Raw genomic sequence first — 72,089 nt, 5'->3', positions numbered from 1 at the left:
TTAGGTATTTCAACATGTTTTACATTTTATAATGTCATTATATGGGTATTTGTGTTGATTAATGGCAGTAATATTAACTTAACCCATTTTATAACAAAAAAAGTTCCCAAAAAGTACCTTAAAGCCAGCACAAAATTCACTGAACCAGTAAGACCTGGAATCTATTTGTTTTTTGCACCGTCTTCCAACATTGCAACAAAATTCCAACAAAATTAAGAAAAATGGGAGTTGGTTACATTTGGCAGACCTTATTAACTTTGCGTAATTAAATGCCTAAAATCATACCAGTTGTACGACATGAATAACATGATTAAAACCAGCATGTTTTCTCCCAACATGGATTTGTTTTCCACAATCTGATAAGTCAGCCGCCCAGGCTCACATTTGATCAGGTTCAAAGGATGCTGAACTTTAACGTAAAAGCATTACAACAATCATACTGTACGTCTTCCTCTGTATTGCATCCCACGATCAGATCTGATTACAGCTTCCTTTGTAATGCATATGGACAAACTTACTTCCACCGTTTGAATAGGGCATTGCATCCACAACAATTAAACAGTCATTTCAAAAGAATGTGTCAAGGTCTTTTTGGCTTTCCTTGAGACGTGAACGTGAGCTTTGTCACTGTGGCAGGATGGAAAGGAGGTTATGTGTGTATGTGTAGTCAGGGGTCACGTTACATAGCCATCACCGCTGACCTATCTCCTCCTCCAGAAAGAGGAAACAGGAGGACACATGGGCAGAAGGCTAGCCATCAACCCCTGAACTGAACTTGACCCCAATTTTCTTGTTCAGCACTGCAACGTGTAGCCAGGCACGTTCACTTGTTCATACATGACGGTATCTGGGCCACTTTAAGCGCAGGAGACTTATTTATTCAAGCAATTTCTGGCTAATTGCGTAGGAGGAAACAAACCTTGAGAGTCGGATTATTATGATGTGTCATTAACTACACTGTAATGATGCAACAAAAACTGGCGACATGGCAAAGGATCTGATCTCTGTATCAATTCTCGTGTCTGAGCATCTCCGACTATCTTTAAACAATGGCTTTGAGTGAGGTTTTTTTTCGAGTTTTCCATGAATTATCTCCTCATCGCGCCCTGATGATAGCGCAGAGACTGGCGTCTGAGCCTGTGATCGCTGTCAGGAGCAGTATCTCTCTCTTTCTATCTCTCTTTTTCTGTGCAGCGGAGCATGGCATTATGGAGGCGGTCTGTCCGGGGGGTGGGGAACCCTTTGTCGTGAGAAAAAGTACAGAGTCAGTCACTAGCCTCTGGGAGTGTGCGTGTGTGTGTGTGACTTTGTTTTTGTGTGTGAGAATGAAGACAAGATGGCACCGGCGGGAGGGCCGACCAGACTGGAGCCAGCAGGGAGAGGCCAGTGGTATTATCACCGGCTCTGTGCGCTCTGGTGACGCGATGAGCCCTTATCTCCATCGTCATCGGACTCTTTGTCTGCCGCTGAGTCATGGCCTGTCCTGCTCGCGGCCCGGAGAGGCAGGGTGAGCCGTAGTTAGCAGGGCTGATCTTATGATCTTGGTGGGTGCAGAAGGAGGGCATCTCGCCTGTGGCCCCATCATGCATGCCCGCTCCTTAAAAGGGAGCACGGAAACTGTTCGAGGGAAGATCGTTGCACTCCCCTTAAAACTATATCCTTGGTTGGTCAACCAATCCAAAGACTAGTGACGTCTCACTTCATGTTGTTCAGATAGGTGACAAGTAGCAAAAATATAAATTTTTTGGCCTATTATTGTTTTAATACGATTATGATATATATCATATTTACATATTTGCACTGGCTTCCGGTTAAATATCGGATGTAATTTAAAATTTTACTTCTTGCGTACATAACTTGCTATTTTATAACTCTCCAATCTTCAAATCCACACTCCTACTCGTACTCATAATGAGATCTTCTTCGTCAACTTACCAAGTATTCGACAGAACACAATGGGGTCTAAAGACTATAAGTTATGCTGCCCCTCTTTTATGAAATGTCCTTCCTCTGGATATTAGTCTTCATACTTTTAAATCTCATCTCAAAACTTACCTATTTAAACAGGCTTTTTTAATGACTGCACATGTATTGACCTTGCTTTTTGTATCTTTCATGGTCTTATTGTATATCATAGTACAGCCCGTTCTCATCCTTTTGTGTCATACATGTGACGCTTTGTAAATTTCGTTGAAATCTTACGCACATGGCATCCTTTAGCATCAATATGAGACGCAGAACCCAAGGCGTCATACAGGTGACGCTCGTCTAAATCCAACGCACATGGCATCGTTTAGCGTGAATATGAGACGCAGATCCCAAGGCGTCATAACCGTACCCTACCCCAGACCTAAACCTACCCATAACAGTCCGTGTTATATTGACGCTGAAGGATGCCATGTGCGTAAGATTTCGACGAAATGTCATATGGCGTCACCAAATTACGCCAAAGGATGAGAATGCGTTGCATAATATCTCCTGTCCCACTTTATATTAAGTGTCTTTATGTACTAACATTTAAATTAGTCATTTGATACAATGCACTTATTGTGTATAGATGTTATTTACAAAATACCTGCATTTTATTACAGCTGTAATTTATGTCTGTAATAACTTTTATAATTACACTGTTGGCTCTTCCCTTACATCTTTACTCACCCATAAACCTACCCCATACCACCAAACCTGTACCAGTATCTCAACTCAAAAGCAGCAAAAGTGTTGGTAACACTTTATAATAACCGCACGCTATTAATCATTAGTAAACCGTTAATTCATCATTTATAAAGCATTAATAAGCAGTTTATAAATACAGCTATAAGTGCTTTATTCTTGATTTATAAGCATATCTATAATGTGTTTAATAATTGTATTTTCATACTTTATTAATGATCAATTTATCATTTCTAAATGAAGTATTGTATTATTTACAAACCAGTAATTTATGAGTTGCCAGTGGTTCATAAAATTACTGAAAAAGTGTTAGTCAATTTTTAAGAAACTATTTAAATGTTTACTCACCAAGGCTGCTTGTAATTTGATCAAAAATACAGCAAAATAGTAGTTTTGTGAATATTAATACAATTTAAAATAACTGTTTTATATTGTAATGCGTTTTTAAAATCTATTTATTCCTGTGATGGCAAATCTGAATTTTCAGCATCATTACTCCAGTCTTCAGTGTCCCATTTCTTATGATCAATGTTGAAAATTATTATGCTGCTTTTTTGTGATGCAATTTAATTTTTAAATCAGATTAAAATCAGATTTTTAAAAAATATATATGTTTAGTCTGATTGCAAGTGTGTTTATTGTAATGTCATTTTCTGAACATATAGATGGAATTAAATAACTTGCAAAATGACAATACAGACAATCGGTCCTAAAATAAGATTAAAAAAGCAAATAGGATTTATGTGCAGTGTGAACAAAGTCTACTTTTCATTGTTTCCCATTTTGATCCACACCTTTTCCTCATAACAAACTGTTCTGTTTCTACTACTCTTCTTAAAGAACATCTTCAGTATGTTGTCCCAGCCATGTCTTCTCGTTAATATATATTTTGCTGGCAGGAGTATGACTGAAGGTGCAAAGGGTGTCAGTACACTGTTAACAACTTTTAATCGTTTGTTTGCTTTTAATTGTACTTTAATCTGTTTGACCTTGTACGCTTGCCTGCTTTTCCATAAACCCTAATAAACTGGGTTGAGCAATCATATCACTCTTCTGTCAAGGTCTCCAGTTTTTATGGTTAGCTATACATATTTAGGGATAAGTGAGGCTGGAGGGTAAAATCACAATAGGCTTTCTTCAGATCATGCGGAAATTCATAGTGAACACCCTATAACTATGCAAACAGAAAAAAAGGTAGTGAGTATGTTGGGGCTTTACTGTGGATTAACCAGTCTGGACTGGTACAGTCATTAAACCGCTCCTGAAAGAGGAAAAAAGAATAAAATGTTTTGAATCTGGTTGAAATATTTAATTTTTAATTGTCAGTTTGTGGCTGCAATTTTCCCGAGCAAAATATTTGCTTGTGTTGCCAGACAACAGATTTCAACTGTCTCTTTTCAGGCAGGTTTAACTGGTCGATGATTTGGATCCTGTAATGTTTCAGTGGTGGTTGTTTGGAATGACTTTTCCTTTTCTTGGATGGACCACCTCTGAGAGGAACTTGTTAAAAGATATTGAATTAAAACTTTAGGTTTCTTTAGGATAAACAAACTGTGGCCCCTTTGTATTGAATGTACCATGTTAGCTTCTCCTTTCTGACCTCATTCTGTGTTTGACGAGTTGATCCGCTGCCATGACAGGAAGAAATGGTTAGGACCACACCATGTGGAATAGAGGACTGCGTGAAATGGGTTATTGGATGGAATTAAAGACCTCAACCCATTGGCCAATGACAATTAGCGAAGGGTCTTCTTTGGTATGGGCTTGTCTTATTACGTTATTAGATGACTGTTCAAAACCACAGTATCACTTCTAGAGTACATAATATACACACAATACATAGATATAGATTGATACCAGTATCAAAGTTATGCTACTGGGCTCTTTCTCAGTGTTTAAAATATTTATACATAACAATAAGGAATTATTTTTTATTGCATTAATCACTTTTTCTTCATGTAGTGCTTTCATTTCATATCTGCCCCCCTCTCTGCCTCCTCCCCCCATTCCCAACCCCGTGCCAGACGGCGTGACACCTGAGAGCTATGATGCTGTTATTCCACCTCACCCTCCTGAATGCAGAGGACCGTATTTCAGGAGAGCCCCCTGTTTCCTCCGCCCCCTACCCAGGCTCTGTTCAGTGTCTGTCTGCCTGTTCCAGGTCAGCAAAAATAAGCAAGAGCACAAAAGAAACCGCCGGCAGTCCTCAGGCACTGACTGTGAGGTAGAACGACAGATAGGGGGAGCGTGAAAGAGAAAGAAAGACTCGGTGCCAAGTCTGAGAAGGATCATCTGACCTGACGGCAGCATGAGCTGTATTATACCTTGCCTGAGGTGTTTATTTAGTGAGAAAAAAGCATGTCAAAGTCATAATAACTGCAAACAAGTATTTTAGTATTTTGTTATATATATATACCATTTAGTATAAAAAAAAAAACTAAAATACCTGTTTGCAGTTATTATGAATTTGACATGTTTTTTTTTCCTGGAGAGCCCCCTGTTTCCTCCACCCCAGGCTCTTTTATATATAAAATAAATATATATTTATTTTGCAGTGTATATATATATATATATAGGGGGGGGGGAATATATACACCGTGTATATATATATATATATATATATATATATATATATATATATATATATATATATACACGGTGTATATATTCCTGTAAAAAAAAATATATATATATATATATTCCTGTAAAAAAGTATTTTTTTATTATGACTTTGACATGACATTATACACACACTAACTCAAAATTTGGCTTTAGAAAATATATTGATTGATTTTTGATTTATTTTTTGTAGTAGTGTCCAAATATCTTTGATTCAGTTGTGTGAACTATCATAGAGAGTGATTGTTAAATTATTTGTATATGCAGCATGGTTGTATTTTTTTTTTTGCACTCTTCTGTCTGAGCATTGAAAGAGTGTGAGTGAATCTCAGTGTAGATGACTATGTTCTAAGGAGTGAGGCTGCTTAGACACACAAAGAGAGAGAGAGACAGAGAGAGAGACAGAGATATTTAAAGCAGATGTGGGTTTAGTCCAGAGCTGAGCCAAAGCGTTCTTGCTGTGTTATTGACTGCCAATCTTCTGGCATGTTTGGCCTATCAGTGTCTCTCAGGCATGATGATCAATTGTGATAGTAGGAGGTATTTAAAGCTGGGAGAGAATTTAAGGCATTGGGAACATGGCATATTTTGTGTTGTAGAGATCAAATAAAAACAGACAAGGATGCTCTGGAATTTAAAGTGATAGTGCACCCAAAAATCCTATCATAAGTTTTTCTCCCTCTTGACATTCCAAACCCATATAACTTACTTTGTACCATGGAACACGAAAGGAGATATTTTTAATAGGCCTTAAATCACAGTCATGTTTGTTCACATTTACATTTTGTAGCACCAAGTTTGACGTCACAACATACTATGAGCCACTATGAGATCATAGTGGGTTTTAATTACTTTATTTTACTCATTTAAATTATTTAAGAAAAAAATCCATTCACATTTTCATTGAGTAACTTCAACTTGAGTATATTTTCGCTATACTTTTAGAATCTATAAATATGAGTTTAGTCACCTCTCTTCCTGGGTCTGACCAGCTAGCAATGTCTGCGTCTCTTCCCCTGCTCCCCACACTGATGTGGCCCACTGATACATTTCACTCTCACCAGGCAATTAGGCAGCTCTGCCCTTTTGCTGTGAAAAGAGCGAGGGAGAGAAGAAAAGAGGAGAGATTAGGGCTGGGAGGAGAAGCGGTCAGGGGAGGGCAGGGTGCAGTCAGAGTGTCTACTTCCCCAGGCCCTGGTCCATTCTCTTGGCTGCCGCCATTGCCTTTCTTATCAGCCTGCTCAGCTCAGCACAGAGAAGCTCAGCGCAGCGGCGGCTCAGACAAGAAGCTGTTTATCTGGGCTCAGCCTTGTATCTACACTCTGGCTCCAGTCAAATCTGCCTGGCCAGACCAGCTCCCAAAAAACACAGTCTGCAGGGGGAAAAAAAAGACAGAAAGAGGTTACAGAAGGATAAATCAATAGAGAAGCACCCTCTGTCTCCACGCTTCACTATCCCACAGTCGCTCTGTGCACGGTTCTTGTCTTTATTATTTTCTGTCCTGTCATCATTGTTTCCTTTTCTGGGAATTTAAACAAAGAAACAAAGCTATGTTTGGATGTAAATAAACTATGCACGCATGTATGTTGCTCTTTAGCTTTGATCTTTTCGTGAATGGGATTACTTGCATCAGCATTATTAGTTAACAACAACTGAAACCATAAAAATCTTTTTGTTACTTAAAATATAGTAAATTAACTTAAAACGTATTTTATTTAATTTTATATAATACTTGCCAAGGCAACATTTCTCATATTTATTGATTTTAACTTTAACTAAATTAACTAAAACTGAAACAAAAGTATTAAAAACTATATAGACATTCATATTTTTTTAAAATAAAATTCTAATTGAATAACAAAAAAACATAAATAAAACCTGAACTAAAAAAAAAAAAAAAGTAAAAAATATAATAATACCTCAAAGATACTAAAATAACACTATAGATTCTGCTGTTGTAACCACAGAATGGCAGTGAATAATGTTGCATTGGCTTTTTATAAACATGTACCTGTAAATTCACACAGAAGCAGAATCTCGCTGTCAGACGTGTATGGTAAGGAAAAACATCATATAACCAAAGGCCTGACAATTTGAATTTTTAAATTGAGTTGGGTTTATACATACTCTATAAACAGGACAGACAATCGAAAACCAGTTGACGTTCATATAATAATGGACAAATGTACGACATGTTTTATCAGTATATTAGGGTTCTACACCTCTCTTTAGTAATTAAAAATGTCAGAAAAGTGGTAGGAGAGCGAGACTGTTTGGTTTTTAGTCAGAGGAGAAACTGACATATAAGCATAATAATATTGAAAGCAGTGGGTGCTGCCCAAAATACTTCAGAATACAATGTAAATGCTTAAAGATGGTGTACCAAGTGATATTTAATATCATTATCTGTAACTATAGAGTTAGAGAAAGGGATTGACTTCTGTTACCTATCAGGACAATTTGAGAGTCCCACCTGTAAATACGGTTGTCAATTCCAAACTCTGACGTAGTCATTTATTAATGCATCTTAATAGGCTTCAGATGCTTTCAGCTTGGCATTCCTGAGATGTGGGTTTACAAAAAAGACAACCCTTAATTCCTCTTCTATCACTCTGGCAGTCTGAAAGACACACCAGCAGACAGATATGCTTCAACTATCTGCTGTTTCTGCATTCATTTACTAAACAAGCAGTTTGAGAGGAAGACAGAGACTGACGACTTATTTGAATGGTTAATGTTGAGGAAAGAAAGTCTCACCGTCCCGGAGCACTGAAAACATAAATGAAAGCACACTTTAAGCACTTTTTTGTATGATTGACAGTTACATCAGTACGTGGTCACATGTGTTTTTAACGACCTCTGAATGTAGTTTGAGTGATCCAATCCCAAAACATTTTGGACCTCATTTACACCTTTATTTAACCCTTTATACTTAAGACTGGATTACAGATGTGTGACTTTGGTGACTTCAGGAAAAACAAGTTTCATGGCTCAAATGTTTGCACTTTTAGGACATTAGGGGCTTTCACACCGGAGGAACGTTTTTATAGATCCTGTAACTATTGGCGGAAGTACCCACTTTTTGACGTGTTCACACCGCAGGAACTGGGAACAATTTTAGTTATAGGAATGCCTGTTGGGGGAACGAAATAAGCTCTTACTTTAGAGTAGGGTCCAACCTAGCACATTAGGAACTACCAGTGACGTAAATGTACATTAAACAATTAATGTACATTTACGTCACTGGTAGAAGCAGAATACGAAACACCAGAACTCGCCATTTTTAAAAAGCCATGTAAACAAACAGTTTACATGCTTACTCCACAAACTAACTCCATGAAAAACAGCAATAGAGAACGTTTACATGTGGCCTTTGTCTGCGGCGTTGTGTTCTTTTCTAAGTGTCGATGATATGCACTGCAAGGAGATTAAGTCTCTTAGCCCTCTTTTTTGCTCTTTCAATCACATAACTTATGTCTACATTCCATCTCCGTTATCACGAAACCCACAACATCTCCGATCACGACGTCCTTCATCCTCCAGTTGTTGCCGTTGTTGAATGCCACACTTAAATTACGTTTCTGACCGGCTTATGTCACTTCCTACTGGTGGTGCGAATGCAAGCAGGAAAATGGCCCTATATAGGGGAAAATGTAGTTCTCAGGGGACCGCCTTGGTGGCTAGTTCCTTTAACTGGGCTCCAGCTACCCAGAGCGAAAGCCCCTTTTTACACTTTATTCAGCTTACTAAGCAAAAGGGTTTTCTCTTTATATCCCATATGTCCCTGTGGGCATTTTGGCATAGATTTGGACCTAAAACAATCTTGTCAAGAGACAGGGCTTTTTTTAACATCTGTGGTCAACATATACATAATTACTGTCGCCAGTTTTCAAAAACACACTCAGGACTGCATTGACCCACATTGTTTAGTTAACCTAAAAGAATTTTAACTGATGAGACATAGATAATACAGTATAAATAGGCTGACACTTTGTATCTAAAGACAGTGCTGCAAAATTTTGAGACTTCCGCAATACTTTCATAACCTATTTAACCCGCTGTAATTAAATCATGGAGAATTATAATTAAAATGTGGCCACTGTTCAATTGTAGGTTTATGTAGGACTTTTGACGCATATGTCATGATAAAAAAAAACAAAAAAAACGTGTTTGTGTGTGTGGATTAACTGACCCTCAGCAGGAGCGTCTGTTCTGTAGTTTACTTTATATGGTTCAGTTGCCAATATACAGCTCTATACACTATATATGATTTGCCTCATACGTCAGCTTTAACATTTCACTTTCATCTGATTTTTCAACTGCTGACAAAAAAGCCTTTCATTCCTAGAATCAGGTATATGTAATCTATAGCTAACATCTCCAAGGCGCCACTCCAAAATTTTTAGCAATCATACTGAGAGAGCAGTGATCTTATGTTTACTTAGTCAAGTTCAAGAGCCGGCTGCAACCATTAAACAGTGGGCAGGATAGAGATGGACTGATTGTCTCCCTGCTGATAATCACGAGACGGAAATGACTCTGTTTGTGTTTATCAAGCGCCATAACACGTCTGAGAGCCTGCATGCATAATGACTGATTATTCAAATGATGACAGAGACATGTCAAGTACTGGCTTTGGTCTTACTGTGACCAAAAAACAGACACAAGAAAATGTATTAGACAGTTGCGGGACATTTGTGTGCTGTATTACTTGGCTATATTTATTTATATGAGAGAAAAAGAGAGAAAGGAATTAATCTTCATCAAAGAAAATCTGCTGGTAAATTTGAAAAGTTGTCAATCTGCTGATATCTGCACTGCCTCCCTGTTTTGAATTTGCTAAAGTTCAAGTTTGTCTTTAATCCTTGACCTTCATATTTCCCAGAAGTCTTGATCCTCAGGGGGAGCTTAATTATTTTCTTCTGGATGTTGCATAAATGGCCCAGTGGGTAGATCTGACTCCTACCCACTGGATTCAGGCGTATTTTTACCGCTGGTTTGGGAAATGCAAATCCACAATCACGCAGAAGAGCATGGTTCTAATTACCATCCTTAGATTGCAGTCTTTCAGGGCCAGTCTCTCTCTCAGTCCTGTCTCATCAGGGTAAGCATAGTGGTTCTGTATTCCTGACCCAGTTTGAGTGCTCTCAGCTTGTCCTCAGCTGTAATTTTGCCCCTCCTTGCACACAGTGTTATCTGTTCACTGATTCTTGAGACACATTCCACACTTTTCACTTGTACGAATGTAACATCTCATTTACATTTTTTTTAAATATACAATCTTTATGAGCATGAGAGAATGGATGTGTGTGTGACACAGTAAAAACAGTAAAAAAATTATACAGTAATAATTATATAGTTTTACAATAGTTTACAATTTATTCCTGTAATTGCAAAGCTGAATTTTCAGCATAATTACTCCAGTCTTCAGTGTCACATGATCCTTCAGAAATCATTCTAATAGGCTGATTTGGTGCTCAAATACAATTTCTTATTATTATCAATGTTGGAAACAGTTAAGCTGCTTAATAATTTGTGGAAATCCATGAAATCTTTTACTTTTTAAGAATAGAATGTTCCAAAAAACAGCATTTTTGTTTATTTTACAAAGAATCTTTTCAAACATTATTAATGTCTGTCACTGCATGATCAAGTAGTTCTGAGAATGTTCTTCTTCTTATAGGTATAAAACTTGCAACGCTTGACGTTAACTGCTGTCAGGGTGATTGTTAGTTTGTGGCTCTGTGCTCTGTGAGTGTGCACACATGTACTGTAGGCCTCCGGCACGACTCCCTCTGTGGCAGTGCAATGAAAGATTTTATGAGTTCACATTCAGAAATGACAGAGAGCTGCTGGAAAAACAGAGCCCCACAGGCCAATTTTATTAACCCGTCTTGCAATCTCATACATACTCCACTGTGTATCCTAAGCTTTTTATCAGTACCTGGCTTTCATATATATATATATATATATATATATATATATATATATATATATATATATATATATATATATATATACATATATACATATATATATATATATATATATATATATATATATACATATATATATATATATATATATATATATATATACATATATACATATATATATATATATATATATATATTTATATATATATATTTATATATATAATTCATATTTCATTAAGCTCAGAACAGTGGTCTTTACCTATTTTTCGCTGAACTTGCCAGTATGGAAAAAGACATGTTAATATTCTCATCTTCTGTTATGCAGCATCTTTCAGTGTCAGAAAAGTAGAATAATGTATGAATGTTAGTTTTGTCAGTTGAGTAGCATCAGGATTTAACTTTTAGTATGAGTCACTTAAAGGAATAGCGTACTCTAACAAACAATAGCAAATGTCATATCTTTATCTGTTTTGATCATAATTTTGTTTAATCGAACCCTTAGAAAATCATAATTACATTCAGTATTTTTAGTTTTTGTATGTATGGTTTTGATTTAAGCATTTTTTTGACATTCCCTTTATTCCATAATAGTTTACACATAAATGAAAATTCTATCATGATTTACTCACCCTTCTGTTGTTCCAAACTTATATTCAAAATCAAGATTATTCATCCTAGCTGTCACTGTCTTTCATGAGAGAAATAGCAATCATGAATTAGTGATCCAGTTGATAAATGGATTTGACTGACAAAGGCATTTGTATCACTTTAAAAAAAAAACTTGTAATATAGCATGTGATTCTTACTGACTACTTTTGTAATACTTTTACAGTGCTTTGCTTTTTATGAAGCTTGAAAGTCTCCGTACACTCTTATACAGGTGCTGGTCATATAATTAGAATATCATCAAAGAGTTGATTTATTTCAGTAATTCCATTCAAAAAGTAACATTTGGATATTATATTCATTCATTACACACAGACTGATATATTTCAAGTGTTCATTCCTTGTAATTTTGATGATTATAACTGACAACTAATGAAAACCCCAAAATCAGTATCTCAGAAAATTTGAAAATTGTGAAAAGGTTCAATATTGAAGACACCTGGTGCCACACTAGCTAATTAACTCAAAACACCTGCAAAGGCCTTAAAATGGTCTCTCAGTCTAGTTGTGTAGGCTACACAAACACGGGAAAGACTGCTGACTTGACAGCTGTCCAAAAGATGACCATTGACATCTTGCACAAGGAGGGCAAGACACAAAAGGTCATTGGTAAAGAGGCTGGCTTTTCACAGAGCTCTGTGTCCAAACACATTAATAGAGAGGCGAAGGGAAGGAAAAGATGTGGTAGAAAACAGCGTTCAAGCAATAGAGATAACCGCCCCCTGGAGAGGATTGTGAAACAAAACCCATTCAAAAATGTGGGGGAGATTCACAAAAGAGTGGACTGCAGCTGGAGTCAATGCTTCAGGAACCACCACGCACAGACGTATGCAAGACATGGGTTTCAGCTGTCGCATTCCTTGTGTCAAGCCACTCTTGAACAAGACACAGCGTCAGAAGCGTCTCGCCTGGACTAAAGACAAAAAGGACTGAACTGCTGCTGAGTGGTCCAAAGTTATGTTCTCTGATGAAAGTAGATTTTGCATTTCCTTTGGAAATCAAGGTCCCAGAGTCTGGAGGAAGAGAGGCACAGAATCCACGTTGCTTGAAGTCCAGTGTAAAGTTTCCACAGTTAGTGATGGTTTGGGGTGCCATGTCATCTGCTGGTGTTGGTCCACTGTGTTCTCTGAGGTCCAAGGTCAACGCAGCCGTCTACCAGGAAGTTTTAGAGCACTTCATGCTTCCTGCTGCTGACCAACTTTATGGAGATACAGATTTCATTTTCCAACAGGACTTGGCACCTGCTCACAGTGCCAAAGCTACCATTACCTGGTTTAAGGACCATGGTATCCCTATTCTTAATTGGCCAGCAAACTCGCCTGACCTTAACCCTATAGAAAATCTATGGGGTATTGTGAAGAGGAAGATGCGATACGCCAGACCCAACAATGCAGAAGAGCTGAAGGCCACTATCAGAGCAACCTGGGCTCTCATAACACCTGAGCAGTGCCACAGACTGATAGAGTCCATGCCACGCCGCATTGCTGCAGTAATTCAGGCAAAAGAAGCCCCAACTAGGTATTGAGTGCTGTACATGCTCATACTTTTCAGTTCTAGCATTTTAGTACAGTGAACTCATTGTCATGTTCAAGAAACCAATTTGAAATGATTCAAGCTTTGTGACATGGTGCATTATCCTGCTGGAAGTAGCCATCAGAGGATGGGTACATGCTGGCCATAAAGGGATGGACATGGTCAGAAACAATGCTCAGGTAGGCCGTTTTATTTAAACGATGCCCAACTGGCACTAAGGGGCCTAAAGTGTGCCAAGAAAACATCCCCCACACCATTACACTACCACCACCAGCCTGCACAGTGGTAACAAGACATGATGGATCCATGTTCTCATTCTGTTTACGCCAAATTCTGATTGTACCATTTGAATGTCTCAACAGAAATTGAGACTCATCAGAACAGGCAACATTTTTCCAGTCTTCAACTGTCCAATTTTGGTGAGCTCTTGCAAATTGTAGCCTCTTTTTCCTATTTGTAGTGGAGATGAGTGGTACCCGGTGGGGTCTTCTGCTGTTGTAGCCCATCCGCCTCAAGGTTGTGCGTGTTGTGGCTTCACAAATTCTTTGCTGCATATCTCGGTTGTAACGAGTGGTTATTTCAGTCAAAGTTGCTCTTCTATCAGCTTGAATCAGTCGGCCCATTCTCCTCTGACCTCTAGCATCAACAAGGCATTTTCGCCCACAGGACTGCCGCCAATTGTATGTTTTTCCCTTTTCACACCATTATTTGTAAACCCTAGAAATGGTTGTGCGTGAAAATCCCAGTAACTGAGCAGATTGTGAAATACTCAGACCGGCCCGTCTGGCACCAACAACCATGCCACGCTCAAAATTGCTTAAATCACCTTTCTTTCCCATTCTGACTTTCAGTTTGGAGTTCAGGAGATTGTCTTGACCAGGACCACACCCCTAAATGCATTGAAGCAACTGCCATGTGATTGGTTGATTAGATAATTGCATTAATGAGAAATTGAACAGGTGTTCCTAATAATCCTTTAGGTGAGTGTATCTTGATAACTTTGGAAATTGGGTAGTGGTTTTCTAGTTCCCACCATGCTTTGTATAGGACTGGATAAGGAGAATAAATGTTGAAATTGAGTGTTATTTTGTTTTTGTTTTTTTAGTAAAGTGAAAGACCTGTCAGTGTTTAATGCTGTTATGTTTGACATTTTAAAGAGTTTCTGTAATGTTTAAGTTTTTGTGGTTACCATTGTGCAGAAGAGTAGATGACAAAAGTAAACACTAATGCCAGCGTGATAAGTAATATCCTACTTTTTAATTATACATAAACACTAAATTGGTGTTTGTTACAGATTATTAAGTTCATCTAACTCAATATAGTTTGTTGGCTGAAAATAATTTCATTCAAAGTTGTCATAACCGCAAAGTGCGAACGTGTGTGCGTGTGTGTGTGATTTGGTCTGGGGCCTGGAGCTCCGTCTAGGTGGGTGGACAGCGCTACTGCGAGGCGCCTGTTGAGCTGAGAGCTGCTAGGCTACTGAGCTCTGTGTTTGTGTATGTAGTGCGGCTCTCTTATCTCTGGGCTGTACTGACGCCACTCTCTTCCTGTTTAAAATCCGTACTGCTGATTTTTCTCTTCATTCCTACTTCTTCTAAACTTCGCCTCCCTGGCTCCTGCGACCTCCTTTTTTTTCTTTTTCTTTTTTTACTTCATTCAGACTATTTACAACTATTCATGTTTTGTTGTTAAGTGTGTAAACTTTCATTTTAATTTCCATATAGATTACCAGTTGTCATTGCCATGACTTGTGCAAGAGACTAGAATGTTGTCTTCACGGACACTCACTAATGTTTTGGACCGAAAATATTCAATTTCTAACTCGAATATCTAACTAACGGGAAAGGAACAGTGGAGATATTTGCATAATCGACAGCAGTGAGATCCCCAGAGCCTCCTTTTAGACAGGACATGCTAATATGTCAGCTAGACAGGAAATATCCACACGTATTCATACACTAACATAAATGCATCAACACTTACAGTACATGCCCATGTATGCATGAAATGTTTATACTTAAAGGACTTCCGAATAGTGTAAAATGTATGGGTTTGCATGCTAAGCATTGCATGTTATGTGTACTCAAAAAATTATTTTGCATAAATATAGTTTTTGTTTTCGAATTAATGTGCAGTCAAAAATCTCTATCAGGCATCTTAAAACAATATGTAATATATAGCATTTTGGTGAATTTTATACGTAGGAGTTTATGTAAATAAATCTCTATATTTATAATTATTGATTTCCATGATTGAATATGTTACTTGTGTTACAGACATGTTAAGGTTGAAGCTTGTAATGCTCCTGAAGTAAAATGTGTGAGTACTTAAAGGGCATTTCTTATTTCAAAATACCTTAGATGAGTATAATTATATTTACTCTGCTATCTGTTACTCTGCCAACACTTACACTTAAGTTATAAAATTTCAAAACACTTGGCTTTGGGAGCTGTCATATTCTTCTGTTTTTGTTGTGCTTTTTTTTTTCCTGACAGAAACCAAATCAGTACCATCTAAAATATAAACTCTGCTTCAGGCTGTCTCACCGACTAGCCTTTCCAGTTGGTATTTAGTGGACGTCACCGCCTGTCTTCCTCTTCCCCGTCTGCCACAGTCGCCTGGATGGCCGGCCTCTTATGATGGCGCCATGCACTTGCGCCCCTCTGCCGTATTGAGGAACGGCATGGGGGCAGCCTGCTATCGACGAGGGTTTCTTTCCTTTTCCTCTGTTTTCCACTGCATTTCCTTCCTCATTTTCCTCGATATTCTCTCCCTGGCAATGTGAAGCCAGACAAATGCTTACTGAGAAAATGAACAGATAAATGAGGGGAAAATCCTCACTGGTTCTGGCATTCATGCAGCACAATGTCTCAATCTTGGCTCCAATTGCAACCCTTATTAACTAAGAAGAGGTTCCTCAGTGTGGTTGACATATAGATATGGTGTAAGTACATTTCATTCATGATGTGGAACAGCTCTGGGTCCTCATGAGTATTATTACTGTCAGAGAAACTCTAGCATTATGTATCACTTCTGTTGAGACTGAAGTTTCAGATTTCTTCTGCTGAAAATGATTACATGCTGGTGTTTAATGTTCAGATCTAACACATTTAGGGTAGGTTGTGTGGTTCCATCCTACTAGTCTTGTTAAGAGGAAGCCATAAAGCACATTAAGAGGAGGATTGATTACTGTTCTTTCGAGAGGTAAAACCTCAGTCTGCCATAAGCTTCACCAGCCTTATAGATCATTTCATAAAACTATGGACATTCATAGAACTGCGGCACAGGCCTGACAATTTCCCATCTGGTTCAAGCAATGGATATTTAGATCACCTCTCAAAAGAACAAAAACAAAGATATGTGAACAAACTGCAAGTTTGGGGCACTTGCACTCCATATACACAATCTCCCACAGTATTTCAATCAATCAAAAAAGACGAACATTCTAAAACGCTAAACGTGAAAAACTCTTAACGTGTCCTAATGTACTAAGCCAGTGATTTAATTTTTATTAATAATTTGTACACTGAATTTGGTCCTCTAATATTACTGTCTTAATGCATTAAGTATTTTCTTTGGTTTTCTATGGGAAAACGCCTAATCGTTTCGACCAATGAAAAGCTTCTCCACAGCATTTTGAATGCTTTGCTGTAGTCTGTCTTTGTAGGCAGTCAAAGCAGTCATAAGCTTTAAAGGGACACTTTTCAGTATGTTTACATGCAGTGATTTTTGTCAGTCTGAATTAATCTAATCCATTTTTCAGAGTATGATAGAGCTGTTTATATGCTCTCTAAACATGTGCAGTACATCTATTCTGAACAAAAACTCAGTACATCAGTCGTTTTCTGAAACCGCAAACATATTTGACATTTCTGGTTTACATGCTAACATTTGCCGTTAGGATTTTTATATTATATTGAAGACTCTGCAATTGAATATGAGCTTCCTGAATAGTACATACAGACTCAGATCTACATAAAACAATATCATATTAAATTGAATGTGCAGTTCTACGCTTGGTAGAAAACACTAGCCCCTGGCGGCCATGCTTTTGTTACAAATTGTCCTCAAGAATCTATGGATCAAATGAATTCAAGGATGTTTTTATATCAACAGTGAAAAAGCACAGTTTACTCGACTCCAAAGGAAGCAACAATAACCCCCCACCTCCACCCCCACCCCCACCCCCTCGTCCAGACACATTTCCTTGTGTTGTGGGTTTATGATTGAATCATGTTGGGATCAAGCATTTTTACCATGACAGATATATACCATACTACTGACAAGGTTCAGCAATGTATCCCAAGAGGGTCTTTGAATGCAGAGTAGTCTTTTAGTGCAGGTTTATTATAGTTATAACTAAAACTAAAACCATAACAAACATTTCAGTTACTTGAAATAAAATAAATGTTAACTGAAATTAAATAAAAGACATAAAAAGTTAAACTTATTTTTCATTTTCATTTAGTTTAACTTGATGTACTAAAATGATGATATGATAATTAATAAAAAATGGAAATGGAATTGGGGGAAAAAAACACTGACTAGCAGACAACCTCTAAGACTTCAGAGAGGCTACCCAAATTATTTCATTAAATTTTCTGTCTTAGATGGCCTTTCTGAGTACATAAACTCCACAAGGATATCCTCCCCTGCCACTGACTGTGAGTTACCCATGAGGCTGTGGGGCTACTTTGGGCCGCCCATTGTGATCAGGCCTGTACACTGAGGTCATGAGGGGAGCCAGACTGGCAGGCACTCTGTGGCTTCCTCTGAGATACCAGATCAAGTAAATCAGAATTAGAACTCGTTAGTCCTTCAGGAGCCCTTATGACTGAGACTCCTCGCTGAGCACCCGACGGGAGCAGAGAGGCGGCCCACTGTGGGAAAAAAGGTGCTGTTTAGAATCTTTGAAGAGGCCGTGTCAACAAGCATTTCTTGTGTATTTGTTCCCATGACGTGCATTCTTTTGGTTTAGTGAACTTGAGGCTAAGTAAGGTTGAAAGTGTTTGTGTTGGTATAAAAGCACAAAGGCCCAACATACGAGGCCAATTAAAGGATTAGTTCACTTTAAAATGAAAATTAGCCCATGATTTACTCACCCTCAAGGCATCCTAGGTATATATGACTTTCTTCTTTCAATCGGAGTTATATTAAACAATTTCCTGGCTCTTTCAAGTTTTATAATGGCAGTGGATTGCGACCAACAGCTTGAAGCTCAAAAAAACATGCATCCATCCATCCATCCATCGCAAACAAAAATATTCCTATTTAACACGTAATGTAACAAAGTATAATTCAAGCTTCCGGCCAAACGGCCATACGCAGTCTACGAAATTTATGACGTCAGAAGTAGCGTATAGTGCGTCATGGTGTAGCATAAATATCAGCAGTACGTCACATTATTTGCATAAATTGTGTTTTTGGCTGGAAGCTAGTTATTTTACTGTATAAAGTTTTAAATGTTAATATTTTCTTACACAAACTCATCATTTTGCTTCAGAAGGCCTTTATCAACGTCTGCAGTTTGTTTATGATGGATGGATGCACGTTTTTGAGCTTCAATCTGCAATCCACTGCCATTATAAAACTTGGAAGTGCCAGGATATTTTTTAATGTAACTCCAATGGTATTCATCTGAAAGAAGAATGTCATAGGCACCTAGGTTGGCTTGAGGGTGAGTAAATCATGGGCTAATTTTCAGTTGAAAGTGAATTAATCCTTTAAAGGGATAGTTCAGCCAAAAATGAAAATTCTGTCATCATTTACTCACCCTCATGTCGTTTCTAATCTGTATGACTTTTTTTTTCTTTTTTTTTAAACACAAAAGTAGATATTTTGCAAAATGTTTGATCTAGGGCTGTAAAGGTAATCGAAATAAAACCGAAATTGTGATATGTACAGTGTGATTCATCAAATCACAAAGGCTGTGATTTGATTAGATAAATATGTGTGCTGCTTGTTTCACAGTAATACATGGTACTGTGTTCATTTACATGTTGTCAGCTCATGGTCCGTTGTTCTCAGCATCTCAACAGCGTCTCGATTCGCAGTAAAGATGCCTTCACACAAACTTCAACGCCATCTCTTGGGTCACTTGTTGTAACATGCATTTGGAAACACAACATGTGTAAGTCATCTTCCCAAAGTCCTAATGAAAAGCACTTATAAACAGCCTGTTAAAGCTATAAATACTTACTTATTTAACAAATACTTTTTTTTATTTTACAGTAAAATAACAATAGTAATATTTATTATATTAATGTTTCATACCTGTATTAATAATAATAATAATAATAATAATAATAATAATTATTATTATTGTTATTATTATTTTATTATTAATAGTATAACTTATTATTGTTAGTAATATTAATCTAAACTAGTTTTTTATTTTACAGTGAAAAAGTACTATTAGAATTGTAATATTTATTGTTTTGTTTCATATAATAATAATAATAATACTATTATTATTATTATTTTAGTCACATTGATATAGACCCACAAACAAGAACAGCCAAGCTGGGGCTTTTTTAAAATCATACTTTAAATCTCAATTGCACTTTTTTTTATATCAGAAATCCAATTTTTTCCTCTTCTAATAATCATTCAGGTTTGGAACGACGTGGGTGAACTGTCCCTTTAAGCTGCTGAGATCCATGGCCCCTGGTGTCAAGCTGTTACTCTATCACCTCTCAAAGAGATCCATTTTTCACTGGCTTCCCCAGACCATAAAGTCAAGAGACAAACCAATTGATTTTAATATGGCTCCCATGTCAGGGGAACTCAGGAGAGTGGACATATGGAGATTAATCTCTTCTGCGCCAGTGGCCTATTGGTATATTGGCTATGATGTGTGGAGCGCTGATCTAAGCCACTTTGGACACCTTTTTTCAAATATGTGGTTTGTCCTCTCATTATTCAACAAAATTTGGAGGACCCCTCCATATTTTTTGCATTTGAATTTGGAAACGAGTTATTAATTTAAATAATTGTTTCATTTAAATACTTTTAAGTCATCCTCAGTTCCTTTAGTGGGCCCTGGGCCCCTGGTTGAAAAACACTGCTCTAGTCTAAATTCCCATTGACTTGGCCAGAGTGTGCACATGCCATTTTGTCATTTAGCTGTTATGGTGATTGATATCTTATGAACATTATGTGCTAATGGCAGTGGGTCTAGTCGTCTGTTGTCATTGACTTGTCAAGTTTTCAAGTTAATCAGTCACTTGAGAAACCTGTTTACGTTCGGTGTAATCTGCGGCAGTAAGGGATAGCTTAAGGGGAATAAGCAGGAAATAGATAACTTATTTTTGGTTTAGATACAGGTTTTTGAAATGTGCTTCTCATGAGGCCTGGCTCAATCAGCTCTGGAGCTTTACAAATATAGTGAGAGTGTCTGCCAGCTGTTTTCTGTAAGGCTGTGGTGTCCTTTTCAGGTTAGAAAACTTTTGGAGGCTCCAACAGTGCTCCATGCCAGCCTTACATTCCCTCTTTTTCCGAGCACTCCCAAACCAGCCTATGCTAGTACTGTGCAAATTTACATATTTTCATAATCAACTAGTCTGTGAGTCATCTGAATGATTGGTAAGGTGAATTGATATTGCATTTTGTGAGCCAGGCATTACTTGTTTTTTCGTTTTATAACATGCTTTACAAAAACCTATGAATGTCGTAGAATTATCTAAAATGTTAAAAAATTAATAAGAAAATAAATAGAATTGAAAGTTTAATAAAATTTTTTTAAAATAAAAATAGAGAGATTGAGATTGAAGAGAAGGAAATGCATTTAAAAAAGTGTACAAAAGAGAATGCAGAGGTTTTTATTTATTTATTTATTTATTTTAAGTTAAACCGTTTTTGAATAATTTCGGTTTTTTTTGTTAAACTAGTATCCAGACTCATCCCTACCTTACTTGATATAAATTCCTCTCTGATATTTCTCTGTCTCCGTTATCCCCTCTGATTTATTTCGCCAGACTGGAAATCGAAGCATAGCACCGTCATTACCGTCTATGTTCTGTGCACCTCCAAACAAGTGGCTCTTCTGGGAGGATCAGGCCAGGGCAAGGCTGAGGGTCACGGTGGAAAGTGTGCCCGCCATGCCAGAATAAATCAAGAGTGGAGAGAGAGGGTCACTAGGATGACCTCAGCAGCACCAGCAGGGTTTAAATCACCAAGCTTCCCTGGGTGGAGAGAGACAGTGTGAGCTACGTAATGAAAACAGCATGTTCCATTTGCCATAGCTGCTGCTCAAACACAGAGGGTTTGCTTTCCAACACACTCTGCATGGTCTCAAAAGCAGCAAGGAATTTGTCTAAAAGCTGGTCAAGTATTTATTGGCAATATTGAAGATTTTATATTTGAATTCACAATATTTGAAAGTCACTTATGCTCACAAAGGGTGCATTTATTTGATCAAAAGTACAGTAAAATAATAATATTGTGAAATATTCATTTAAATTTAAAATAACTGTTCCATTTTAATATATTTTGAAAAGTAATTTAATCCTCTGATGGTTGCCATTACTCCAGGTCACATGATCCTTCAGAAGTCATTCTAATACGCTGATTTGCTGCTCAAGAAACATTTCTTCTTATTATTCTTCCTCTTATTAATGTTTAAAATGGTTGTGCTGCTTAATATTTTTGTGGAAACTGTGATAGATTTTCAGGATTTTAGATGAATAGAAGAGAACAGCATTTGTTTGAAATAAAAAATCTTTTGTACCATCATAAATACCTTTACTGTCACTTTTGATCAATTTAATGCATTCTTGTGAAATATAAATAAGTATATACTTATATATAGTATTTACACACAAAATTTTAATTCTTACTTAAATTATATACAGGTAGATATTTAACAGTAATTTATATGGGTTTTTTCTCCGTCGTGGGTTTATTTTTTGACTGAACTTGGCACAATGCATTCTGGTAATGTCTTTTTTTTTTTGAAGGACACATTGGGCAAAAACTTTGGAAGGCAGCTTTATTTAGTTTGAAGAGGGTATGCGTTGGAATGCCTTAAAATGCTGCCTGTTGAGATCACTAGGTTTTGAAACGGTTGTTCTGGTTCGGTGGTTCCCATATGTCATATATAGGCTACCCCCACCAACACAGTTCTGATGCGGGTTCCCAGCCTGTGTCATTTCACTGCAGAAAAGGAATTCTAGGCCTGAAAGATCAGTTCAACTCCAGCCTCTAAAAACTTGTTGGTCTTGAGGGGGAGCGAAGGAGAAATGCTGTCGCTGTCCGTCTCGTTGAGCAATTTAATAAAGTTGCTCTTTATATCTAAGTATATAAAACTGTGTGCAAGAGCGCGAATGAATCAATGTTTTCAGTTTCAATATAACTCCAAAGAGGACAGATGAGATTGCTTGGATTTTATGCAAGCTGTTGGTATGCTAGAATCACTCCTGGTCCTGTAAACAGCAAAACAGAAATGCCGCAGTGCCTGCACAAACACTGGGATGTGCACGGTTTGATTTTAGACTGATTATAGTCAGGTAAACATCCCAGAGCAGCGGTACATCACCGTTCGTTCCTCAAGTGGAAACACGTAGCCGGCTCGCAACAAGCTCCAGTTTGTCTGGCCAAGAACAGGCTCTGGCTCCAGAACGTGAACGATTCTGGTGAGAAAGGGGTAACAGTGTCACCTCAGCTTCCTCCATCACAAAGATGGTCTTTGAGAGGTATCGTTTGGAGCATGAGAAAGACAGGACACAACTGGACATGGAAGTGTCCTTTATCAGAGCTGACCTCTGTTAATCTTGACCTCTTGTTGGTCGTGTCCACCACCTCTCCTGCCTCCAAGTAACAGAAATTGGCCTGGTGACATACTCTTCCTGTGTCTGCCCCTTTGCAGGCCCCTCACTGATGAAGGGGATGGCGAGGCCCAGCATAATGCTCTATTTTGGGAGGTCATTTTGAGCCGGACGCCCTGTCTCCCCAGGACTGCCTGTCTGCTGATAGCCTATCAGATTGCTGGCTCTTAAAGGGGAGACGCTGCCATTTACCAGCTTGACGCCAGGCAAACCAGTTATCATTATCAGGACCCCCGACACCAGATTAACCGCTCCCAGCGCTAATGAGCTTTTTAAGAAAGGGTAACGTGGGAGCAACAAAAACAACATCAAGGGTACAAAAAAAACACTTCTGGAAAAAAACCTGATTAAATCAGTGCTGTCTTTTCATAATGTAATGATATAACATTATAACAGGACAGTTGATCTGGATTTATGAGTAAATTTATTTATTAAGGATAAACGGTAACACTTTACAATAAGGTTCATTGGTTAACATTAGTTTAACACAGTACTTACAGTAGCGTGCACTAGTAATGAACTGCTTTTATACAGCATTTGTTAATCGTTGTTAATGTTGATTTCAAAATATACTAATACATTATTTAAATCTTGTTTACATTAGTTAATGCACTGTGAACTAACATGAACAAACAATGAACAGCTGTACTTTTATTAACTAACGTTAACAAAGATTAACAAATACAGCAACAAATGTATTGCTTTTAGTTCATATTAGTTAATACATTCATGTTAACTAACGAACCCTATTGTAAAGTGTTAACGGGTAAACTTTAAAACCTTTATATATTTTTTTTTTATTGTTTAACCTTTTATATACATACTGTATATTTATATATATATATATAAAGGTTACACACACACACACACACACACACACACACACACACACACACACACACACACACACACACACACACGGTAGCTGGCATGATCCTAAATTATAAACAAACAAAAAAACAAAACTTTGGTCCCTCTGTATAAAACGCATGTTGTTATTGGCTTTTTACTCATTTGCAGCGATGAGAAATCGGTCTCCACGACAAGTTCTTCCATAAACAATGTTTATAATCCTCTATCCCTGATATTTCCAAAGGATGTGACTAAGTAACTCTCAGATATCCAAGCCAAGCTCAACACGTGCAGTGAATAAACCAGAGACTGAGTTCCACAGCACAAACAAGTGTTATGGGTTGTGGTGTTGCATTCAGTCGAGACATAAAAGCACATATAGGCTACATTTTCAAAGTTATTCACACAAACATTTATTTTTTTATTTTATTGATGCTTTCTTTAGTATTCGAAATAATTGGGCTTGCGCAGTTAACGAACAGTACTTGCATTGCCTTCTTTCTTTCTTACTTTTCCTGTCAGGGTTCTGTCATCTGTCTAGTCTATTTCTTGGTTTTGTGACAGAGCCCTGACACTCCTGTTTTGTCTTGTCTGTGTGCCTTGTTTCATGTACTTTCATGTAATGTTTTGTCTTGTGCTGTGTATAGCACGCAGCTTGTGTTTTCACTAGCTGTGTGCTTTCATGTTGTCATGTTTTGTGTAAACACGTGGCTTATGAGTGTTCTCATTGGCTGCGTGTTCATGTCTCGTTTTGTGTGAGCACATGGCTTGTGATTTTGTTTTACTGGCCATGTGCTTGTGTTTTTGTCATTTTTGGTGTGAGCACATGGCTTGTTATGTTTCCTTGTGCCATGTGCTCTCCTGTTGATTGTCTAGCCCCTCCCATCTTGTTACCTGATTGATTAATTTGCCCCACCTGTCCTCCCTCGTTACCTCCTTTTTTTGTTCTCCTTATTTATTCTCCTTGTGTTTGCAGTCCTGTGCTGATTCGTCGTCGTATGTACACTGTGTGTTTCTCTGCTGTTTGGTCAAGTCCAAGACAGGTCTTTAGAGAGAGAATTTGAAGATGTAATTAATTACTTTGTTGAGTACCTTACCCAACACTGCTTATCTTGTACAGTTAAAGAAGGTTATTATGAGAATTATAAGGTTTGAAGTGGATGTCAGAACAAATATCAGTAGACCAGGAAGATTAAAAAATGAGCGGTTCATTCATAAATCTGTAAGATCTTACCTTCATGCTGGGGAAATACAAACCGGAAGATAGAACAGAACAAGGGCAGCTCTGAAAAGGGGTGGGGCTACATGAGGTCTATATACTGTACTGTACAGTAAAGGCACAATAGTTACTGCGTAGGATAATAATCATATGGTATGGTTTCATAATAAAAACAAGCCTTTTCATGCTTGAAAGAAATGTTTATACTATTCACTTGATATTGTCGTTTTGTGTAACCGATCATTCTTTAATCCCTATCATGTAAATAGTGTGTTGAAAGGTTTTCCTCTTCAAGCATGGCCTTCAAATAAAAATAAAAAACATTTGATCTGCGGCTATCAGAATTCCCCCCTCTGCCAATGTATGGAAGAAGCTGGCTATTAAAAGGGCCTGTGAATGCTCAGACAAACATCAGCCCACATGCTTAATTACTCTGCCATGCAGGAATGCTGTTGATCTGCGTTAACAAAGCCTATGGAACAAGCAAATTCCAGAAGTAACAAGGCAATATAATGAACTTCTCAGCCCTGAGGCTCACATTAGCACTTGAGTGATGAGATTTGCCACATCACACTTCAGTTCGTCAATTAAGCAGGAATCCAACAACAGATGGTCTTCATTTAGCACAAGCAAACTGTAATGAGCAAACAGCTACTGATGTTTTATTTCTCATGTTTTTGAGTCATATACATTTAGAACTGCTAGTGCCATCATAAAATGGGCCGGTTTTGTTTTTGCACAGTTTGATGGGGTAAGCTCAGGGTACATTGCTGGCACTGTGGCCCCATTTTTTTCTGTTCAAATAAAGTTTGGGAAATCATAAAAAGTGTCTGTGGATGATGTCATTCTTGGTTCCAACATGGGTTTTTGGAGTGCTAGATTTACTAGCGTTTGGGAAACATTATAAAGTATAGTGGTTCACATTGAGAGAGCTTGTGCTTTCTCCAGCGTTCCTCTGCTCCCCGCCACCTTGCCATGGCGGCACACGTTAAAAACACACTTTTATTAAAACATTCAGGACTTTGATGCTTTCATTTCACCCATTTGGGAATAGAATATTACCCTGTTCTTCGCCCTCCGAGAAGAAGGCCTTTTTTTGGATGAAGCGTGTTATGGATTGCACAATCGGTAAAGCATCCACAACGTTTCAGCGCTTGCGACCGATCTGGTCAGCTTCAACAGTTGATACCAAGACAAAACTACTGTTGTACCAGGCAATACCAACAGCGAGATATGCTAGCGAAACATGGACAATTACAGCACGGAATCTCAATAAGGTTTCAAAATTTCAACGAGGAAATTTTCCAGCAAAGTGAATCTAGGAAATTGCAGGATATTGTGGTGGAACATCGAACGCTAGTCATATTTTTCACCTACCAGGTTATCGATACTCAAACACCACGTTGCAATGGGAGCTGTCAAAGAGCAAGCGGAAACAAGGCCGATCCTGTAAAACATGGTACCACACATTCAGAAACAATGACCAGACCAGCGAAACACTGGCGTCAGATGGGAAGATGTCGAGAATGCTGCTTCAGATAAGACTCTTTGGAGGAACCTTGCTGCCCTATGCGCCTTGTGCTGAAGGAAACGATGATGATTATGATGATGTTATGAATGCTTTGTTGTGCTGAATCAATAATCTGTTATTGGTGGAGGGTATGCTTAGTGTGTTTAGGGCCTACATGCGAATGTTTTTGCCAGAGTGCGAGGACTGGGTTGTGCCAAGGTGTGAAAGTCTGCCTGGTGCCAGTTTATTTTGGCCCTCACTCTTTTTCTTTTGTATGTGTTGGCATCTTTTCTCACGCAGTATTATTCTTACTGTAATGGATCCTGGTTACTACTGTGGCAATCCTGAGTAAAACTTTATGAATGTATAAACCTTTACATAAACATACTGGCCGTAACGAGCCGAGTCTAATATTTTGATACACTTGGTTATGATCACATTTATACACTTTTTTCTATATTAGGTATAGCTACATTGATTTGGCTTTGGTGAAAGGTTGCATAGTTAAATGTATAATAAATACTAGCTGTTTTTCGGCTGTCTTATTTTCAGTGCTACTCGAGCTTCCAGTGTAGTTGTCTCTTATAGCAAACTTGGTAACAAACTCAATCTGTCATAATTCTTAATCACAACTAATTGTATTCTAGTATATTATGGCCTGGTTTCACAAAAAGAGCTTAGATTAAGCCAGGAATAGGCCTTAGTTCAACTAGGATATTTACGTATAGCATTTATAAACATGCCTTAAAAGAAACCATTTCTGGTGTGCATCTTGAGCCAAATCAACGGCTCTGACATATTTTAAGATATATCAGTGCAAGTTGCTTTCAGTTAAAATAGCTCAATAATGCATTTTTAGACTGAGACTAGGCTTAAGCCTTGTCTGTGAAACCGGGGGTAAATTCGATTATCTATTACAAATATAACATCAATGTAACTTAGTAAAACCGGAACCTCAAGCTGTTAAAGCATAGAGTCCATAACACCATACCCTAAAACAGTTTGAATAAATCCCAGTATTTTGATAGTCCTTTTGCAAGTGTCCAACAGTGTATACTGTTGATACTGTTGATTGATAGTCCAAATGCTTTTAACTGGAAATGTAAGAATAAAACTCCACAGTCCAGGTTCAGTGATCTCCAGCACATTTGTTAGTGATCCTGTTTGTTTGCCATGCTGCTTCCTTTATGCTGGCTATTTCCTGTTTCCTGTTGTGTGATTAGTCACATGACAGGCAGACCCAGTAACATTTAAAGACATTCACACATTAAATGGTTAAAAGGAATAAAAATGGATGGGAAAACAATTAAAACTCTATTATACATAAAATCATTGTTAGATAGAGCGGTAAAACATGTATCTTATGTGACAGTTTCACAAGCGTAAAAGTGGATTGCATTAATATTGCTTTGTCCTGTTATGAGTTGTGTTCCTCGAGAATTTTATGCTTAATTTTCCCAAAATATGCATATTCTGGAATACACCGCAAGTTGCGGTGGCCACTGAAGCTACACGCCGAAGCAACCGTGCATAGAGCTCATTGCTAGTGTAAGTATTGCTTTGATTCAACAGTTCTATAAATAAAAACTTTGAGTATGAATGGTGAGTAACTTACATTTTATACACAATATTGTTACAGTTACCAACAAAAATAATTTCAAACCAATATTCAAAGCAGGACTTAAAGGGCACCTATTATGCCCCTTTTTACAAGATGTAATATTGGTCTCGGGTGTCCCCAGAATGTATTTGTGAAATTTCAGCACAAAATACCCCACAGTTAATTTATTATAACCATTTGAAAATGTCATTTTTGGGGCCTGTTTAAAAAAGAGCTGTTTTGGTGTGTACCACCTTAAATGTAAATGAGCTGCATATCCCCGCCCTGCCTTTGGATGAGGGCGTAACTTGCATACCAATGGCAATAAACATTCGGTAGAAGCAGAATGGCTGAGAGAGAGACCGGCTGTTTTGTATGGCATTCAGCCGTACATGTTTGAACCGGAATCAGACCCAGATGATGAAGAAACTTCGGCAATGGACCAGGACGTCTCGGAATGGTTATTTGATACATTTATGTACTTATAGAGTTGTAAACGCGTCCCCTTTGCAATAATGGATGTGCAACACACACACAGACACACACAAACTGTGATAACCTTGGCGCAATTTTTTGAAACTACAAACACAAATACTGTGAGAACGTTTTATGCGAGGGACCTGTTGCGTCATGTTTACATTACTTGTCGTACAGGTGCTTATGTGGCAAATGTCAGAAGATGGCTACAGAACAAGAAAATGTATGCTGCAGGGAGATAGAACATGTATTAATTTATTTACATTTGTAATTGTTGCAAAAAATAATACGTGACATAAAACTGTCTGACACTATTTGTTGTATCGAAGGTTACAAGACGGATGACAGTTTTTAATACAATATCTTTAAAAAATTTTGTTATAAACGTGTGGTTACACACTATACAAACAAGGTTTAGATTATATACACAGACATCCTACGACGACGACAACAACTTTAGACGCATTTGAATTGGCTGACATCGACTGAAATGACTATTTGCTCAAAAATCACAAAATACACTTACTTCTACTGGAGGTGATGTTGGATCGCGAACAGTAGGCAACGATCCACACTTGAGGATTAACTTTGAAGCAAGACCTGCTTTGAATTGACCCTCGTTCACAAAACAGTCAGTCAGAAAATGATTCACGCAATCATAAACGTATTTTGGAAGTTTAAGTGCCGCCTTTCCTTTGTAAATAAAATCCATCCACTGCATTTTCAGTGGCTCTGATGTCGGAAGTAAGTGAAAACTACTATGTACATTATTACATCCCACAACAGAACACTTATGTTTCTTAGGAGACATTTTCGACAAGGCAGCACAAATCGTCAGAACACCGGCTGTCGTTGAAACAATGGAGGATGGTGAACAGATCACCCGAGGGCGGGGTCTATGGCAAAACCACAGTGTCAATCAAACCACGTCGGTGGGGCTTGCGCATTTCTACGTCACATTGCACCGAATCCTAGAACAGCTCGTTCTGAGACAGTGCTTGTGATTTATTGAGATTGTAAGAAAACCACTGGGTGGATTTTTATCATTCTAGGGTGGTTTTGCTCACACACTGCCAATACACATTTATGTTCAAACACCATGTAAAAGTGAATTTTGCATAATAGGTGCCCTTTAATATTCAAACTAATCACTCAGGAATCCAAGGGTTGGCTAAGCTTGGAAAATGGTACTTTTCCCCATATCACAGACTTTTAAATGCCTCAAACAAATCACTTGAATGTCTTTTACAGTTTTTTAGCTGTGAACTTCACAAACTTTTTTTAATCCAGCATTTAGTTGCTCCTCTGAAGCATCACTCCAGTCGCGGAACTTGTAAAAACGGCTTTTGTTTCCTGGTGGACCGTTAAAGATTCCAGCACACTAGGCTCTCGGAACACCTGTTGAAGTCAGGCATTCAGATTTAGACTTTTGCCTTCATCCCAGTTCTCTTATACTGTTATATCAATGCTCCTTAGCCAATCAGATTCAAGAATCATAAATATATGTTGTATAATTGAAGATGTTGTGATTCCGCTTGCAACGTTATAGTCAAACATGACGTCAGCCCGAACCTAAGTCAACATCTAATTCAAATTAAACGCAGAGTTTCATAAAGGTATCATTATAAGCAATTAATCTGCCAGTGAAGTCAAAAACAAAGTTTGGGTGGTTCACAGAAGGAACAGGTTGTCTTTCTCATCAGGGTTGCCTTTCCTCAGTGAACAAGCCTCTAATTTAGGGCCTAGAGGAATGTGTGTGAATGTATGTGTGTGACTGGGTTTAAATCAATCTGGCAGAGACAGTGCAATTAGAGGTTTTGACTTGGTTATCTGGCTCTCAAAGACAGACTGTCTCCATGACCCACTGAACAAATGCTGATAAAAAGCTGGAAAATATTATTCTTCACACAAGTGTGTCTCTGGTTTGGGCTCTGGTGACCCAGTCATATGGGGCTCAGCCTCGCCGTCTCTGCCGGTCAGGAAGAGAGATAGGAAAAAACACGCAACACTCAGATAACCAAACTATTGATCTGCATTCTGCGACGCCAGTCTCTAAAACCAACTATGTGATAGAGACACAGCGCAGGTGTCCTGATTTGATTTGCTTCCCTTGTTCAAGTTAGTAATTAGTCGTGTTTCCCGGGACTTGTTTATGTATACGGGGAAATTTCTGATTTATTAGTCACTTTTTAGTGTGTCTTTAAAGAGCCATTCCTGCCTTTCTGGGGTCGTGACTTCTGACAGCGGCATGACAGAAAGCATGGGAGGAAAAGGTGCAGTGTGAGGAATGTTTACAGGAAAGCTTGGAAGAGCAATGTATTACAAACCTAAATTATTTCCAGATTTATTACTCAATCCACGGTTCCAAACTCAGAATCACATTGCAAAACATTTCATCTTAAACCTTTGCTCTAATAAATCTACCTAACATTTATTCAGTCCGAGTCAGTGTGTCATAAAACAACATAAAATATACAAATCTACATTTTTCTCTTTCTGTGAAATGGCCTACATTCTTAAACCTGCCCTGAATTAAGGGCTTGTGGTTCTTTAGAGGAGCTGTTGAAGGGAAATGATGAAAATTCTGTTATCATTTACTCATCCTCATGTTGTTTCAAACCTGTATGACCTTCTTTCTTCTGTTGAATATAAAACGTTTAGTGTTTTTTATCCATACAATGAAAGTCAGTGGGGTCCAAAACAACATTAAACCCCATTGGCATTTTATTTTATGGACAAAATATGTGCGTTCTACAGAAGAAAGAAAGTCACATAGATTTCGAATGACATGAAGGTGAGTAAATGATGACTATTTTTATTTTAGGTGAACTATACTTTTAACTGTCCTTTCCTAGTGTTTGAGTAGACCATCCCAAGCACCCCATATTAATGCAACTGCAACTTTTATTCCCTTGCATTCCTTAAGCTCCTTCATGGATCCAGAATAAGCCTTATCGGCAGGAATGTGATGGTGAAGCCAGGCCACTGACAGCCCATCCCGTTGGGGCATGAATTACCCTGACTGGTACAAAGAGAAGATGACTTTAGTCTGCCTGGTCTACCTGTCTCCAATACAAATTAGGGAATCAGATTGCTTCCAATTAAAGATTCAACCATCTTTTTTCCCCAATACCCACCGTGCTTTGTCTCATAGCAGAGATAGTCTTGTGGCATTTACAAAGAATGGAATGATTGTACAGTATTGACTATAGAGGGTTGGGGATGTGTAGCATTGAGTGAATAGATTATCTGCAGAATCCCCTCCACCCCCACTGTGTCCAGGCCTAAGTGTGTGAGCCTGTTTCTCATTAGTATCTGTCCGTTCTGAACTCCCTAGCAATTTCCTCATGGAGAATTAATGCCTTCTGCTCTTTGGATATATGACTGCTGTCACAGGCTGGTGCATTTTATTGTTTTGTTGCATGTAAATTTTTTCTCCACTGATTTTCTTCAAACAGTCTTCCACACACTCCTCTATATTAGCGTATCTCAAACTTTTGTCTTCAAGAATATAACATATACGTTCCAAAAACGGATGGTCTCGCAGGAACACAGACCAGAAATACGTTTTTTTCCCAATTATTAGACCGTATTATACTGGATGTAATTTACCATTATTAGTAAAGTAACATCTATCTATCTATCTATCTATCTATCTATCTATCTATCTATCTATCTATCTATCTATCTATCTATCTATCTATCTATCTATCTATCTATCTATCTATCTATCTATCTATCTATCTATCTATCTATATATCTATCTATGTATCTATCTATCGATCTACGGTATCTATCGATCTACGGTATCTATCTATCTATCGATCTACGGTATCTATCTATCTATCTATCTATCTATCTATCTATCGATCGATCTACGGTATCTATCTATCTATCTATCTATCAATCTATCTATCGTTCTATATATCGTTCTATCTATCATTCTATAGATTTATTGTTCTATCTATCGTATCTATCGTTCTATCAATCGTTCTATCGTTCATTATATCGTTCTATAGTTCTATCTATCGTATCTATGGTTCTATCAACCGTTCTATCGTTCGTTCTATAGTTCTATCTTTCGTTAACTCTATCGCTCTATCGTTTTATCGCTCTATCTATCGTTCTATGTCTCGTTCTATCACTCTATCGATTGTTTTATCATTCTATCTATCATTCTATCTATCTGTCTGTATTGTGAGTGACAGACTCGTTAAAAATTTACATATTAATACATTTTCTTCTTCAACAAATGTGTAAAAGGCCGGGACATAAAATACCTTTTTTCTTTTTACTTAATTTTATATAAAGGAGAAATAAAATATATTACTTGTTATAACTATTTCTTATTGCGTAAGTGTCCCATGAAGTGCTTGGACAATTGGATGGTAATGTATCTCTCGGTTGTGTTTAACTTGATTTGTTATCCTCTCCCTCTGAAGTGTCAGTGCTGCACCAAGCTGGCGTGACCACTGGATTATTACCCCGGGGTCTCCAGTGGTGCGGACAGTCTGCTTTGCTGGACACATAGAAGAGCGGGGCAGGGGGACAGTGTGTGTGAACAGCTGGGCCCTGTTTTCAGCTCTCTGACTCAATTACCTCGTCCTCTTTGAAGAGCTCTTTTCTTACACACTTTCACATTAGGGTCAATAGAGTATACACTCCTAAAAACAAAGGTTCTGAAAGAGTTTTTTCACAGAGATTTCATAGAAGAACCATGGGTTTCCCAAAGAACCTTTCAGTGAACAGTTCTTAAAGGAACCATTTTTTTCTTAGTGTAAAGAATATTTTAATAATCTAAAGAACCTTTTTCTGCTATAAAGAACCCTTTGTGATAAAGTGAATGTTAAAGGTTCTTCATGGAACCATTGATGCCAGAGTGTAGAGGACTTATTTCATACTTATTACTTAAAAAAAAATATTTTAACAGTATTTGTATTGTATGAAATAGATTTATTTTACAATAAAATTTCATGCATTGTCTTTAAAATATATTAAAAATTTAAAAATATAAAAATATATAAAACAATATTTAAAAATATTTTTTTTTGCTGTGTGTGTAAAGGTAACATTTACTGTAACAGTTAAAATCTAGTCATTGCAAAATTGGTATACAACCCCTAACTTTTGTAGGATAGAGGAATTAGGAAATAACTTTATAAAAATTATATGATCAAAAAAACTATATGATTTTTACAACATATGTTTTTACATTACTTTAACTCACCAAAATAAGCAATTTTCTACTTTTTTATGTTATATGAGATTCAACTCATTTTTTTAAGGTCGGTTTAATGTAATTTAATTTGAGTAATTTAGGTTGAAATGATTTAAATATCCAAATTTATTGTACTTAAAAATGTAAGTACAAAATATTCTAATAATGCGTAAGTGACACTGAATATGTGTTTTGTATTTAAAATGGGCTTTGTTTTTACAGACATCATGTCCATGAAACCACTAATGTCTTTCCTTGGCCAAAAACATCATCTTAATGCTATTCCTTGTATACTTTTTTGCATAACTCTCATAATGTTCCCTTAAAAATGCTCTCTTTTCATTTATCATCAAGTGACTGGAATTGAGAAACGAAATAATCACTGCCAAATTTCTCCAGGCATACATGGTGTTGGACAGAAAACAAAACTTGCTTCATCATTGTTTCTCAATGCTTGAAAAGTAATACTTTGCCTCGGGTGAAACATTTAATTTGAACAACATTAGTATATTGCAATAGCCAATTCACTAATCATTTTTCACAGAACCTCCTGCAGGCACAAAATTGTACATTATGATCATAAAGAAACGGTCGAACAATATCTGTAAAAGCACTTCCTGAATTAACAATAGCTTTGTTTTAAACAATAGTGGCATTTTTCAGATATTCTAAACTGCTACCTGCTACTCAATGGACAGGTGGGTGAATGGCTATCATTAGCACTATTATACTGTGAGTGGGGCTTTCACAGATTTTTCAGCAAAGTGTGAGAATGATTGAACACGGAGTTCAGTGCTGCAATAACAGTTTTCTTTGCCCATGTCTGACGTGTGATTAAGTTACAAAAGAGAATGTATTTGCAACAGGTGCCTCTAATACGGAGCAGGCATGAGGGGCTCCATGCACTCTCTCTCTCTCTCTCTCTCTCTCTCTCTCTCTCTCTAACCTCCATGAACCTGCCAGGGAAATCTGATTCCCACTTACACACAGGCAACTACTACTCTTAGTCGCAGAGCAAGGGGCATAAGTAGAGGACAGGTGTGTGTGGTGTGCGTGTACATCACTGTGTGACTAATACTGGACGTTTGGGATGGCCAATGATTAAATCTGATGATTTTTCATTTATTCATAGTTTAATAAGAGTGCACTTTATGCGCATGTTAAACTGACTTACTATAACTTGTTTGACTATTTTTGAAAAGTAGATGTAATGATTGAGTTGTCAGTCTACATTTTATAAAGTGTTAGTAATTTTAACATTAAAAAGTAAGATGTTAAATGTATAGCATTGCCTTTTTATTTTATTTTCAGTTTTGCATGTTTGCGTTTTAATGTTTATTGTATTATTTTAATGTGTGTGCTGGTATGACATAAATGATTAAGAATTGTAAAATCACACAAAAAAAAACACCCTGTAATGCTTATACATTGTAACTATCTTAATGGTCCAGTTTATTTTAACCATGAATATTAAAAAGTAAGATTTTTTTTCTTATTTAGAGTATAGCTAGTTTCATGAAGAGTTAAACTCCTAGTAAATTACTACGTACAAGCTTTTATTTTATTTATTATAATTTTTGATATATAGGTATATTTTGGTAACACTTTATAATAACTTGCATTAATAAATCATTAACAAACATTATATAATGCTTAACAGATAATTAATTCATATTTATTCACATAGCTAGAAATGTGAGATGATGTGCTTGTTTACTAATGAACATATTAAACAGATAATTATTTAATGTAGATTGAAATGCTAACTAAAGTCATTTAACTTTCAATACGATCAAGCATTTTTTTAAAAACTTCAAATGATTTTGACAGATGGTTTACAATTATTAAAATAATCAGTAATAAATCATTAACAAACATAACGCTTAATGGATCATTAGTTAATATTTATTCAAATAGCTATGATATAATATGCGTTAATGTTTATATCAACTTATTAAATATTACGTAGCCTAGTGATTAACAGATCATTATTAATGTAAATAAAATGTTAACCAATGTCATTTAATTTCAATTAATACATTACCTATGCACTTTTTTACATTTACAAATATTACGAAAATAATTCGCTTCATTAGTTGTTTTAAGGACATTACACACTATTCATGTTAATATTCTTCATTAACTCATAACGACAGTCTGTAGAAGTTATTTGGTATTCATTTTTGTGGTGTATGCATACTTCTACTATTTACACATTCTTACAAATCAGTTATTAATTATTTGTTCATGTTTTTGCAATACCCACTCTAAAGTTGACACTATATTCATTATTTGTAAATGTTCATAAATGTTTACAAATCATTTAGTAGGCAAAAGTGTCCCAAATGACCTGAATTCACCCTTTTACACATATTTTCAAATATTTTTTTAATTATTTGTTCATGTTTTGCAGTACCCAATCTAAAGTTGAAACTGTTTGTTTATCATTTGTAATTGTTTATAAATGTATTATGGGCATTGGACTTTCAGCTATGTAACAATGTTTGTGTAAAAGATGGTTAGTTAAGGTTAGCTAAATGCTTGGTAAAGACAAAACATATTGTTTTTGTTATTATAATTTGGGTGCAAAACATGTTTTTAATGCTATAACAATAACACTATACTTTATCCTTAAACGGGATATTCTTGAATCATCAACAGGAGAAAGCTCTTTTTCATTTATTAAAACAATGTTATATGAACAGTTTGAACCAAGTTTCCTTAGTAATCAAATTGACCCCTGCACTGTAAAAGATAATATGATCAATAAGTTATGCTTTTACATTGACTTTAAAAAATGAGAAAAACATATTTTGATGAGTTAAAGTCAATTTAACGTGATTTAAGTTTAAATTAATACTTAAAAATTTAAGGCAGCAACTTTTTTTTTTTTTTACAGTGTATGTACACTGTTGACCCCTTAACCAACCAAGTTTACTGACATTTTCAAGCATTTTAATTTGCATTAAATAATGGTCTTTTAATGATTATGTAATGTTTAATAAGTTCATTAGTAAACATTAACAAGCACATTATCTCATATTTCCAGCAATTTGATTATTTAATGATCCATTAAGCAGTGTGTAATGTTTGTTAGTGATTTATTAATGAAAGTTATTATAACGCCTTACCTAAATTTTTTATTTTAGGATACTTGGAGTTCTTATTGGTTGATTTGGATTGGAATTGGATCTCCTCCCACACAGTTTAATTTCACATCCTCTTGATCACTTGATAAATAAGGCTGTCAGCACAAATCCATTGTTAAGATTGTATTTACATAGCTTGTTGCCGAATAAGCGTGTCAAATACTGTGCTCTGCTTGCTGGCAAGCTGCCGGGAAATTTATTTCATTCACTGTCAATTGTAACAACAGTGGGCGAGTCTATTTGCGTTTTTTCCCTGTTCCATCCAATCCCTGTCTCCGGGGGGCATGTCGTAAATGTTGGGGAACCAATCGGCAGGGTTTATTACTGAACTTTTGCTACTTTGAGCAAGTTAATACACTGAGAGTCGTCGCCCCGCCTGCTCTACTCCAGCCAGTCTTTAACCCTTTATGTGCAAGAGTGAACAAAATACAAAATAGCACAGAAAAGTGATAGTTTGAATATAAATTTTATGTTATTTATATCTATACACGTATATATAAATAATATATAATAAATAAATTATATATATATACATATATCATTTTTTTAAGGTGTCATTGTTACAGTGTAATTATATATTTAAGTAGGCTACTGAGTCATATTAATTAACTACATGTGGTAGGGTTAGGGTAGGATTAGGGCTTGGTTGAGGGTTAGTTGCATGTAATTATACATAATTTACTGTTATTACTATGGTAAGTACATATTACATATTTAACAAGGATACCGTACAATAAAGTGTTAAAAAAAAATTCTTGAATGAAAATGAACTAGCCTATACATTAAAATTGAAATGACTCAGTCAAAGAACAAGGCACATTGGGTTTACATCTCAGGGTAAGGATAGTATATACAGTATATATATTTATATATATATATATTTTTTTTTAAATGTGACCCTGGATCACAAAACCAGTCTTAAGTAGCACGGGTATATTTGTGGGAATAGCCAACAATACATTGTATGGGTCAAAATTATCAATTTTTCTTTTATGCCAAAAATCATCAGGATATTAAGTAAAGATCATGTTCCATGAAGAAATTTTTGAAATTTTCTACCATAAATGTATAAAACATTTATTTTTGTGAGTGAATGCAGTACAATCGTGAACATAAATGGACAACTTTAAAGGCGATTTTCTCAATGTTTCGATTTTCTTGCACCCTCAGATTCCAGATTTTCAAATAGTTGTATATCGGCCAAATATTGTTATATCATAACAAACCATACATCAATGGAAAGCTTATTTATTCACCTTTCATGTGATGTATAAATCTCAATTTCAAAAAAATGACCCATATGACTGGTTTTGTCATCCAGGGTCATAAATGTGTGTGTGTGTGTGGGGGGGTGTATTGCACCTCACAGTCTCTGCATGACCCATTGCGAGAATTCACACCCGAATGAGAGTCGCTTGCACCTCATGAGGTCATTCTATGGAATTTGCAAGCTTCCCAGGCCACTGAAAATTCCTAATGTGCAGGTAATACTCACTTTGCATCACACACACAAAAACTGTTTTAGAATCTGATTTGGATGTATTTGCCAGGTACATGAGCAACATGGCAGTTACTGTATAAGACAGATATTGTAGAAAATAAGAGTAGTTCTCAACTATAAATTAAAAGAAATGCAAGAAATTCAGCTAAATAATGTACAAGTTATCAGTGGGACCTTAGAAGATACAAATGTTTATACTCAGTAATTCTTGCTAAAAATGTTTAAAAATGTTTAACGGATAAAGAAATGAATAGCACATTTGAGAAATGTCATTAATGATCACTCATGTGAAACTAAGATGTATCATTAAAAAGCTGTTTTATTCTACATGGAGAAGGTTGCCCCTTCATGGGCACCATCATGTTGACACCACATCATCCAGTGAATTAATTACTACAATTAATAATAACAGTAATAAAAATAATAATACTAAAACCATAGCATTACAGCCACCACATCTTTTAGAGATCATCGTTTCTTCCATATTTTCATGTGTAGTATGAGAAAATATAGACAAAAATAAAGATAAACAAACTTAATGCATCCAAACCTATAGGTGTCAGTATAATGTCCAAAACCTATGGTACTTTTGCAGTAATTAACAGGCTGCTAAACAAACATAAAAACTTTCCGAGTGCACCTTTAAAGACTTTGAATGGTTTGTTATTGTCCTGTGCAGATGCCATTTGTCTTAGGCATATATTAGATGATATTTTGTATTAAAAAAAAGAAGAATGGTAAATTGTAGAGTGTACAAGTCGGAAACAGCTTCCGACTCCACAAAACTCTAAATGAAGTTATGACCGCAGTAAAGTCGCATTGACATTATCTTGGAAATATTTGTTAAATAATTCTTGGGTTTTTACATTAGTTCTAATTTACTCGCAATTCTTCCTCTGCTTAGAATAAACAATCATCTTAGGATATATGAAGAAATAGAAGTAGATGGATGTTACGCCTTTAAGAGTTAAGAAACTTGAAACCTTGTTTGCGCAACAATCAGTGCAGCTCAGAGCCGCCAAAGTGTCTAGACTAGCACATGATGGTAGTCAGCCAATGGCTCCATCGCTCTCCTCGGGGGCCCTATGTGTGTGTGTATGTGTGTGTGTGTGACAGGGAGAGAAAAAAGGAAAAAGGGAGAGAAACGGAGAAAGAGAGAGAGATCTGGTTTGCAGTTTGACCAGGTCTGAACACGGAACCAGAAGCACACTATAATTCCACGGATTGTTCCTTTTTCTGGCCCCGGCGCGCGCATAAGGATATTTTTGGATCGCAAAAAAGAGTGCGCTGGAATAGTGAAAAACAACCGGAATAGTGAAGTCTGTGAGGAATTGTCTGTGGATTTAATTCGCCGAGGAGCAGCTTCATTCATGCCACCAGACCCGCTGTTGAAGAGTGGATTTGAACGTGTTTCAAAGTCCGAAAACATTTGAGAGCGCGCGACTAGTGTAGCCTTTCGCGTAGGTTTTTTTTTTTTTTTTTTTTTTTACAACAAATGTATTTGATGTAGTTAAAACCCTTAGTGCATTTGAAATCTAAAAACTTTCCAAACGGTGTTCACATGTAGGCTACTGACAGCGTTCTTCTAGGATGAATGCGTTTCTGTGTAGCCTTGCGGTTGTTTGACGTTTTCTGTATTTAATGCAATATAACATTGTGCCTTCAAAACTAATGTTGTGGTTTTGCCACCAATATATGGTGCCCGGCTGTGTGCACGCGCTGCACGGCATTCGACCAACATTAATGTTGCACGAGCTCAGAAATAGTTTTAAATCGCTAAGATCTGAACGTAAATAACTCATCTAGAGTTTCAAGTTGTCGTATGTTCAGGACGAAACGCTCAGGTCTTGTGCGGCGACTCTGGAGAAGCCGTTTGATTCCAGATAAAGAGGGGGGCGATGGATATGGCAAAGGCGGCGAGGGGTCTCGAGACGATCTGCTTGGCACCAACCCAGAGAAAATTCCCAAGACGGAGTTCAGACCGATGACCCCGAGCGGGTCGCCTGGCGTGGACTATGGGGAAGTGTGTACGAGGAATCCCACTGAGAGCAGCGGTGGTGGCACCTCAGGGGGCGTTTTGGACCAAGATGGGGGTACGGTGTGTACGATGGGAAGCCCTCGGTCTGTGCAGGACAGCGATTGTAGAACAGTCACTTGCTGTTTATTTAAAGATCGGGACCATCATTTTGGATCTAGAAACCCGGAGCCTGGCTCGTGCCAGTTCGGGCTGAGGAACATTGGTTCTCGGGACCCCGGTCCTCTTGAGAGCCAGGAGACGAAACCTCACTCCGTCATGGAGCAGGAGCTCAAGACCGCCACCTATTCGCTATTAAAAAGGCTAAAGGAGAAAACCTTGGATACTTTGTTTGAAGCCGTGGAGTCCAAAGGAGGGGTGCCGAGCGACTGCGTGATGGTATCGCGGACCGAGCTGCGGTTAGGCGGCCACATGGCTCCTCCACAGCTGCTCATCTGTAAGCTTTATCGATGGTCAGACCTGCAGCACACGGCCCAGCTTAAAGCGCTCTGTGAGTGCAAGAGCTTCGGAGCTCAGGACGATCCGGTAGTGTGCTGCAATCCATATCATTACAGCCGACTCTGTGGGCCAGGTAAGCGAAGATCCCATTGACGATTATTATGTCTAATACTTAGGCTATATTTCTCGTTATTATGCTTTGATTTACACCTGCTGTAATGGCAAAGCTTTTCCCTCAGGGTTTCCCCAACAGTTACATTGAAACTGTTGTTACAGTGATTCATATACTACAGAATGCCATTGATAAAATTGAGTGCAGTAGCAAAGGAGAATTTAGCTTTGCTTTTCAGTGTAAAAAAATAGGCTATAATGTTCTCAATAAAAAGTAAGCAATTACGTTTCAGTGCTTTAAATATAGGCTACAGTATTGACAACAGCGACTAATAATTACAATTTGAATTTACACATTATCCATAATGTAGGCTACAAGCTCTGTAGCCTTAGCCTACTATACTGTTTTTATTTTCTGCTACTTCATTATTTCCCAAAAATCAAGTTGTTACGAGGAAACTACATTGGCAAAAATAATATACAAACATAATTAACCTACATAAAAAAATACATGGCGTTTTTAATCGTGTTAATTCCAGGTTACTGAATTGAAGATAGACAGCATTTGTGAACGTAGGCCTATCCTTGATACAAATGACTCCACTGGGTTTATTAACTTTCTGCTGGTCAATAAGTAATATTCTCCAAATAGTTGCCTCAAATAGTTGATCAGTAGAATAAATGGTTAGAGGGAAGTTATTATAGCCCAGGCTTTTCTTTTTTTTTTTAGAGAATTTTCCTTGAGTCTAATCTCGTAAACACTGGCTGTGTGCCCTAAAAGATCTTAAATCTAAGACCAAGGGGTTCAAGAAGCTTAAAAAAGTTTTCATTTCTACCAGTTCCTTAGTTAAGTAATTTAGCATAGGCTATAGTCAATTGCTGGATTCTTTCCTCTCACAAGGCTCATAATCACCAATAATTGTTAATTTCTACATTTCAGATGTTGACATGTTAAGTCTCTCTCAACCAAATCTCTAGTCTCCAAAAAAATAATAATGAAAAAAGCAGAGTAGAGTAAAATTCCACAGATTGATGGGTTAATGGTTAGAATTCCTAGCATTCATTGACAGTAGCCTATAGATTGACATCTTGTGAAGATACCATTGGGAACCTGAGGCACTTGGCAACCTATAAGTCAGTTTTTCCATAATAAATCCTCGCATTAAGATAAATATTTTTAATCAAAGGCTTCAAGGCTGACAATTACACTCTTTGCTCAGCGTTTTATTGGAGTTTCTCAGAGCAGGGACGCTTGAGGGAGACAGCAGCCCCTCTCTCTCGCCTCTGTTCTCTGTAGACACACATAGCTCACAGGCTCTCATGCGTGTCCCCATGAAGATGGTATTTCTTTCATGCGATTGAACAACAGAGCCCTCTCAATCTTCAAACTTCATCAATGGCTTTGACGGGTTTTTTCAAGGTTAATTTTCACAGACGACGTTAAAGCGAGAAATCCTATTGTTCAGGTGTTGCCCTATGCCCGTGTGAGCATTTACCACGTAACCCAAAACAGTGTTTAAGCAAACATTTCCAAGTAGCCTATTTAGCAAGGGCTATAAGGAAACTATCTTTTACTTCGGGATTTGTTTATCAATGTTTAGCGATACATACTTTTATTTTGCTTTGTGTTTGTTGTAGATTTATTAGATGGCAGTGTTTAGGCTACGTTTCCTTTTTTTGCAAAGACTTTATCGCTTTGAAATGGTATCAGTTTCAAGTTGCGCTTTAAAAGTCGTTTTCTTCCTGAGGAGGACCCCTCATGCTATTTAGGTGAAGGAGTGGCGGTAATATACAGTTTGCATACAACTGGCGCCAGACTGACTCGCTGTGTATCTGAGTGACTGAGTTTAGGATCCTGGCAATTACTGCCGCCACTCTTAAAGAGACAGTCCACATTATGCTTTTCTTTCCCCCCCACTACCATAAGGCGAGGTCATTACTTGTCCAGAGACTTTTTTCCCCCTTTGTGCCGTCGAACTTTTAGTGGTTTACATTGTTACTAGATTAGGTTTTGCGAATTAAAAAGATGAAAAACTTAATTATATACAGGATTATACAAGTAGGCTAGTTTTGTATTAATTTTAAATGGAAAAATCGTTTAATTGATGTCCATGCCATTATATGGTGAATCACCTAAAACAGGCAGTGTTTTATTAAGCTTCAGATGAGATTTGCCTTAAGATTAAAATGAATGAAATATTTGTATATAGACCTGCTGCACATTATTGTGTAGGCTATGTGTGTTTAGAAAAAGTTTGTTTACAGGCCCACCCAAATTCCTTAATAAATGTTTTTTTTTTATCCGAGGTGTTTGTTTTAATCTTTTACTATAATCTTTTATTTTAATAATTAAAAAACAAAAAAACATAGCGGTCAGAGTATAGGCTATTCACCAGAGAATTACAGTTTTAAACTGAGCTGCTATTAAGATATACATATTAAGTTTGAGCATTTGTGATTTATGTTTTTCAGGTGTACTATTTGTTGCAAAATGTTGATGTATAACATGAAGCACCTTTTTCTCTCACACATTATCTGCTCTGTATTTGTGAAAATCTGTGTGATTCTGGGGAATTGAACTCCGGAATGGTGTTAAACATGGTAAAATGTGAATAATAATATGAATAAGAGTAGTGCACTCTTAATTAGTAAATTGTTTTTAATAATCCTGTACGTGAGCAGGGGAAGTGTAGATCTTTCTGAATGGCAGGCGTTTTAATTTTGTAGAAATACTTTCTATGTAGTTTTGTGTATGCAGATTCCATATGGACCTATGCATACATTTTCCACTGTGCCGTAGAAAAGACTGCATGTTGTCAACATTGTGTATTTTCATTTAAAATAAGTGCTTTTTTTCATAGACCCAATATAGTCGTTCAGGATTAAATAATATATCTCTAATTGATTTCCCCGTATTTTTCTATTCCAATTATAATCATACTCTTGTCATATTTTAGAGTCACCCCCTCCTCCATACTCAAGACTTTCCCCCAGCGAAGAACACAAGCCACTGGGTAAGTTGCACACATGCTCTAATTGCTGATTAAATATGTATTTATTTAAATTGTTGTGCATATACATTCTGAGGGAACAGATGATAGGAGATAATTTACTGACAAATTTAATAAAGTAATCTGTGTAACAAAATGACCTAGCCAAAATAAGTCAGTGCCATCAGTTGTCATCCACCGGTTGAATCCCTGGCTTTACTGAGAGCCAAAGGGGAAGCAAAAAGTAGAACAACGTGAAGAATTTTAATGGTAGCAATTAGGCACAGTGACCAACTGAGAGCCAGTGGACGCTGCAGCCAGTATCCGGCAGGCCCATTTTCAGCATGCCAATCTGGAGCCGGCCTGGGCTGGGCCCTCTCTGTTGTGAGGGATGCTGTGGCCTGGCACTGGGCTGGGATATCCTCTCAGTGCCATAGCTCAACATCGGGCACACTGTTGACGGGAGGTGGGGTGGAGAGAAGGTACCATCTGGAACTGATGCTTTTGTGGGCAGAGAGCCGCCTGATAACACATATTTCTGATCAACATTTCTACTGTTAATACCAATACAATGACATTTCTTGATACTCAATAGCAAAGCAATAACTAATATGCTAGTGAACACACTTATCAAGTGTAGCGTCAGTTCTGGGAGGTCACGTTAGTCAAGCTCGCGTCAGCCGACTCTCAGTTGATCCACGTTTACCTATAAGAATACGACGCCCATCACTGTAAACATATATAACCTCGTTCTATACATAACCTCCTTCAGTATTATCAGCAGCTATCACATTTCTCAAGATCTAATTACCCTCCTATATCCCCAGCTCCTCCTCTCGTCAGTCAGGATTTGGCATTCTGATTCCCTTGAATCATATTCTCGAATTATGTTGTACTTTAAAATATCGAATGAATGATATCTGCACATTCATGTTGGTTCTGTTCTGTTTTAAGGGGGTTTATTGCTGTTCTCCCTGCTCTTATCTATGCTAGGCTGCATGGATGCGCAGGGAGTTCTTGCCCAGAAAGGAACCATACCGGCAATCCAAACTGTATGCTAATCGTCAATCGTATTTGACGATAGTGGTCCTGACAGAACTTTATGTAAAACGCTTTATAAATTGTACACTACTGTTCAAAGTTTGGGGTCGTAAGATATATTAATGTTTGGTTATGAAGTCTGTTAGGCTCACCAAAGCTGCCTTTATTTAATGAAAAATACAGTAAAAACAGTAATATTGTGAAATATTATAATTTAAAAAACAGTTTTTATATTTTAATGATTCTTCATGATTCTTTAATGAATAGAAAGTCCATAAGAAAAAACATTTATTTGAAATAATTTTAATTATTAAATTATAAATGTATTTACTGTCTCTTTTGATCAATTTAATGCATCCTTGCTAAATAAAAGTTTTATATTTGTAAAAAAAAACATACCCCAATCTTTTAAACTGTATTATTTATATAATATAAATATTAACAATTGAAATTAAAACAATGGCATGTTGTTTTTTACCAGTATTTTAAAATTCCTAGTTGTATCATCAAATGAAAAATAATTTTTGAAATTTCTAATTAACTTCAAACTGTAACCAGATCCTTTATCTCTTCAGATCTGTCAGATTCCACACTGTCTTACACTGAAACAGAGGCTGCCAGCTCGCCTAACGTCACCCAAGGGGAATTCTCAGGTGAGTTTTCTAATTTAAAAATATTTCGGCTCTGAAATATAATGTTGCTCTGTCAGCATGGCCTGTGATACCATTGTCAGACTTGTTGCTATTTTTTTCCAGTCCCGGAGAGCTCATGTGGTAACATCTTTGTTCAAACAAAGGCTACGTGCCTGTGATGGTGACCTTGCACCAGATATTTACTTTTTCCCTCTGCATGCTCACTTTTTTCAGTGAGCATGCAGAGGGTGTTTTCCCTTTTAGTCTCCTTTTTTTGTAATGCAAATCTCAAAGTTGGGCAGCAGTATTCCATAGACATTAGTTTTGCATCCATCTGCAGGGTCAGGAAGGCGTAACATGCTCTGTAAAAGTCTAAAATGCAAAGAAAACAGCAAGGCATACCTTCTGCTGTCCTAAGCTCTGCGAGTTCCCATGGAGTGTGTTTGAATAAATGAGCAAACTTTGCAGGTAATTTGTTTTTTATGTTGTGCTTTGCTCCTCCTCATTAAAGGCCATTAGGAGTGGAGATAAAGCTCTCATTGTGAGCCCAGCAGAGGTTCAGTGGGCCGTGTTGGCTGGCCATAGAGCCTGCCTCCCCTCCTCTGTTTTCTTTCAGAAATATTTGAGTGGGATCAAACTGTAATAAGATCCAAGCTCGCAGGGACACACACACACACACTCGAGCACACCGAGTCACGTTATACGCTCTGCACACAACAGCGCGTATCGGAACACGCACACACGGATCAGCCTTTATGGCTCTATCTTGACCGGAGTGGGCTTTTTTCCGTTCCTGTGAAAGGGCCACACCGAGAGAATAGAGGAGAAACAGTTTTGTGTCATGGTTTGAGATGAAACACTCCCCTCTTATGGAATGAAACCAACACGTTTCTCTCATAAAACTGGAACCGCACAGTGTATGCGGAGGATCATGGCCGCAGAGACAGAAAGGCTAAGTCCTTGTTTTGCAGTGCTAGAAATAGCTTTCAAAGCGAGCGAGTCAATCTGCCCCCTTTCCCAGAAGGAGCTACCTGAGCTTGTGGCTTCATGGACCCTGTCACCACCACTTCACAGGCTGGCGACACTCCTTGTGCAAACAAATGATGTTTCAAATGCTTGCTGAGATGTTTTTTTCTCTGGATTGGGTCTGTGTGAGCTATGATTTGCTTGTAGGTACATAGTCAGGCCTTTTTAGCTTGTATGCGGGATCATTTTCAACTATATGTTTTTTATTGTCCTATACTGACTTAACAAGAACAAATATAGTGTGCATGTGGTGCCATGTTGGTTATCGGTTGATATTTAGTATGTAATTATGCATGCTCATTTCCCCTATTTTTACACATAGATTACATTTTCCATAATCTAATGCTCACTTATCCTTTAAATTGTTTTAGTATCACTGTTAAATGTAATGTTTGGGAAATGAATACTCTTTTTTTATATTGTACATTTATAATGTTGTGATTCCTAAATTAATTTGTAGAATTTAAAGATATTCTCACCAATGATGATAACTAAATGATAAAGATATAGTTCTAAATATAAAAGAATAGGAGTCCACACCTGTAACTATAACGGCACAGATAAATTATATTGTCGGAACATTTTTTTTCTAGCAAACGAACGATAAAAATATTGGAAGCCAATCATAATCCATCCTGCTTTAACGAACTAGTGCATTTTAAAGCGGAAGACAACAAAACTGCTGCACGCGATTATAATAAACAGAACTATATCATTCGCTGGTGTGGACACTAATATAGTTATCTTTATTGTCATCATTCTTGGTGGGAACGGGTCTTTACTTTTATCATTGTCTAACGTTCACTTAACCTTTAAAAAGTTTTAGCAACACTGTTTTTTAAATGTCATTTTTAAAGACTAAATTGTATAGAATTTTAATAATGTATTGGCAAGAATATTAATACCGGTGTATCTGAACAAGAAAATCGGAAATCTTTTTCAGTAGAGCTCATAATAACTTTTTGTGAGGCATTGAACAGTTTTACAAAAATGCCATTAGCTGAATTTGATAAAAATTCCATGGGTGACTCTCTCAAAATAAACCAACATAAGGTATGTAGATTTGGAGAGAGTGACCTATGGAAATTCATCCCTTTCCTTTATGCTACCTATAAAGAAAGAAAAGAAACAGGATCTAAAAGCGTTCATGCATATGGCCATCCACCCACTCTGAGTCCCTTATCCCACCCCACCCACATGCAGGAACTAGTAAAGCTCTTAAAAGTGAGGCCAGGGGGCCCGAAGGTGGCAGGGGAGCAGATTGCAGCCCCCTGGGCGAGTGTAACTCCTGCTCTAAACACTCATCCACTCTGTCTGACAATAGCAACAGAACACATCTCAACGAGTCTGATGAAAACTCCCTGCCGCCCAAGGGCGAGATTTTAGAGAATTTGGTGTCTTGGTTTGAAAGACAGTGCCTGGACGCTTGAGATCTGAGGCTATTTATGTAGTAGATCTTTGATGTCTTGAGGCCTCAATGAGTTTGTTTAAAGTGCAGTGCGTTAGATTTTGCATAAATTTAGCTTGGGCACTTTTTTTTGTTTTTTTTGTGGCACATTCTGGAATCCGTGTGAATATTTCTGAATGTTTGTGTTGGTGTCTGTGATGTGTGCTCTTCTGTGTGTTTGGGTACACCTCTGTATGTTTGTGTTGTTTGTATCTTTATGTCTATCTCCCCGTTTCACCCGCAGTTTCTCTCGTTTAAAAGCAACTGTGTTTGTCAGTTGATGTCTACACTGTGTGTCAACGAACAACTATTGATTAAGTGTTCACTATGTTTTCAAAGCATGGCCGTCAAAACATGTGGTCGTGATGAGCTACATGTGTGTCTGTAAAAATGTGTGTGTGTGTGTGTGTGTGTGTGTGTGTGTGTGTGTGTGTGTGTGTGTGTGTGTGTGTGTGTGTGTGTGTGTGTGTGTGTGTGTGTGTGTGTGTGTGTGTTTCAGTCACATTCTGTAGCTGTGACTGGGTTGTAATGCAGCCCACCTGTTTCCTCACTCCTTGTTGTGGCCGTGTGGAGATCAGAATTATGCTCTTTGAAGTAGGTCTCATTACTTCCTGTATAACTGCATGCATGTGAGTTTGTGTTTCCTCTGTATTGGGGTTTTTGTGATCTTTGTGGTTCACAAGTCCCTGTATTGAGAGGAGGTGGTCTCCTCATACTCTGTGCTCCCGATGCTGACTGAGAATGTCAGCATGATCATAATGGTCGGCTCAATTTTGTCATGATTTTGAATTGAATGGGATACACTCACTGGATGTTATATTGGAATTAAAATTTTAGTTCAAGTAAAAATCTATCTATCTATCTATCTATCTATCTATCTATCTATCTATCTATCTATCTATCTATCTATCTATCTATCTATCTATCTATCTATCTATCTGTCTGTCTGTCTATCTATCTATATGTCTGTCTGTCTGTCTGTCTGTCTACTTTAATTTCTGAGAGCAAATCTATTTGTTAGTAATACAGCAATTGAAGTGAAATGAAAAAAATCTCATTTGAATTCTGAATGATGCTCATCCCTGCTGCAGAGCATTAGAATTGTTTTTTCCCCAGTGATTAGTAGTGTGTGTGATGACCAGTGGCTGTTTACAAATCATTTTCAGACCAGTCATACATGTGCTACAGCTGAGAGATGCACCCTAATAAACCCACTAGAATTTGTCACCAGATGAGAAAAAAAATAAGCAAACGCAACATGTTTTCATCCATATGCGTTCATATCATGAGACGCTGCAATCACAGTGAGAACTTACTGTGGTTGTGTGTCATCACTGTAAGAGAGACCCCATATCCCTCTGAGGAACCCTGTGGTGCCATTATGTTTTGTTGTGTTTATGTTTCTTGGGAATGTAGGAAAAGCGGTCGGTTGGCTGTGCGGGTATAGGTTTATGAAGAGCCGTTCTGGCCTGAGGAGGAGGAAAGGCTCAGTCAGGTATAGATAGGATTGGTTTGGTGTTCTATAATTTTACTCTGGGTTCTCTCTTGGGGCTTTGTGATGTTTACACTGCGGTGTATGTTCTTGAGGTCTATCAGTGTCTTAAAAATGGAAAGCATTGACAGCCTCATTCAACAGTATTGGACTTTACCAAACTAATCAGGATTGTGACTGAAAAATAAAGACAGTGAGACCGGATGTTACTGCTGGTGTTGGTGTCCATTCTGGATCTATTATGGTTATGCTAAGACTTGCTGGTTCAGAGAGCAACATTTGCATCATTTTAGTGGAAAATGAGTTAGCGCCATGAAGTATTAAATTTGTTGAATCCAAACTGAGCAGAACAGGTTGCATTGCTACCACAAGGAGCCATCAGATGATCACAGTATTGATAGTACAACTTCTTCTCTTTGTTTTCATAAAAGCGCCATTTTACAGGCCAGTATGTGTTTTGTTTTGACTGATAATCTGACACAAGCATAATCGCATACTTTCCCTCTCAGAGAATCACAAAACAGACTTTTTTTGTTGTTGTTGATAAACTGGCAGCACTACACAAATGCCAGTCTGTCTAAGTCTGACCTGACCTCATTTCTACAGTGCATGAAAAGGGCATCTGAAAGTACAACGATTAAACAAAGTAATCGAAGCATGTGACGGCGTGCTGGTTACCATTGATTTAATTGCATCCATTGATTTCGAACAGCCTTAAAAAGGCATGTGATGACTTTCCTTCTACTTATTAGCTGCCTTGCAGATGCCTGAATATACCTAGCCTCTATTTCAGATTCTTTTCATTGTCAATGCCTAAATCTTTCAGATTTGTTTGGGCTTTTAAAGGGATAATTCACCTCAAAATGAAAGTTCTGTCATCCTTTACTTACCCAAATTTTAAAGAACATTTACGCTGCTCTTTTCTATACATGAGAACATAAAGTGACTAGGAACATACAGTGACTATCAAGCAGTAAAAAAAAGCATTGTGAAAGTACCATAAACATTGCCCCAGTACTGAAGCCAAATGACTGCCCCTGTGTAACAGTTTGAAATTAATCTTTTAATTTCAAGTTAATCTTGCTTTCTCAAATTTAATTTGAGTTTCTGCATATTCAAAACAGTGTTGTCGTTACTTAATCTTAAACTAAATGAAAATAAGAAATGTTGCTTGGCAACTAACTCAAATAAGTTTAATTTGAAATAATTCAATTATTACCTGAAATGAAACCAAAACTAAAATAAAAAAAAGTAAAACTTTAGTAACAATAACTAATAAAAATAACAAAACGCACATAACATAATTACTAAACAATTACACTGTAAATAAAATGAAAACTGCAAATATAAAAATATAATAAAAAAATATAACAGTATATCGATATTATTAAAATAGCACTCATTCAAACTTCCCATCATGGTCAAGAAATGAGGGTGTGTAAGTTGACAATTAGAATTTTTGGATGAAGTTTTCCTTTAAACCACTGAATGTGAGAAAGATTATAAACCTTTCTGGATGTAAAGACTTTAACTGCACTGTATTTCGTCCGTTGCTGAGGTAAACTAGGATCATGGGAGTGACATCAGCTGTATTACATCATTTACAGCAAAACTACAGATGATGAGCTGTATAACTTTATGCGTCTAAACAGTTCTGCATTGGGACTGTTCAGTTTCCACTCTCTTTCCTAAAAACCCATGCCAGTCCATATTACAGAAAGACAGAACAGTCCCACACACGCACACCCTGCCCTGCTTCTGTAACGGTGTTACTATGCCAGTGAAAAATGAGCCACGGTCGGTGGGGTGGACAGTGCTGGGCCACCCTTTTGCCCTCCCCCCTTATAATCCGTCAACTCGGCCAGCCTTGGTATCTCTCCCCCTCTCGCTCTTTCCCTCCTTTTATCTTTTTTCTCCCTCTCCCCTATTCCTGTTGCCTGGCATGGGGCCTCAGGTTTCCACCGCAGCCCCAGAGCCTGCCCACACTCCCCCAGGGCCCCAAGTGCTCCAGGATACGGGATGTGGAAATAATGTGACTGGAGTACTTCCACCCTGCCTCCAGAAAATCAGGATCTGCGGATTGTTTATTTGAGGGGAAGGAGGCCTCAGCCAAACATCCTGTTTTAAAAAGCTTGCCTGGGTTTTGTAGTGCAGTGGCTGCTCAACTACCTCTTTGACGGCAGGGGGAAGCTGAGGAATGTTGAAGAGAAGCCCAGCGGTCTGGAGGTGATGAGTTAGGATGTGCTTTCGTATATGTGTGTGAGAATACATGTGTCTGTGTGGCATTCGTTTGATTTCAAGCTATGTTATGTTTTTTTAAAAATTTTGACGGAAAAATGCACAGTATGTAAATATAACACAGGCGGTAGCGTGCCATCATGGCTATACCATACAGTTCTCCTTGATCGTGTGTTCCTGTCCTGAATGACCGACTTCCTCTCCCCTTTACATAACACACATAAACAAGGCAAACAAATACTCATCAGTCAATAGCAGACAGCAGAATTATTCACAACAAAGTGTATCCCATAACAGATCCTGAAAAAGCACATGCAAATTTATTTTCATCATGTTGTTTACTTCTCGTTGAAACTGTGTTTTGTTTTTGTCAGTAAGTTTACATGTGTGAGCACAAGAAACCTGGCCTTCTCAATGAGGAATTGGAGTTGGATTTTAGAAATATTTGATAAAATTTGATGTTTTCTATCCACATGGTTTGACCGCTATACATATTTATAGATGTTAAGCAGTATTGGAGTTTTTTTTTTTTTTTTTAAGAACTCAAACTGTGTTTCTATGCAGTATTGTTGTGATATCAGTTTCACATATTTCACTAAATCAATATCAAGAATGACTTTTTGAGTCACTATTGATGGTATGATAATAACTCTTTTTGTAATTGAGTGTGGCTTTCATTTCAATCAGGCATTAACAGAAAGCGTCAAAATGCAGGTGCAATATTTATCGGTCCTCTAATCCAGGGGTTATTATTTTATTTCATTTTTATTTTTTATTTTTATTTTTATTTATTTAATTTTATTATTTACATTTTTAGGCCAGGCTTACACTGTGACATGAAGCATGGTTATTTATCATCCAACATATGACCAATGTATCTGTCTATTTTAAAAGACATGCCTATGAAGAGCTTGTGAAAAAATGCTGGCCATTTGTACAGGTAATCATTTCCTCACTTGCTCCACCTCCACCCAGTAATGAGTGAGTGAACGAGTCCTGCAATGCGCTCTGGGAAAGCTGGGGCAGCCCATCTCTCCTCTCTCTCCACCCTGTATGCCGCTGTGCCTGCCTGCCTCCTCCAATAGAGCCATTCATTCAGTCCGGGCCACGGGGTTAGGGAAACAAATAAAGAGGCAGCCATGCTATTAAAAATGTATGGAATGTCCAACTGCTAGTTTAGTGTTTTAGTGAGCCTCCTCTCAAGGCTGAGGAAGGGGGAACAATACTCAGTTGAGCGACCGTCACCGTGAAAGCGTTTGCCTTCGGCCTCAGCGGGCAAAAAAAGGTGGCAATAGTATATGCAAAGGCGGTTTTTATTTTCCAACCATTTTCGGATTCCCGGTAATTATAAATTCCCGAGTCTGGCACCGGGGTGAACATGCGGTGATTTAGGCCTGCGGTTTGATTGCCTACCTAAAATAAAGTGAAGAATGTTTTCCCCCTTCCTCCCCAGAGGAACATTGACAGTTGTGTGGGGACCTATGGCAGCCAGTATTTTTAAAACTGGGAGAGCCAACGCATTCCTCTTGCCTGCAGAATGCACTGTGTGGATTAACTGCAGGGGCCCATGGAGTCCAACATCCTCACGTTAACCTTCATCAAGAGAGAGACACAGAGCGTGCATGGAGAAACAGACATGGTGTATGGGGCACAAAGGAGCGCTAGTCTTTAAATGATTAGTTCACTCAAATTTACTCACCATCATTTTTTCGTTCATTCTTTATGATTTTTAGGTGAATATTCCTTTCAGTTTTGTGTTTGTCTTCTAGATACTGTGTGAGTAATTTTCTGACGTAATGTTATTCTCACACTGGATTCATTTGTCACAGTGCATTTGGGCAATGATTTTTTTGACTTCTTAATGTTTCATTTCTCAATTTTGTTTTTCTGTTTCTTCCTTCCTTTCTTTCTTTCCACAAGTTTGGCCAAGCAATGATGATGTTCTCTTGTTTTAGAAACGGGTGCTACGATCAAAAGGGTTGAAGGCAGCGCACACTTGTCAAGCTAACTCATATTGGCACTGGCATATTTTCGGATTTTTCCAGAACTCCACAAAGAAAAGTTTTTTCCCCCTTGTGTTTGCTGCTTAAAATTATGGAAATATTATTTAGAGTAACCAAGCAGGATATGCATGTCCCAAAAGAGGGACTTCTGTTATACCCTCACAGAAGTCAAGAAAGTAACTTAAATAATTCATTTAATTTGCCATTGATAAAATCTTTCACCAAACAGCACACAGGTATTGCAAAATAGTCAACTTATTCTAGTGACTAGAAGGATCCGTCTGCTTTTCTTACCATTTAAGAGTCCTTGATCCTCAAGCTAATGACTGCAAAACAGATAAGGGAAAGAGAGATAGAGATATAGGAAGAGAGGCAGAGAGAGTCAGGCCTGGCGATCAAACTGCAATCACTCACTCTTTCACTCACTTAGCCGCAGCACATTCTCTGATGTGATTAGTGGTATGACGAAGCACACTGTACCTGTTTTAGTTTGCCCTGTTGGTCAATCTAAGTGTGGAACAAAAGACTCCCTCAGAGACACAAAACAGGATTTGTAAGCACCAGAGAGCAAGAGGAACACTGTTGATCCGCACTAACTGGATGTATTTTCTCTGTGTCCAGAGTTTGGTCTCTCTTTCTAAATTCAATTACAGCCCTCAATGGGGAGTCCATGCCATACCTCAGTGGCCCTTATTGAGGACTTTGAAAGCCCGCAGCAAACAAGCCAATTAACTTCTGCTTAGTGTAGGATATTTCACGGATTTTGAGCTACAGTTGTCACGGTACAAAAATTTCAGTAGTCAGTACCAATACCATTTCGGTAAAATTTCGGTACCAGAGCAAAACCTGTTGAATTAAGTACTTTTGAATTAAAGGACAACTCCGCCCAAAAATGAACCTAGGGCTAAATAACACATGGGTACCGAGTCGACCGTTCTCTGGGATGCGAGGGTCCCTACCTGCAAACCGAAGCATTGAAAACTTTGTAAGTGTACAGACAGTTTAAGAAGAAGATACTTTATAAAGACAGTACACTTCGCGTATATAGACAGGAGCCATCTTTGGAAAACAGTCTCGACCAGTCGAACCACGAACGCCGTGCTACGTGAGGTGAAACTGTGACTATCTACCATGACGTAGCTCGGCGTTTGTGGTTCGACTGGTCGAGACTGTTTTTCAAAGATGGCTCCTGCTTGTATATGCGAAGTGTACTGTCTTTATAAAGTATCTTCTTATTAAACTGTCTGTACACTTACAAAGTTCTCAATGCTTCGGTTTGCAGGTAGGGACTCTCGTTTATGCTACCGTGTTAGTGTGGGGCTATTTTGAGCCTTGTTAGTGGTATTAACTAGCGATTTTTACTTTTACTTATTTGATGCCCCATACACTAGCGTTATAAGCTAATCAGTGGTTAAACTAAAACTAACGTTACAACTGGGTACATTTGATTATCATGAAAACGCATCCCAGAGAACGGTCGACTCGGTACCCATGTGTTATTTAGCCCCAGGTTCATTTTTGGCCGGAATTGTCCTTTAAGTAAAATTTTGTCCCTTTTATCTTGTCCATTGGTTATCCCTGTCAATCATCACAGTTTCCAATTCAGTCACGCATTCAACGCAAATACGGTTATCAATCCAGAAACTTTGTGGTATACTTATCAGCATGAAAAACTAAAATAGTATTCAGATTTTGAAATGACAGAAAGCAAGAGAAGAGTCCACCCTTTATTTTCACTTAGGCTGTCAATTTCTAAAGTTCAAATTCACTGGATACATTTGTATATAAACAAACACAATCAGAGGGTCTATCAGAGGGTACCAAATATACTCGGTACTACCGGTACTGCAGAAATGCTGGTACTGTCAACTTTTCTTTTTGTACTGGTAGCACCGGGACATTTGACAACCCTATTTTGAGTTAAACATGTCTGGGGAGAGTGTCTATTAAAATATATGGTGCTTGTGTGCCTCAAGGCTTTGTCACTGGCTCTTGGCTTTGTCAGTCTATCTGTTTCTTTGTCCATCTTGCTTTGTCTTGGTCCTACCTTACAAGCTTTTCTTAATGTAAGCCTTCTAGAGCTTGTTAAAAAAAATCTCAATAATTTTCCTTCTGATGATATTTAATACTGTACATAAATAAATATATGTTTTTAAATTCTTAAAGAACGGTTTAACATTTTTTTTCTTAATAAACAAGAATGACTGTAATTTAATTATTTTAATTTTTATGCACTTATGTAGCAACAGATGGGGATAAACACTAATATTTACTTATATTTAATATTGATTATTTATCAAACTCATGATATCTTTAAGAAACGTACATTAAAATCTGTTAATTTATTGTTGAAATAATTGAGAATATATTGTGAATATTCAGTATATATCGCCAAGCCCTGGAGCCTTAAACTGTTTCTCCATTCATGTTGACAAGCCAGAAACCTCACAAACTATTTGAAGTACTCACCTGTGCATTTTTAATAGGGTAACATAAACAGTTTGCTTTGTTTTAGAAAGCAGCTGCGTAGCTTTCCCGCATGTGTGTGGCTTCATGCTTTTGTGATTGAAACAGAAGGCGAAGACGGCACGGCTGTCAGGATGCATTGACTTGAGTGTTTATGATCCATTGGGCCGATCAATAGCATGCCATCATCTGAGCTGAGTATGTGTCCATCACCTTGCAGATGAGCTGTATCCAAATACACAGCTTTCGCCCTAAATTAACCTGAGATCAAGAACTGTCTCAAAACCACTGGCCTGACTCCATACACTGAAACCGTACCTGCTGTGTAACGCTCAGCTGCCAGAGCCCATTTTCCATTAATGTATGGCAAATATCTTTTATGACAGGGATATTTGTGGTAATTAAAATCTTGTTTTCTGATAAGTTACACTTAATAGATCATAATCACTTGAATAATAGAGTATCTGTATTTCCGTACGTTTTCCTTGAATAACAATAAGGATTGCTCCGGAACCAGTGGGAGAGAGTTTTTGGATAGTTGACATTATTTGGCCTGTTGGAACACTGCTGTGTAGTCAATATGTTTTACATTAATTTATCATGCATATGTGTTTTTATGTCTTGCAACCTATACATTTAGTTGCCAGTTTTGAACATTGTTTTTGTGAATTCCACTGTTTTAAAAGTCTCCAAATGCATGTCCAAATTGTGAGACTGACTTGTGTTAGTCTTTGCAGCATCAGTTAAAATGGGTTGTATATCATAAACCATTGTATGCCAGTTTCTTTTAATTATATTGCTTTCAATTAAGCTGTTGTTGCTAAAAACAAAGTTAAAATTGTTGTAATTCTATTGTTATAAGGGGTTGATTTTTAGAGGGTGGTGTAAAAGTTCTGGCAAGATTGAAGGTTCAAAAGCTGGATGTCCCCATAAGAAGTATACTATGGATTTAAGTTTTGAGTAACAACTGACAGATGAGTAATTAGTGAAAGGGTTTCATAGTTCATCAGATCTTTATGGCTTAAAGGGTTAGTTCACCCCAAAATTTAAATTCTGTCATTAATTATTCACCCTCATGTCGTTCCAAACCCGTAAGACTTTCATTCATCTTTGGACCATAAATTAAGTCCTTTTTGATCTGAGAGCTTTCTGTCCCTCCATTGGCAGCCACGCAACTACTACATTTTTATGCTTCAAAAAGTTCTTAAAGAGATAATAAAACTAATCCAAATTAATCAAACGGTTTAGTCCTAATTTTCTGAAGAGATTTGATCGGCTTATATGACAAACAGGTTTAATTTAGTCTTTTATTTACATATAAACATTGATCGGCAAACATAAACAGAAGCTCAACCGAACCTGCTTTATGCGTGAGAACAAATCTCATTGGTTCTTGTGGAAGCTCAAACGTGCTGCGTAACACAAGAATGAACCTTATTGGTTCTCGACACGTCAAGCGAACATGCTTGAGCTTCTGCTTTTCACAACTGATGCGTGAGTTGATGAATGTTTAGATGTGAATAAAAGCCTAAATTCAAACTGTTCATCATATAAAGCTCTTCAGAAAAATGGATTAGACTACTCGATTCATATGGATTAGTTTTGCAATCTCTTCACCTTTAATCTGCTTTATTGCACCTAGAATGTGGTAAACATTCCCATACAAACACAAACTAATAATCTATCCCACTCTCCTCTATAGAAGAGGCAGCAGTATGATGTTGCGAGCAAGCTGTAGAAGGTCTGTATTTCTGGGAGTTTGTCCTTCACACTGCCCCGTCTGTTCTCATGGTAAAGGAATTTGGTTTGGAACCCCCAGTCCTGGCTAAGTCTCACCCGTGGAGATCAGTACACAGATCTGTGGGTCTTCACACCGTTTGACTCGGCTGTGGAAATCATTGCTGAGGCCCGGCAATCTGACCTGGGGAGACCGCATATTCGTTCATTTGTTGCTCTGGGCTCAGATGGCCCATGTGTTGAAATGTCAACACTAGTGAGTGTTAAGGAATCCGGAGAGGCGGGGCAGCAGTGATACTCAGTGAATCTGACTAGCTAAGCTCTGCTTTATATGGGTCTGAGGTGTGAATCTTGGACACATTTGACCAAGTCGTCATTAACACTATAGAGCCATAGCGAAGGGATTAAAATATATGCTCGCCATTTGCAGTGCAATCCGCTTGCAGTCTGTAATTCTAGGCTGTGAATTCTGATTATTTGCATTGTAATAAATTCAAAACATATTAAGATTGCATAGTCCTTTCTTGGCCTAATTAAGGGCTGCACAAGTTATGGAATAAGGAATAATAATTATGGTTTCTGCAATGAACCATGAAAAATGTTGTTTACACCATTTAAATTTTATCTCGTCCTGTTGTGTCAGAGGGCTCTATTTTAACGATCTGAAACGCAAGTATCAAGCGCGAAGCGCAAGTAACTTTGTGGGCGGGTCTTGGGCTCTGTTGCTATTTTACCGGCGGGATAAATGACTCTTGCGCCCGACGCAAGTTTAAAAGGGGTTGGTCTGAAATAGCTTCATTATTCATAGGTGTGGTTTGGGCGTAACGTGAAATAAACCAATCAGAGCGTCATCCAACATACCCTTTAAGAGCAGGTGCGTATGTTGCATGGCGGATTCTTACTATTATGGCGCATTTACCAGGCGCGCTTCAGAATTGGTTCACAGCCGAGTAGATCGATGTTCTCGTCATTGGGGATGGGACGAACCCAACCAAATTAGCTTCGGTTAAACATGCACATAATAATTTGGGTAAATGTGTAAGCTAGATGTATGCCTATTTTTTCACATCTTCATGTACACCACAATGATAGCTCGTGTGGTAATATTTTTCCTTGTTATAATGTATGATTTGCAAAAATAAAAACTGATGAGAGAATCAAAGTGTATGCGCGTTGTGCACCCGCTACATTATGGCCAAGCATGCGCGCTTAAAATAGCATTATGAACAACGCGCAACACGCCACTGACTTTAGACTAGTTTTTTTTGGTCAGTGGCGGAATTGTTTTCTGGAACTGCAAAATAGCACTAGGGAATGTTTGCGCCGAAACACGCCTCATTTTTGGGCCGACCCGCCCAGGGAGTGCAAATTCATTCATTTCCTAGTTTACCGAAGTGCGTCTGTGGAGGTAAAAGCCCGCTTTGCGCGGGTGCAAAATAGGAATGATACATGCGTCAGTGTACAAAGTCATTTGCGCCGGGTGCAAGATAGGGCCCATAGTCTATTTGCATGTTTTTTGTTTTGTTTTTGTTTCTTTGTTTTTTTTTGGCTGGAGTTAATCTGCATTGTAACCTATCACAGACAAGTAAATGCTTAAATGCAGTGACTTATTATTATTTATTTGAAATGTAGATTTGAAAAGTAGATTTGCAGATTTGATCTGGACAAAAGAATACGTCATGCATTGCCCTACACAATATTTTAATAAAAATTTTATTAAGCTAAATGAATAATCATGATTTCAGTACTAAGTAATCAACAATTGTGAATTTTGTCAGTTTGCAGCCCTATGTCAATGTTTTTTTTAAAAGAAAACTCTCTGTCACCATTATAGATCCCATGAAATGGGAGAATAAATAAAAAAAGTATAAATATGTATGTATATATATATATATATATATATATATATATATATATATATATATATATATGTCAGACATATTTGAATGTTGTTTTTCCCTTTGTTATTTTTTTTAAACTTTGTCACCATTACAGAATCTGTAAAATGGCTCGATGAGCAGTTTTAATGCCAATGTTGATGTATTTCCTGTATAAACAGGATGTTGGGGCAGACACATGCAATTTTTTAAGTTCACCAATTAGCTTTAGTTATGTCACATGACATGAACCATCATTTTGCTCCTGATGGCGGTTGCAGGTGGTATTAAAGGAAAGCATATGGTCATTTTAGAGAGTATTTGATAGGGCAAAAAAATCTATGTAGTGCAAAATGAGTCAGTATTTTTGGTCTGTTTTCCTGAAAGGAATTTTATATATGTATATCTTCTAAAAGTTAAATTAGCACTTGCATACAGATGACCTCAATGCAGCCCCAAAACTGTCATGGTGTCTCTGTCTTTAATCCAATTGTTTCCTTTCCTTTCACAGAAATGGTATAGAAAGTTGTGCACTCTGCATGATTCCATTGATTTTCCCCTGCCTTTTTAGATATGTTGTCTGACCACTTTATAGCCCAGCAATAGAAACAAGGAGCCTGAGAAAATAGTAAAGACTCTAAAATTAATGAAGTGAAGGAAATAAAAGGAGAACGGGTCAAAGAGAAAGAAACCCATCTGTGTGAGAGTGCCGCCCCAGTTAGTGTGTCTGGCTGATAAAGCAGTCTTTGATGGCAGAGATAGCACAGACGCCAGCCTAAATGTGACCCGTTAGTGTGTTGTAAGTCGCCCTGTAGTGATAGTTGTCTAAAAAATCAGAGCCGTACCAAAGAGAGGCAAGAGGGAGGAAAGTATTCCAGCATTGTTTGTTATGTTTCACTTTTTCCCCTGGTCCAGGCAACCGTAATTCCAGCTTCCCTCTCTGACCCCAGTGAGAAGAAGAATGCCCAGGCCTGTCAAAAGTGGCGTCAAAAGATGAATTCTGTCCACCATAAAACTTCACTGTTCTGTTTCTCCTGCTCACATAAACACTCTCTTGTCTTTCTCCCCCTCTGCCTGTCAGCGCAGTGGTACAGTCTAATAGCTGGAGGGAATCTAATCCTTGGCACAGGATAAGAGACTCAGACTCCCCCTCCATTCCCTCCCTCTCCATCTCTCTCTCTCTCTCTCTCTCTCTCTCTCTCTCTCTCTCTCTCTCTCTCTCTCTCTCTCTCAGTTCAGTTCAATTCAAAAAAGCTTCGCTGCCATGAATTTTAGGATCACATCATTTCCAAAGCAACAGTCTCTCTCTCTCTCTCTCTCTCTCTCTCTCTCTCTCTCTCTCTCTCTCTCTCTCTCTCTCTCTCTCTCTCTCTGTCCTGTCTCTCCGTTTCCCTCTCTGGTTAAAGGGTCTGGCAGGAGTGCTGTGGAGGAATGAGTTCATCTTTTCAGAATTCCCAGGATTAGAGGGGATGAAAAAGACAGGGATGTTGGCCTGTAGTTTGGTGGGAAGAGATGACAAGCTGCTGTTTTTCCTCTCGATCTTTCTCTCGCTCTGGATCTGCCCAGAGCTCTATGGACGTGTGTTTACCCCGAGGCGGTTCTTTTCTTGCCTTTTCTCCTCCCTGCATGGTGTTTTTAAAAGCATTAGTGGATAATCACATAGTATCACCATTGAAATCAACCCCCTTTTTTTGTACTTAGAGTTAATTACCTCCAACTCCCCCTAAATGAATTTTGTTTTTTGTGGTGTGGTGTGGAGGGTGGGGTGTGTGTGCTAGCAGATCCTGCAAATCGCTTTTTCTGCCTTTTTCTTTTAGTTTTTCCACCTCAAATGGAGTCTCGCTCCTGTGCATCTGCAAAAATGTAACGCGAGACATTGTGTGAAATACTATATGATCAATGTATGGTCCACATTTTCTCATACATAATTCATATTCCACCATTCCTGTTGTTTTTGCTTATAATGTGTCGCCTAAGGTCTAAACACAATGGGACGAATACATGAAACATTTTAGCATGCTCTACTACTTGTTCACCAAGCACCTACAATCCAGTTAAACTAGGTGCTAGCACATTTAATTATGTAATATACTTAATTATTTCATATTTTTAATACCTAATTTATAAAATGTTTACAGTAATTATTTTACTGTAGGCCCTACGCAAGTCGACTTACGCCAAAATGACGCGATGTAGGAGTAGCGTGAGCTTTGATGCCTCTCGCGGTTCAAACAAATAGTGATGTGCAACAAACTCAAGCTCCTCTCATTTCGAAATGCTCCGACATTTCTCTTTAAAAATGCTCATTTTAGACTTCTAATTCCTGCCCGGTGTTTTGTTTTGCTCTATACTCTGTGCTTCCGCGTTCATCAATGCGTCGTGCATTTTGTCAGAGCAGAGGTCACTCTTTTGCCGTAAATCGATGCGTACGGCCTTCTGTCGAAAGCTAGTTAATTTAGTTTATAAAGTTTTAAATGTGGATATTTTTCTTACACAAACGCATCGCTTCGCTTCAGAAGGCCTTTATTAACCCCCTGGAGCCATGTGGAGTATGTTTATGATGGATGGATGCACTTTTTTGGGCTTAAGAATTTCGTCCTCCATTCACTGCCATTATAAAGCTTGGAAGAGCCAGGACATTTTTTGTATATCTCCGATTGTATTCATCTGAAAGAAGAATGTCATATACACCTAGTATGGCTTGAGGGTGAGTAAATCATGGGGTAATTTTTTTTATTTTTGGGTGAACTATCCCTTTAACATTTTTAACAGTAGAGGAACAGGACCTAAAAAACCAATATATCTAGACACTTTCAAAGCCATTGTAAAATAGTTAATATACACATGACCGTGACTGCACAAGAGCACATCAGTCGAATTCTTGCACGATCGCTTGGCAACCGCAGACAACTAAACTCTGCGTAACATTGTACCTAACAACACCCCTTATTAAGTTATTCCTCTTCTTGACTTGTATGGGGCACATCCCATGTTTTTGCATTACTCCATGTTTCCTTGTTGCACGTGTAAATAACGTAAAGCAGTCCTGCCCACTAATTGTCGCACACTTTATATACCACAATACAGTCCAGACCAACACAGAGTTTTTTCTTTAATGCGAACGTGGCCGTCTGGCCTGAGAACGGACTGTGAATTGCATGTTTACCTTACTGTTCGAGTATCACGTCTACCAGAGCATTATATACAAGCTCTGAATTTCAAAGGAAATACCTCTGTGGCTGTCTAGCTGAGCGTGTGTGCGTGTTTTGTTCGTTTCAACGGCTGGTATTTGTCTGAAAACAAAATGGAGACTAAATAAAAGACTTTAGCCTTCTGACAAAGTAACCTTTAGTCTCACAGCCTTCTTAAGCTCTTGCTTTGTAAGTCAACAAGGCCCTCGCTGTTGTTTGATCTCAGCTGGACATGTTTGCTTTCCTTTGAGCGATTTACTACTCTAATATAATTTTTTCCTCAAGCAACTGTCAGGTTTTCGACAAATTTTGCACTTGTGGGCTGTGTGCAGAATAATACCCACTCTTGAACTGTCACTAGAAGTAGTCGCTGATTGTTTTAAACCATGTCGTTTACATGTGTTACAGCACACGAGCAGCATGACTCACAGTGTGTTTGTGAATATTTGTGTTTTTTCAGTCGTTCCAGCTGAGCTCGGGAAGGGGTCAGACGCCACCATCCCCTCGGAGCCAATGACAGCGTGTGTCTCCTAAGAGATTGACACTGGCGGAGACAGTTTTGAGAATATAATAACAATAATAACACACTCTACCTTTCTAATGGGTAAACCGAGCTGTTGAAAGGTGCTGGGGTTAAATGAACGCAGAGCGGCGTAATTGCTCCCAGCTTTTGTCTCCCACTCCTAGTAAAATGCGCGTGCGTCGAAATAGAGAGAAAAACTGAAGAGTTCTGTGGTGTTCACACTTAAGCTAGCACTTAGCCTGACATTATTATTTGTACTCAAAGTGATGGGCCCACAGCGCTTAAGTGTTGTTAACTAAACCGTTGCTGAGTCATTAAGGTACATGAGTTGAGATGTCCACTGCCTTTGAACTAACACCTACTCACTGCAGTAAATGCAGCCTAAATGAGGTTTATTATACTAAAGTACCGTCATTGGCTGCGATTAGAGCCGTGGTGCCGTCCGTCTGTCTGTCTTTCCTGGTCTGTGTAAGACTGTATTTCCAGCTCTGGCGGCTTGTCAGAGGCTCTTCACTGACTCATGAGTGAGGCCTTTAGGGAAGGGGAGACAGGAACTCTTGTATCCTGCTTGTTGTGCGCTTGCTCATATGCATTTTCCAGCTTCTACCTGAACACATGCACGCACACACAAACACAATCATTTAAAGGTAGGATAGGGTAGGCAATTTTCGGAGCGTCTAGCAATAGCTAGTTAGCTTTGAATGCATTAAGCTCCCACCCTCCATTCAGAGCACTCTACAAAGCCACGCCTTCTTCAAAACACATGAACGCGCACAGCAGAGTTTGCAAAGCATCGCAAGACGAAAGAGGGCGTTAAACTACCTCATGTCTCAAAGCACATAACATTACAATAATAATGAACATAAACAACTTAAGCTGCAGATTAATTTCGGCGTTGATAGCATTGCCATTGAAACACATAAAATCGAGTCACAAACCGCTTCCATCTCTTCCAAATTACAGTAGTTATGGTGTGAACTCCATAAGCTCGTTGTTTTGGTTCAGGAGGAACTGTAAAAGGCGGCTGCTGTTTCGGTGCTAAGTCAGGCGGCTGCTGACGTCTGTCTAACTCTGCATTGCATGAAACACGCAGATGACGTGTGATGTTTGCGCGAACAGGATGGGCGGAGGTATGGAAATACATATGTTGACAGGTAGATAGGACCGAATATCATTGCATTCGGGCCGAATATATATATATATATATATATATATATATATATACCATATCACTATTAAGATGTGAATAGACTTTCAACCAGCATAAAAAATGTTTCAGGACCAAATCCCCTTCCCTGCCTTTAACTTTTTATTTTTTCGTGAGATGAATTGTGCAGATACATGACTTGTTTGATTTATACTGAAAATAACAGTTGACTTAAAAAACGTAATTCAAAAATAATTAACTTAAAAATGTATTTAGTTTTAGCTTAAATAACATTTTAATAATGTTTAGAAATGTTTAACTGGAAATTAACTTTTTTTGCCACCCTGCAAAAAACAGCTTGACCACCTTGAGCTGGTATGAACACTGGTAGGTCATTTGTTTCTGGTATACCAGCTTAGACCAACTAAAAACCAGCTACCATGTTGCAAAGCTATCGTAGGCTGGATATTTCAGCAGGGAGTGTTAAGGAAGACTAAATCTGAAAAACAAAGAGATGTCACTGTTTGGTTTTGAGTTCTAAGATTCTAATGAGTTTGCCCGATTTGTTCTCTTCCTTCCCCATCTCCTTTCCCACTGACACACACTCACACGGCACCGCTCAGGCGAGAACAGCCAAAACACACACTCCTCTCTCAAACACAAACATTGGCTGATATTCTCTTCAGCTCTAATATACTTAAAACACATGAACACACATGCACAACACCCTCAGGAAAAGGGCCGGTCTCTGGGCTGAGCATTGTTCGTTCCCAAGCTAAACATTAAATAGATTATTAACCTTTAATCTTTGCACCTCTGTTTAAACCCACATAGCAGGCAGTTCAGACTCAACCACCCCCCTTTCCCTCTAGCTCACTAAAAACTAAAAAAGGGCAGTAATCATATCACAGCACTTCAGTATTAGTTTTAATTTTTTGCATCTAATGGATTTGGGTATAAGTTCGAATTCAGCCCTCATTAGGCTGCATAGCTGGAAATATGTCTTCCTGTATCTTTTCCGTTAACTTAACATAGAGTTACTGACTACTGACATTGATACTTTATGGAGAAAAATCTGCGAAGCGAGATCTGCACAATTATTTTGATTTAGTTACAATATTCTCCATGTTGTGTTTTTGGATGTAAAGGGCTAGTTCAATGGTTTCATTAGACCATTCAGGCAGAAAAACCAACTTGCAAGCTCAGAGGATGTAAGGAATTCTGTAATTTTAACACATAGGGGCCCAGTGCGAGGGGCCATTTCAGTAAAGAGTGTGTGTAAAGAGAAGTCGATCCTGATTCCTCCTATCCAAACAGTTGTGCTTGAATAGGCAGCGGTTCTCATACATTTAATTTGTAGGTTTGTTCGTGTGTGTGTGTGTGTGTGTGTGTGTGTGTGTGTGTGTGTGTGTGTGTGTGTGTGTGTGTGTGTGTGTGTGTGTGTGTGTGTGTGTGTGTGTGTGTGTGTGTGTGTGTGTGTGTGCTTGCATTAATTGTCTTATTTGATTTATGGGGTCAATTATTGGGCCTCTACTACATCAGATCTTGGCACTGGTTCAAGTGATGGTTTACCCAACAATGAACATTCTCTCATTGTTTATTCACCTTTGTGTAGTTTCAAACTCAATGTTGTTATGTTGTTTTTCAACGGAACACAAAATTAGAGTTTTGAAGAAAAATCTTTATGCACCTCTTCTCCATAAAACAATTTAATACATTTATATTGACCCTACAGAAAGTATACAGTATACACTATATTCTAAGTCTTCAAAAGCCATGCAATAGCTCTATTTAAGGGACATACCTAAATTTAAGTCATTATTCACTAATTCAGGCTCTCCATTTGATCAACAGGCACACAAGAAACAATGTTTCATGTTATTGACATCTAACCAGCGGCTAGTGATGCAGTTGTGATTTTTTAATCGGGTACAAGGATTTAAATAACCTGTTAAACATGAAAGTATTATGCAATCATTTAAGAAATTTCTCCTTACTGTATGTAGAATCCTTTTGACATGTTTTCTTTAAAATTGAGTAAATAACCCTAGGGTTCTATAGAGAGTTCTATAGGGTTCCAAAATGTTTGCACGTTAAAAAATAAATACAACCTAACGTTGTGTCAATCACGTTTACACACTACATCGTTTTTCTTTTTTTTTTTAGGTGTGTGATGTCCTTTTTGTAACATGACAGCCTTGGTCACTGTGAACTGTCGCATAAAGGTTCTTAAACTTACAGCATGCAGGTTTGAATGACATAAGTGAACTATTCCTTGAATGACCTGAGGCATTTGTTCACCCCTGGGAGTCACAGCAAGTGAATGAAAAGGAACCATAGACCTGGCCCTTAAAATATCCCTGCCAATAGCTTCTCAAGAGCAAAATAATGGCATCACTCAATGTTCAAGTTAATCTGGGCTGATAGTGTGAAGCCTGGGGGTCAGGAGGTCACAGACTTGCACTAAGTTGTCAGGGAGCTGAAAGCTGTCCCCAAGCCCACAGCGGGAGCTGGCAGGGAGGAGACGCTCCCTTCCCATCCAAGCCATCATCACCATCACCCACTCACAGGAATGTGGAAGAAAATAGAGACGGGGGAGGGAGTTGTTGCCGGATATGAGCTCACAACTTTTTTTGGTTTTGGGGGGGGGGGGTTATATGAATCAATTGTCAAGAACCTCACTGAATAATTTTGTCAAAATGTCAAATAATTTAAAATGTTTGGTACTTGTTTTGGGTCTGTTTTTTTTATAATTTCTCACCTTCAACCTTTCTTTTGCCCATAATTTATTTGTATATAACTTTAATAAATTAAGTTTTGAAGTAGTGCCCTCTTGAGGCAACACATAACAGTGCAGCATTCAACTCCACATAATAACACATTCTCTAACCGTCTTTCTGGCCAGCACATGTTTTCATTTCGTTTGCATTATAATGTCATGGGAAAGCTTAATGACAGACCCATTGTCTTTTCTTGTTTCAGATACCAGCCTGTCACCTGATGCCCCCAAACAGAGTCATTGGTGTAACGTGGCGTACTGGGAGCATCGGACGCGGGTGGGCCGCCTCTATACGGTGTACCAGCCAGCTGTCAGCATTTTCTATGACCTACCTCAAGGCACGGGTTTTTGCCTTGGCCAGCTGAGCCTGGACCAGCGCAGCAACACCGTGCAACGGACGCGCGGCAAGATCGGATATGGCTTGCTCCTCAGCAAAGAGCCGGATGGAGTCTGGGCCTACAACCGCAGCCAGCACCCCATTTTTGTCAACTCGCCTACCCTGGACGTACCGGGGAGCCGTAGCTTGGTGGTGCGCAAGGTGATGCCTGGTTACTCTATCAAAGTGTTCGACTACGAACGCTCATCCATGCTCAGGCAGGGGGCCGAGTCCGAGCTGCTAGATGGACCGTATGATCCGAATAGTGTGCGCATCAGCTTTGCGAAGGGCTGGGGGCCTTGTTACTCCCGCCAGTTCATCACTTCCTGCCCGTGCTGGCTCGAGATCCTCCTCAACAACCACAGATAACACACACACACATGGACTTGATCGTGCTGAGAGACTTTCGGACTCCACAAACTATCCCAAATATCATCTACTTAGATTTAATATAAAGTTTTATATATTATATGAAATATATATTATACTTGTAAATACTGGAGTCATTTTTACGATGTAATTATTTATGTATGGTGCAATGTGTACATGGACAAGAGGAAAAAACGGGAAATGCACTTTGGCTTATATATTATATATATAAATATCTATAAAGATACAGAATCTTTCAATACCAATTTGAAAAATGATACAGCAAAAATAGGAAGAGCCTGGTTTTGGTGTATAGTTTTCATATACTATTAATATCCAGATGAAAAGCTAACACCATTCACACATTGATAATAAAGTATTCGCATAATATCGTTTTGCTCTTTGTCTCACCTGCAATTTTTTCACCCATAAACAATACTTGATTCTAAATGATTATTTTACATGAAATACAAGAGAATGTGAGTGAGCACTGTACACTCTTAAAAATAAAGGTTCCAAAAGGTGGCTTTCACAGCGATACCATTTTGAGTTCCCCAAAGAACCTTTGAGTTGATCATTTCTTAAAATAACTGTTTTCTAAAGAACCGTTTCCACTATAAATAACCTTTTTTGCAATGTAAAGGTTCCAGGGATGTTATAGGTTCTCCATGGAGCCATAGATGCCAATAAAGAATCTTTATTTTTAAGAGTATAAACTTCCATTTAAAACTGATAATAGGCTTTGTGCTTCATTATCATATCCTCAGTTATAATTTACACTGTGTCCTAACCAGATGCTACTTTGTGCTATCATTCTGTCTACCTTGAAATCTAATTGGCTGAGAATCCTGCTCCTCATAACAGTACATTAAACCTTAATAATCTCCTGATCGCGCCTGGTTAGGACGTGGTGTTGTGCACGACCTGCTGTTGAAACAAACTTTCATCACTGTGTGGTGAAAAGAAATACACACTTTTAAAAATTTTCAAACTGGGGCTTTGGGCATTGGCTGTCATTCTAGAAACTGTTCAAACCTCTGGAATTAACATTTTAAAACCGAGGGAGGTCGTTATGCTGGTGCAAAGTTATTTCAGGCATCAATCTCCGTTTTCGCACCAGAGCCAAGCTCACATCTACATGTTGGTTGAGAGGAGGTTACAGCCAGAGTTCCTTGAGGTCCTTGAGAGCCTTGCTGGCCGATGTTGAAGAAGGGAGGAGTTTTTTTGAAGAGAAGATGATGTATCCTCAAGCATGGCTTCATCTCTGCTCCGTCCCTGCAGCTCCAAGCTGACTAGCCTCCACAGCGCCCATGGTCAGTGGTTTATGGGCCCAGCTGTGCTTCTTTCTTCTGCGATGAGAGGAGGTGGTGGCTCCCATCCCAGTGCATTGATATATCTCCATGAATGCACATGGCAAAACCAATATTTTTTAAAAGAAACTATGCGCTGGCCAGTAAACTGCATCCAAGGTGGATGTGGTAGAGCTGGCATCCTTTCTAATTGTGGGTGTTGGTTGTCAAAGTCGCTGGGAAGAGAGGAGGAGGGGGCGATGGACTAAGGCCTTGATATACTTACTGCTAATTTCTTTTTCATTCTTTGCCTAGGGATAAAAAGAAGTTGGAAATGCCTGAGCAACGCTATACTGTTAGTAAACATCCCAACTGCTGAGCGCGGCACATGGATGACAAGATAAACGCACATCAAAAATGACAGCGGTTAGAAAACAGCAGTTAAGGAAGCATCATAGCGACTTGGATATGCTTGCACAAGCTCTGAAATTCGGCACTCCAGCACTTTACACAACAGATTACTTTAAAGCAAGCAGCTTTACAGAATTAATAGTGTGTTCGAAAGTGTTTACCAGCTGGAGCGAACTTTTCCAGAAAAGTCCCAAAAACGAAGTCCCGAAACAAACTCCAAACAAACTTCATTTTGGTCTGATTTTGTTCTAAATTACATCGCACCAGTTTGTTCTTCAATTTCGCTTGAAGTATATTGGGGACTAAATCTGCCAGCAGCTAGTTTGAAAACAAATAGATGTGCAACACTGGAGGTATTGTATTGCAAAATCGGCTTTGCCATCTCACACAGAGAGCAAAGCATTTTCTCCCTGCACGCAGTCTGCCGCCAGCCCCGTGCCGAGTTCAAACAGCCCAAAGGAGTGGCTCCTCTAACTTCAATTGGGGGCCATTATCCTGCTCTTTTGTGTCTGCTTTTTGGGAAGAGGGCCCGGATCACCAATCGGGGAGGAACTGGCAGACTATTATACTGGGCAGGGCTAGAGTCTGAGACACATAGTACGCAGATTACACAAGGCACCTCAGCGGGTACAAAAGGGGGCCTAATTAGTCCAGGCCTGGGTGACGTCCAGAGAAATACAGAGAGAGAGAGAAAGCTACCAGGCCAGAAAAAGCGCCCTGCTCTTCAGCAGCTCCAGTGCAGAGTGAGTAAGAGAGGGACGGATGGGGGAGAAAGAAAAGGAGAAGGAGAAACGGAAAAGCCATGTAAGCAGCTTTGCGAGTGTGCCACTACCTCAGGGATGGTATTGATTAACAGGGATTCAGAGCGCTCTCGCTGCCAAAGATGTCTTAAGCTGCTATGAGCTGGTGAGGGCCAGCAAGCACGCCATTTTGTTTGCCCTGTTAATGTAAAATTCAGTGCCTTCCAAAAACTCGTTAGAATGTCCTTTCTCCCTTAATTGATATTTTCAAATGTATTATTTATCATTTTCTATAGATCAACTTGTTTTTCTCATGTCGCTCAAATGGAGGAGAGACATTCAGGAGAGATCTCAATAATGTCTCGTATTTGCCTAGATAGCTTTGTATCAGCTCATAAGCTCATAAGCTTTGAATGAGAAACGTCTGAGCATTAAAATGTTCTTCTGGGTCTTCATTTTACTCTTTTGACATTTAGGAGTGCATATAGCTTCAAATATAACACATATGGACTAAGGGGCCGTTTACACAACACTATTTTTAACTAAAAACAGAAAACTTTTTATACATTTTGGCCGTTCATTACTTTTTGGGGGGCCTGAAAACAAAAACGGGTTTCAAAGTGCAAGTTTTTAAAAACCGTTATCATCTCTGTGTAAACTACAAAAACGTGAATTGGTGAAAACGGTGTCATCATGCGCATACGTATTACGTTTACTCTATAAGCGTGTAGTGTTTCTTTACAAAGTGACATCGCCAACTACTGGCCTGGCATGATTAATACAGCGTTTTAGTCGTTTTTGTGGATCCGTGTGAACAGGGATCGTTTTCACAATGTCTGTACGCAAAAAACGCGAAGGAAAAACTTTTCCGTTTTTAGTACATCATTGTCGTGTAAACAAACAAAAAAAAAGACAACAACTCCAAATTTGATGTCAAGGGCTCTTTAACAACCA

At 38.2% G+C, this 72,089-nt stretch overlaps 1 protein-coding gene across 1 annotated transcript; it reads left to right on the top strand.

The window, feature by feature from the left end:
• Nucleotides 1-39,934: 39,934 nt before the first annotated feature.
• Nucleotides 39,935-68,821, top strand: smad6b (SMAD family member 6b). Its single transcript, XM_077248916.1, has 4 exons — nucleotides 39,935-41,383; nucleotides 44,319-44,375; nucleotides 45,968-46,045; nucleotides 68,154-68,821. The coding sequence occupies exons 1-4, from the start codon at nucleotides 40,600-40,602 to the stop codon at nucleotides 68,693-68,695; spliced, it is 1,461 nt and encodes a 486-aa protein (XP_077105031.1). The 5' UTR covers nucleotides 39,935-40,599; the 3' UTR covers nucleotides 68,696-68,821.
• Nucleotides 68,822-72,089: the final 3,268 nt, after the last annotated feature.

This window comes from Siphateles boraxobius, unplaced genomic scaffold (genome assembly GCF_051911475.1).
Source record: "Siphateles boraxobius isolate OS27281-9 unplaced genomic scaffold, OSU_SipBor_1 31, whole genome shotgun sequence".
Lineage (NCBI taxonomy): Eukaryota > Metazoa > Chordata > Actinopteri > Cypriniformes > Leuciscidae > Siphateles > Siphateles boraxobius.
The sequence above is the reverse complement of the archived record's forward strand: the minus strand, read 5'-3'. Positions and strand labels throughout refer to the sequence as shown.

Coding starts and splice junctions, on each gene's coding strand:
- smad6b (XM_077248916.1), top strand. CDS start 40,600: ATGTTCAGGACGAAACGCTCAGGTCTTGTGCGGCGACTCTGGAGAAGC. Junction 41,384..44,318: donor CAGCCGACTCTGTGGGCCAG/GTAAGCGAAGAT, acceptor GTCATATTTTAG/AGTCACCCCCTCCTCCATAC. Junction 46,046..68,153: donor CACCCAAGGGGAATTCTCAG/GTGAGTTTTCTA, acceptor TTCTTGTTTCAG/ATACCAGCCTGTCACCTGAT.